This window comes from Mustelus asterias, chromosome 20, assembly GCF_964213995.1.
Source record: "Mustelus asterias chromosome 20, sMusAst1.hap1.1, whole genome shotgun sequence".
NCBI lineage: Eukaryota > Metazoa > Chordata > Chondrichthyes > Carcharhiniformes > Triakidae > Mustelus > Mustelus asterias.
The window spans coordinates 78,705,544-78,777,632 of record NC_135820.1 but is presented as its reverse complement, the minus strand read 5'-3'; the positions used below and the strand labels follow the sequence as shown (position 1 = coordinate 78,777,632).

Genomic DNA, 72,089 nt, shown 5'->3' with positions numbered 1-72,089 from the left:
AGCGAAAGTAACAGGGTAGTTGTTATGGGGGACTTTAACTTTACAAATATTGACTGGAAAAGCTATAGTTCGAGTACTTTAGAGGGGTCAATTTTTGTCCAATGTGTGCAGGAAGGCTTCCTGACACAGTATGTAGATAGACCAACAAGAGGCGAGGCCACATTGGATTTGGTACTGGGTAATGAACCATGCCAGGTGTTAGATTTGGAGGTAGGTGAGCACTTTGGTGACAGTGACCACAATTCGATTACGTTTACCTTAGCAATGGAAAGGGATAGGTATATACCGAAGGGCAAGAGTTATAGCTGGGGGAAAGGAAATTATGATGCGATTAGGCGAGATTTAGGTGGCATAGGTTGGGGAAGGAAACTGCAGGGAATGGGCACAATTGTAATGTGGAGCTTGTTCAAGGAACAACTACTACGCGTCCTCGATAAATATGTACCTGTCAGGCAGGGAGGAAGCAGTCGTGTGAGGGAACTGTGGTTTAGTAAAGAGGTTGAATCTCTTGTGAAGAGGAAAAAGTTAAGATGAGACATGAAGGCTCAGTTAGGACACTTGAGAGTTACAAGTTAGCCAGGAAGGATCTAAAGAAAGAGTTAAGAAGAGCCAGGAGGGGACATGTGAAGTCTTTGGCAGGTAGGATCAAGGAAAACCCTAAAGCTTTCTATAGGTATGTTAGGAGTAAAAGAATGACTAGGGTAAGATTAGGGCCAGTCAAGGACAGTAGTGGGAAGTTGTGTGTGGAGTCTGAAGAGATAGGAGAGGCACTAAATGAATATTTTTCATCGGTATTCACACAGCAGAGGGACAGTGTTGTCGAGGGGAGTACTGAGATGCAGGCTGTTGGTCTGGACAGGATTGAGGTTCATAAGGAGGAGGTGTTAGCAATTCTGGAAAGGGTAAAAATAGATAAGTCCCCTGGGCTGGATGGGATTTATCCCAGGATTCTCTGGGAGGCTGGAGAGGAGATTGCAGAGCCTTTGATCTTTATGTCGTCATTGTCTACAGGAACAGTGCCAGAAGACTGGAGGATAGCAAATGTTGTCCCCTTGTTCAAGAAGGGGAGTAGGGACAACCCTGGTAATTATAGACCGGTGAGCCTTACTTCTGTTGTGGGCAAAGTTTTGGAAAGGATTATAAGAGATAGGATTTATAATCATCTGGAAAGGAATAATTTGATTAGGAATAGTCAGCACGGTTTCGTGAAGGGTAGGTCGTGCCTCACAAACCTTATTGAGTTCTTTGAGAAAGTGACCAAAGAGGTGGATGAGGGTAAAGAGGTTGATGTGGTGTATATGGATTTCAGCAAAGCGTTTGATAAGGTTCCCCATGGTAAGCTATTGCAGAAAATACGGACACATGGGATTGAGGGAGATTTAGCGGTTTGGATCAGGAATTGGCTAGTTGTAAGAAAACAGAGGGTGGTGATTGATGGGAAATGTTCATCCTGGAGTTCAGTTACTAGTGGTGTACCGCAAGGGTCTGTTTTGGGGCCACTGCTGTTTGTCATTTTTATAAATGACCTGGATGAGGACGTAGAAGGATGGATTAGTAAATTTGCGGATGACACTAAAGTCGGTGGAGTTGTAGACAGTGCGGAGGGAAGTGGCAGGTTACAGAGGGACATAGATAAGCTGCAGAGCTGGGCTGAGAGGTGGCAAATCGAGTTTAATGCGGAAAAGTGTGAGGTTATTCACTTTGGAAGGAGTAACAGGAATACAGAGTACTGGGCTAATGGTAAGATACTGGGTAGTGTGGATGAACAGAGGGATCTGGGTGTCCATGTGCATAGATCCCTGAAAGTTGGCACCCAGGTTGACAGGGTTGTTAAGAAGGCATACGGTGTGTTAGTTTTTATTGGTAGAGGGATTGAGTTTCGGAGCCATGAGGTCATGCTGCAACTGTACATAACTCTGGTGCGGCCGCACTTGGTGTATTGCGTACAGTTCTGGTCACTTCATTATAGGAAAGATGTGGAAGCGTTGGAAAGGGTGCAGAGGAGATTTACCGGGATGTTGCCTGGTATGGTGGGAAGATCGTATGAGGAAAGGCTGAGGGACTTGAGGTTGTTTTCATTAGGTAACAGGCTACATTAGACATGGGATGGCACAGTGGTTAGCACTGCTGCCTCACAGTGCCAGGGACCCGGGTTTTATTCCAACCTTGGGTGATTGTCTGTGTGAAGTTTGCATATTCTCCCCGTAGGTTTCCTCCAGGTGCTCCAGTTTCCCCCCACAGTCTAAAGATGAGCAGGGTAGATGGATTGGCCATGGAAAATTTCCTTTTAGTGTCCAAAGATGTGTAGATTAGGTAGATTGGCCATGATCAATGCGCGGGATTATGGAGATAGCCTAGGGGAGTGGGCCTAGGTAGAATGCTCTTTCAGAGGGTCAGTGCAGACTCGATGGGCCAAATGACCTCCTTCTGCTCTGTGGAGGTTCTACGGAAGGAGACAGGATTATTTAATGACTTCATAGTAAAGGATCCTCTCGACAAGAATGATCATAACATGCAGGAATTCACATTCAGTTTGAGGGGGAGAAATATGGGTCCAAAACTAGTGTCTTAAACTGAAATTAAGACAATCACAAGGATGTGAAGGCAAAGTTGGCTAAAGTCAACTGGAAAAATAGATTTAAAGATACTAGCATAGAGAAGCAATGGCAGACATTTAAGGAAAAAATTCATAACTCTCAACAAAGATACAGTCCAGTGAGAAAGAAAGGCTCTGCCAGAATGATAAACCATCCGTGACTAACTAATGAAATTAAAGATGGTATCAAATTGAAGGAAAGGCTTACAAGGTTGCAGGATTTAGTAGTCGGCCAGAAGATTGGACAATTTGTTTAGAAACCAACAAAGAATTACTAAAAAGGGGGAAATTAGAACAAGGAGGGAAAAAAGGAGGAAAAAAACCTAGCAAAAAAGATAAAAACTAGACAGCAAAAGCCTCTTCACGTATATAAAAAGAAAAAGAGTAGCTAAAGCAGACATTGGTCCCCTAACAGGGTGAGACTAAGGGAATTAATCATGGGAAACAAGGAAATGACAGAGACTTTGAGCAAATATTTTGTATCTGTTTTCACTATTAAAGACACAAGAAGGATCCCAAGAATAATAGAAAATCAAGTGGCAAAATAGAGGGTAGAACTTAGAATAATTACTATTTTCACTCGAGAAAAAGTAACTAAAGCTGACGAGTCCCTGGGTCTGATAGCCTGACTCTTATGGCGGGATTTACAGTCTCGCTCAAACTGAAACCATAAAATGAGGTCAACGGATCTGTTCATGGTCCGCCCCTCACCCGCTCCAATTCCCGTGGCGGATGGGACGGTAAAACTTTGGCCTTATGGTCTTTAAAAAAAAGTGACTGCAGAGATAATGGATCTTCCAAAAATTCCCTTGCTCCCTTCATCCAAGTCATTAATATTGATTCCAAAATTTCCAAGATTCTGGAAGATCCCAGTGGATTGGAAAACTGCAAATGTAATGCCTCTATTCGAGAAAGGAAACAAGAAAGTATAGGCCAGTTCACCGAACATCTGTCATTGGGAAAACGCTCGATCATAAAATCAGGCAGAGTCAACTTGGTTTTGTGAAAGAGAAATAACGTTTGACAAATTTGCCAGAATCTTTTGAGTTTGTAACCAATAGGATGGTTAAAGGGGAACCAGTCGATGTAGTGTATTTGGATTTCCAGAAGACATTTGATCAGGTGCCATGTAAAAGGTTACTGCACAAAATAAAAACTCATTGTGTTGGGGGTGATATATTAAACATAGAAACTAGAAGCAGGAGTAGGCCATTCAGCCCTTTGAGCCTATTCTGCCATTCATTTGATCATGGCTGATCATCAAATTCAATATCCTGATCCCGCCTCCTCCCCCCAACCCCCCACTCTGTATTCCTTGATCCCTTTAGCCCCAAGAGCTTTATAAAAATAGATAGAGGATTAACAAATGGGAAATAGAATGTTGGGATAAATAGATCACTTTCAGGATGGTAAACTGTAACTAGTGGAATTCCGCAGGGATTATTGCTGGGACCTCAACTATTTTCAATCAACATTAATGACTTGGATGAAGGGACCAAGGAAAATAGGTAGGAAAGGAAGGTGTGAGGAGAATCCTGGCCAAACAGTCTGCAAAGAGATATGGATATATGAGTGTTATGAGTCTATGAGTGTTATGGTAAGGTTATATAAGGCATTGGTGAGGCCGAATTTGGAGTATTGTGTACAGTTTTGGTCACCTAGTTACAGGAAGGATGTAAATAAGGTTGAAAGAGTGCAGAGAAGGTTCACAAGGATGTTGCCGGGGCTTGAGAAGCTGAGTTGCAGAGATTGAATAGGTTGGGACTTTATTCCCTGGAGCGTAGAAGATTGAGGGGAGATTTGATAGAGGTGTATAAGATTTTGATGGGTATAGATAGAGTGAATGCAAGCAGGCTTTTTCCGCTGAGGCTAAGGGAGAAAAAAACCAGAGGGCATGGGTTAAGGGTGAAAGGAGAAAAGTTTAAAGGGAATATTAGGGGGGGCTTCTTCACGCAGAGAGTGGTGGGAGTGTGGAATGAGCTGCCGGATAAAGTGGTAAATGCGGGATCACTTTTAACATTTAAGAAAAACTTGGACGGGTTCATGGATGAGAGGGGTGTGGAGGGATATGGTCCAAGTGCAGGTCAGTGGGACTAGGCAAAAAATGGTTCGGCACAGACAAGAAGGGCCAAAAGGCCTGTTTCTGAGCTGTAATTTTCTATGGTTCTATGATATAGGTTAAGTGAGTGGATGGCACGTGCAGTGTAATATGAGAAAATGTGAGTCTGTCAGCTTTGACAAGAGGAATAGGACAGCACAATTTAATTTAAGTGAAGAGAGGCTGCAAAATTGTGCAGTGCAGAGGGATCTGGGTGTCCTTGTGCATGGATTACAAAAAGGTAGCATTGCAGGTACAGCAAGTAATCAGGAAGACAAATAGAATGTTAGCCTTTATTGCTAGTGGGATGGAGTATAAAAGTCAGGAAGTTTTGCCACAACTGTACAGGGTATTGGTGAGATCGCACCCATAGTATTTTGTGCAGATTTTTGGTTTCCTTAATTAAGGATATATTTGCACTAGAAGTGGTTCAGAAAAAGTTCACTAGGCTGATACCTGGGATGAAGGGGTTGTCTTGAGAGGAAATGTTGAGCAGGTTAGGCCCATATTCATTTGAGTTTAGAAGAATGAGAAGTGATCTTATCGAGGCATACAGGATTCTGGGGAAGTTAAATAGCATCGATGCTGAGAGGAGGTTTCCCCTCATGGGGATATCTAGAACTAGGGGGCACAGTTTAAAAATAAAAAAAAATCCTAGATTGCAAAGAGAAGGATTTTATTCTCTCCGAGGGTCATTAGTCTTTGGAATTCTCTTCCTCAGAGAGCAGGGAGACTGGGTAATTGGATATATTTGAGGCCGAGTTAGACAGAGTTTCAATCAACAAGGGAGCCACAGGTAATGGAGAACAGGCAGGAAAGTGGAGTTAAGGCCACATCTGGATCAGCCACAATCTTATTGAATAGTGGAATAAGCTCGAAGGGCTGAATGATATATTCCTGCTGTTAGGGACCAGATCAGAATCTCCAACGTACAGTATGAAGTTAACTTAGACCCCAACTATTTTTGATTTTGGCATTAGTGTGAGGGTAAGGTGTTTTACTCCAGATGTGATTCTATTGACAACTGGGAAGCTTTTATTAAAACAAACTTTATTTAACAACAGTTAAAATATAACAAAAAAATTAGCATACCTTTTACCAATAGAAATATTTAAACATGACAAAGTATAATTCTTAACTGCAAGCTATCGCTATTAGTTCCAATTTAAGCAATATCCACATAGACATAAATTCCCCTTCAGAATCAGCAAGACACACAGACTTACATGAATTCCCAGTCCTCCAACTTTTTAATCCCTCTGGACAGAGATACAGAGAGACACCCGTCTTCTGACTCTCAGACAGCAGCCTGTAGAGGAAAATGTGTCATCACACAGCAGAACTCCAGTGGGAGAGAGAGGGAGAGAACACCTCTTGCCTTTTGCGGACCTCTGGAGAAAAATATCTATTTTCTAGCACGTTCCAGACTTCAATTTCCAGAAAGAGAGAGAGAGGAAAAGAGCTATTGCTCTTTTCAAATTCAAACTTCAACTGCCTGCTTTTTTTCTCTCTCTGTAAGCCTAGCTCCACCCACTCATGATTTTCTTGTTGTCAATCAACCTAATCAAATCCTACTCTGAAAACTCCAGGGAACAACTCTTAGAATAACAATATTGCAATAGCACAGATTAAAACAAATCCTCCAATAATTGGGAGCAATTAACTTTCTGCAGGTGGGCTGCTGGTTGTAGATAATTGGCACTGTAATCAGGGTGAAGCATTAACACCACCTTGATCAGAAACATGATATAAAATACATTTCCTAAAGGCCCAGTGTCATCACACTGCCCCTATTTTTTATGATTTTATGTTGTTATATTCCGTCAGTTATTATAGAATCCCTACAGTGCAGAAGAAGGACATTCGGTCCATCAAGTCTGCACCGACCACAATCCCACCCAGGCCCTATCCCCATAACCCCATGTACTTACCCTAGCTAGTCCCGCTGACACTAAGGGTCAACTTAGCTTGGCCAATGCACCTAACCCGCACATCTTTAGAGTGTGGGAGGAAACCGGAGCACCCGGAGGAAACCCACGCAGACACGAGAAGAATGTGCAAACTCCACACAGACAGTGACCCAAACCAGGAATCGAACCCAGGTCCCTGGAGCTATGAAGCAGCAGTGCTAACCACCGTGCCACCCAGTAATGGCCACATTTCCAGTTTTTATTTTAGATTTAGAGCTGTTTTGTTCATTAATCTCTTTGTAAACCGGTGTTGATTTGCAATCTGAAAGGTGGATTAAATTTGGCCATATTTCTGAATGAGTAAACGATTTGAGAGACGATGGGTGCGGAGGATTGTTTAAAATGACCTGGTCTCTGATCTATCTGAATAACAACAAGCCTCAGCTCAGTAACTCACTGTGGTGCGGATGCTGGAAATCTGAAATAAAAGCCGCAAATGCCAAAAGTACTCAGCAGGTCAGGGAGAATGTGTGGAGGAAGAAGCAGAGTTAATGTAATTATCCCTTAACGTTTTGTCAGGACTGAGAAAGGATAGAAAAGTAATGGGTTTTGAGAAAGTGGAAAGGCAAAGGGATGGGGAAAGAGCAAAAGGGAAGCTCAGTGATAGTGACAAGGGCAGCAGAGGTTAAATGACAAAAGAGTAAAACCTTCTGAGTGACTTTCCTGGGTTCCTGAGAAGCCCCACGGGACCTGTGATCAGCTGCAGTGGGGATGTGAGTGAGTTGCTGGTAAATCTCCCAGTGACTCACGTGTTGGAGCAGCTTCTGTACATAGTGAACAATTCCCAGGGGCTCAGCGCCTATCTGATGCTTCATTGGCACAGACCTCGAAGACACAACCTGTGGAACTCCATCTCCTTGTCCAACATTCGCTGTAAAGAACATTCTCAGGCTGAGTGGTAAATAGGTTGATGATCGCACCTTGAGTACTTCACCTCCTGGAGCTATAAATTGCAGCCAGTATTCAATGAAATCCATTAATTCAAACTCTGAGAACAGAGTAACCTGTTTATCCTGTCTATTCAATCTGTTCCTTTTTATTTCCACCCTTTTATTTCCCAATATCACCTCGATACCTGCTGACCTTCTTGGTTTTCAGTTCTGATGGAAGGGATATTATAGAATCCCTACAGTGCAGAATGAGGCCATTCGGCCCATCAAGCCAGCACCAACTCTCCGACAGCAATCCCACCCAGGCCCTATCCCTGTAACCCCGCGTAGATATTCCACTAATCCCTCTAACCTACACATCTTAGGACACTGAGGGAGAATTTAGCATGGCCAATCAACCTAACCCACAATTCTTTGGACTGTGGGAGGAAACTGGAGCACCCGAAGAAAACCCACATCGACATGGGGAGAAAATGCAAACTCCACATAGACAGTGACCCAAGACGGAATTGAACCCGGGTCCCTGGCGTTGTGAGGCAGCAGTGCTAATCACTGTGCCACCATGCTGCCCGAGTCTCTTCAATACATTTCCAGTTTTTGTTTTGTTTTAGGTTTAGAGCTGCTTTATTCGTTAATCTCTTTAAAAACAGGACTTCGCACTCCTAACAAGTCTATCATGAATAGGTGTGCTTCACAATGCAGAAGGAGACCATTCGGCCCATCGGGTCTGCACTGACCACAATCCCACCCAGGCCCTATTCCCCATAACCCCACATATTTACTCTGCTAATCCCCCTAACACTTGGGTCAATTTAGCATGGCCAATCAGCCTAACCCGCACATCTTTTGGACTCAGACAGTGAACACTCCAGATCCATTATGTACCTCCATTAAATATCCTGAAACAAAGGGGGGCAATTTTAACCCAAAAATGGGTGAGCCGGGGCTTGTGATGGGTAAAAGTTTTAAAAACCGGAGCTTTCCGATTTCCCGTCTGAAACATTGCTGGGAAAAGCTGGCCTGTTCAGTATTGGTGACAGAATTAGTCAGAAATATTCACCGAGGAGACAGAGTTGAAAGCGTTACTTGTGGCAAATCAGTGTGCGATGGGGTGTGATATTCCAATCCTGGTCAAGTTGTTTTATTCTCCATTGTTTATTGAACTGTTTGGTTTGATTACAGGGGGATAAAGGTCCAAAAGGACACTTTGGATTCCAAGGAACAAAGGGAGACCCGGTAGGTGATGATCGGAGATTATTTCCACTTTTATATTGACATTGTTCTGCAATTCCTTGAACTCACATGTATTTGTTGTGTTTATTAGCAACGTACAAAGAAAATAAATAATATCAGTGATTGGTTCCTTTGTATAGACCTCAAAGCCTCAGAATTTCCCAAAGCTTGTTCATCAACAACAAGTTACATTTACATAGCATCTTTTAATGTAAGGAAATGTCCCAAAGTTCTTTACAGGAGCTCCAAGACCGGAAAATTCCGCCCGAGGTCAATGGACCTTTGAATGGTCCCCTACCCTCCTCCCTGCCGGCTACAGTTCCCGTGGCAGGCAGGATGGAAAAACTCCTCCCAAGTCTACAAAGGAGATATTAGGTCAAATTATCAAAAGGTCAGTCAAAGAGGTCAGTTTTAAGGAGTTTCTCGAAGAGGAAAGCAAGGTAGAGAGGTATAGGGAGGGAATTCCAGAACTTGGGACCAAGGTAACTGAAGGCATGACCGCCACTGTTTTTTTTATTCATTTGGGGATGTGGGCTAAGCCAGCATTTATTGTCCATCCCTAATTGCCCTTGAGAAGGTGGTGCTGAGCTGCCTTCTTGAACCACTGCAGTCCATATGGTGTAGGAACCCCCATAATGGGTTAGGGAGGGAGTTCCAGGATTTTGACCCAGTGACAGTGAAGGAACGGCGATATAGCTCCAAGTCAGGGTGAAGAGTGACTTGGAAGGAAACTTCCATGTGCTGATGCTCCCAGATATCTCCTGTCCTTCCAGATGGTAGTGGTCGCGGGTTTAGAAGGTGCTGCCTAAGGAACCTTAGTGAGTTCCTGCAGTGCATCTTGTATTTGGTACACACGGCTGCTACGATGCATCGGTGGTGGAGGGAGTGAATGTTTGTGGAAAGGGGTGCCAATCAAGCGGACTAATATACCCTGGATGGCGTTGAGCTTCTTGAGTGTTGTTGGAGCTGCACCCATCCAGGCAAGTGGAGAGTATTCCATCACACTCCTGACTTGTGCCTTGTAGACGATGGACAGGCTTTGGGGAGTCAGGAGGTGAGTTTCTCGCTGCAGGATTCCTAATTTCTGACTTGCTCTTGTAGCCACTGTGTTTATATGAATAGTCCATTTCAGTTTCTGGTTAATAGTAACACCAGAAAGTCGATAGTGGGGTGTTCAGTTAAGGTGATGCCATTGAATGTCAAGGGGAGATGGTTAAATTCTCTCTTGTTGGAGATGGTCGTTGCCTGGCACTTGTGGCATGAATGTTACTTTGCCACTTGTCAGCTCAAGCCCGGATAGTGTCCAGGTCTTGGTAATAGACTGCTTATTATGGAGGGATGCACAGAAGGCCAGGGCTAGAGAATATCTCAGAAAGGTGTCAGGCTGGAGGTGATTGCAAAGATATGGAGGGGCAAAGCTATGGAGGGATTTGAAAACAAGGCAACACTAGATTCATCAGAAACTCTATGTAAGAGTTCTTCACTAAGAAGCCTAGCTAGATATTTAGTTTAGTTGTAGACTAGAGGGTATTAACTAGTTAGTTAGTTAACCCTGGCTTCAAGGTATTAGAATATCCTCAGAATTCCGCAATGGTTCACTGAGCTCAGTTGAGTTTTCCGAGGGGCTGCGATCCTCTTCCTTCCCTCTTTCTCTTCTTAATTACTGCTAATTGTGATCCTGACCCAGTGCCGGGGTTTGATATCGACTCTGTCTTCTTTGTCCAGGGGAAGATTGGTCCCCGGGGGCTGCCTGGAGTTGGGGGACACAAGGGCGAGCTGGTAAGTGTCTCACTCCTGCACATTTGCTCAATGTTGCTCCCGGTTGAATTTGTTTCCCTTACGGAGTCGCTGGAGGTCGGGAACAGGTTAAAGGTTCCACATTCAAATGCCAACTGATTTTTTGTTCTGAACCCACAGGGGAGGAGTTAAACTCCAGGGGTAGGTGGCATTGAGTAAAGGCTGGTAGGGGGCACTTTGGGTGGGATTTGGAGCTAGAGGAGGGGCGAAGCAAGGTTAGGGGGAAGAGAACTTGCCATTGAGCCTCAGGCTTGATAGAATACCATAGGACTTCTTCTAACTTTTATTAAAAGTAAAACCTGTCTCTTTCTGAAGAACAAAGTGGGTTAAAGTCCTCTCCTCAGACCCTATTACTCTCCCGTTGGTTAGATGATGAATATCTTTTGAGTATCCTTACCAGCAGAAAATGTTGGAATACAAACACATCAATCAGCATCCACCCAGAGCAAAGACCTGGACTAAATATCCCTCAAAACATCAGTGAGGAAAGGTTTGCATGGACAATAGGGTGAGAGAGCAGCAGAATGGCACTGGGAGTCAATGTAGGTTAATAGGGGAATGGGGCTTGATATGGGATAGAATACAGCACCAGATATAACTAAGCATTTTATGACACCGGCACTTTGACCCAAAGGTTTATCTTCTATCCTCCCACCCCACCTTCACCTCACCTCCATTTCCCTCTTCTTCAATCAAGTGTTTATATATTCTCCTTAAATTTATTTAAAATGTCCACATCAACCACCGCCTCCCTGTGGGAGTGAGTTCCAGACTCACCATTCTCTGGGTGAAGAAGTGTCTCCTGAATTCCCTGACGGATTTATGAGTAAATTTGGCCCCTTGTTCCAGTCTCTCTCTCAAGTGGAAAAATGAAAATGTGAATGAACAGCGGCATGGTAGCACAGTGGTTAGCACTGCTGCTTCACAGCTCCAGGGACCTGGGTTCGATTCCCAGCTTGGGTCACTGTCTGTGTGACGTTTGCACATTCCCCTCGTGTCTGCGTGGGTTTCCTCCGGGTGCTCCGGTTTCCTCCCACAGTCCAAAGATGTGCGGGTTAGGTTGATTGGCCATGCTAAAAAATTGCCCTTCGTGTCCTGGGATGCGTAGGTTAGAGGGATTAGCGGGTAAATATCTAGGGATATGGGGGTAGGGCCTGGGTGGGATTGTGGTCGGTGCAGACTCGATGGGCCGAATGGCCTCTTTCTGTGCTGTAGGGTTTCTAAGATTCTATGAACTGATTCAAGGATTTAAACAGTGAAAACCTTTATTTCAGCCATTGGGCAGTATTACCGTTGAGGGAAAATATTTTTAATGCTTTTAATGCATTGAAAATGATGAAAGATGTTACAGTCGATGGAAAGAATGCATATTTGTTCAGTACAAGCTCCCAGTTGCGACAGAATCTCATTCCACTTGTTGCTGTAAGAAATCAAAAGAGACGTTTAGGCTGGAATCTTATCACAGTTCACGCCGGTGGGATTTTCCCATCTCGCTGCAGTGAATGGAGATTTGACTAGCCGCCAAATTCTCCGACCTCGCTGCAGCAGGAACGTGGTGTCAACGGCAGGAAAGATCACGCCTGCAGTCTCTACTAACTATTTTATTTTGCTTCCTAATATAATGTGGTCCCTGTTCTTAAATGACTAGACAGTCTTGTACCATCTGGTGCCCTTGCAATGCCCTAACAATAGGGCACATAGTGATAAACATTTCACAGTAACTTCATTGTAGTGTTAATGTAAGGCTTGTGACTAATAAATAAACGTTTAACTTTATAATATTAGCCCCCAGGCTAGTCAATCACTAACACCTTTCTCTGTGTTCATTGATTGAGAGACTTTAAGGTCTCACTTACTTAAAATCAGGTATAATCTTGAGTTGAGATGATTCTGGATTTTTAAAAAATGTGCTGAAATATTTCAGGGAATTCCAGGCCGGGATGGACGAGACGGAAATCCAGGAATCAACGGTGAAAAGGTGAATGGACACTTTTCAGTCTCAAAAATCAACGTCCTCATTGCTAAATTCACATTAGACACAAGAAAGTAATTTAAAATACAACAAGAAGCGATGGAGTTAGTTCACCAAGTTGTTTCTCTTGTATCACAGGGTGAGCCAGGACGACACGGAGTCCCTGGTGAGAAAGGTCCAGTTGGGCAGCCTGTAAGTATTCTACCCCCTGCACCTCCCCTTCCTCCCCTGCACCCCCCCCCCCCCCACCCCCGCCCCCCAACCCCCCACCCGCTACCCACTCTCTGATCAATGGTGGAATGCGCAGTTTTGTTTTATTCATTCATGAGATGTGGGAGAGAGGTTATGATGATGTGGGAGATGCCGGTGTTGGACTGGGGTAAGAACACTAGAGAGGTTGTGCACAGTGATAGCAGCTCCGGGTCTGAGTCCAATGCCTTGTTGGCTACTGAGGAAGTGTTTGTGACATGGTTCAATGGGCTGAGAAACAGCTCGGAAATCCTTCCCCTACTTCCCCCACTATTTCTCAAAGGTTAAAAATAGTGTTTTTATTTTTATTCATCTGTGGGACATGGGTGTCGCTGGCTGGCCAGCATTTATTGCCCATCCCTAGTTGCCCCTTGAGAAGGTGGTGGTGAGCTGCCTCCTTGAATCGCTGCAGTCCACGTGCTGTGGGTTGACTCACAATGCCGTTAAGGAGGGAATTCCAGGGTTTTGACCCCACGACTGCGAAGGAACGGCGATATATTTCCAAGTCAGGATGGTGAGTGGCTTGGAGGGAAACTTGCAGGTGGTGGTGTTCCCATGTACCTGCTGCCCTTGTCCTTCTAGATGGAAGTGGTCATGGGTTTGGAAGGTGCTGCCTAAGGATCTTTGGTGAATTGCTGCAGTGCATCTTGTAGATGGTACACACTGCTGCTGCTGAGCGTCGGTGGTGGAGGGAGTGATGTTTGTGGATGGGGTGCCAATCAAGCGGGGCTGCTTTGTCCTGGATGATGTCAAACTTCTTCAGTGTTGTTGGAGTTGCACCCATCCAGGCAAGTGGGGAGCATTCCATCACACTCCTGACTTAGAACATAGAACATTACAGCGCAGTACAGGCCCTTCGGCCCTCGATGTTGCGCCGATCAGTGGAACCTATCTAAAGCCCCTCTAATCTACACTATTCCAATATCATCCATATGTTTATCCAATGACCATTTAAATGCCCTTAACGTTGGCGAGTCCACTACTGCTGCAGGCAGGGCATTCCACGCCCTTACTACTCTCTGAGTAAGAACCTACCTCTAACAACTGTCCTATATCTCTCATCCCTCAATTTAAAGCTATGTCCCCTCGTGCTAGCCATCACCATCCAAGGAAAAAGGCTCTCACTATCCACCCTATCTAATCCTCTGATCATCTTGTATGCCTCTATTAAGTCACCTCTTAACCTTCTTCTCTCTAACGAAAACAACCTCAAGCCCCTCAGCCTTTCCTCATACAATTTTCCCACCATACCAGGCATCATCCCGGTAAATCTCCTCTGCACCCTTTCCAACACTTCCACATCTTTCCTATAATACGGTGACCAGAACTGTACGCAATACTCCAAGTGCGGCCGCACCAGAGTTTTGTACAGTTGCAGCATGACCTCCTGGCTCCGAAACTCAATCCCTCTACCAATAAAAGCTAACACACCGTACGCCTTCTTAACAACCCTATCAACCTGGGTGCCAACTTTCAGGGATCTATGCACATGGACACCCAGATCCCTCTGTTCATCCACACTACCAAGTATCTTACCATTAGCCCAGTACTCTGTATTCCTGTTACTCCTTCCAAAGTGAATCACCTCACACTTTTCCGCATTAAACTCCATTTGCCACCTCTCAGCCCAGCTCTGCAGCTTATCTATGTCCCTCTGTAACCTGCCACTTCCCTCCACACTGTCTACAACTCCACCGACTTTAGTGTCATCCGCACTTGTCCCTTGTAGATGGTGGACAGGCTTTGAGGAGTCAGGAGGTGAGTTACTCACCGCAGTATTCCTGGCCTCTGACCTGCTCTTGTAGCCACTGTGTTTATGTGGTGAGTCCAGTTGAGTTTCTGGTCAATGGTAACCCCAAGGATGTTGACAGTGGGGGATTCATTGAATGTCAAGGGGCGGTGGTTAAGTGTCTCTTATTGGTGATGGTCATTGCCTGGCATTTGTGTGGCGCAAATGTTACTTGCCACTTGTCAGCCCAAGCCTGGATATTGTCCAGATCTTGCTGCATTTGAACATGGACTGCTTCAGTATCTGAGCAGTTGCAAATGGTGCTGAACATTGTGCAATCATCGGCGAACATCCCCACTTCTGACCTTACGATGGAGGGAAGGTCATTGATGAAGCAGCTGAAGATGGTTGGGCCGAGGACACTCCCCTGAGGGAGTCCTGCAGAGATGTCCTGGAGCTGAGATGACTGACCCTCCACAACCACAACCATCTTCCTATGTACCAGGTATGACTCCAACCAGGGGAGAGTTTTCCCTCTGATACCCATTGATTCCAGTTTCGCTGGGGCTCCTTGATGCCGCACTTGGTCGAATGTGGCCTTGATGTTGAGGGCTGTCACTCTCACCTCACCTCTGGAATTCAGCTCTTTTGTCCATGTTTGAACCAAGGCTGTAATGAGGTCAGGAGCTGAGTGACCCTGGCGAAACCCAAACTGGGCGTCACTGAGCAGGTTATTGCTGAGCAGGTGCTGCTTGATAGCGCTGTCGATGACCCCTTCCATCACTTTACTGATGATCGAGAGTAGACTGATTGGGCGGTAATAGGTCAGGTTGGATTTGTCCTGCTTTTTGTGTGCAGGACATACCTGGGCAATTTTCCTCATTATTGGGTAGATGCCAGTGTTGTAACTGTACTGGAAGAGCTTGGCTAGGGGAGCGGCAAGTTCTGGAGCATAAGTCTTCAGTACTATTGCTGGAATGTTATCTGGGCCCATTGTCTTTGCAGTATCCAGTGCCTCCAACCGTTTCTTGATATCACGTGGAGTGAATTGAATTGACTGGAGACTGGCAGCTGAAATGCTGGGGACTACTGGAGGAGGCCGAGATGGATCATCCACGCGGCACTTCTGGCTGAAGATTGCTGTGAATACTTCAGCCTTATCTTTTGCACTGATGTGCTGGGCTCCTTCATCATTGAGGATGGGGATATTTGTAGAGCCTCCTCCTCCAGTGAGTTGTTTAATTGTCCACCACCATTCTTGACTGGTTGTGGAAGGACTGCAGAGCTTGGATCTGATCTGTTGGTTGTGGGATCGCTTAGCTCTGTCTATCACTTCCTGTTTATGCTGTTTGGTTTGCAAGTTGTCCTGTGTTGTAGCTTCACCAGGTTGACAGCTCATTTTTAAGTATGCCTGGTGCTGCTCCTGGCATGCCCTCCTGCACTCTCCATTGAACCAGGGTTGATCCCCTGGCTTGATGGTAATGGTTGAGTGGGGGATATGCCGGGCCATGAGGTTGCAGATTGTGCTGGAGTACAATTCCGCTGCTGTTGATGGCCCACAGAGCCTCATGGATGCCCATGAGTTGCTAGATCAGTTCGAAGTCTGTCCCATTTAGCTCAGTGATAGTGCCACACAACACTATGGAGGTTATTCTCAATGTGAAGGCGGGACTTCATCTCCATGAGGACTGTGCGGTGGTCATTCTTACTGATCCTATCATGGACAGATGCATCTGCAGCCGGCAGGTTGGTAAGGATGAGGTCAAGTATATTGTCTTGTTGGTTTCTCCACCACCTGCTGCAGACCCAATCTAGCAGGTTTAGGACCCGACCAGCTCAATCAGTAATGCTGCTGCTGAGCTACTCTTGGTGGTGGACATTGAAATCCCCCAACCAGAATACATTTTGCGCCCTTGCCATCCTCAGCGCTTCCTCCAAGTGTTGTTCAACATGGAGGAATCCTGATTCATCAGCCGAAGGAGGACGGTACGTGGTAACCAGTAAGAGGTTTCCTTGCCCATGTTTAACCTGAAGCCATGAGGCTTCATGGGGTCCGGAGTCAATGTTATGGACTCCCAGGGCAACTCCCTCCCACTGTGCCACCACCTCCACTGGGTCTGTCCTGCCGGTGGGACAGGACATATCCAGGGATGGTAATGGTGGTGTCTGAGGTGTTACCTGTAAGGTATGATTCCGTGAGAATGACTATATCAGGCTGTTGCTTGACTAGTCTGTGAGACAGCTCTTCCAATTTTGGCACTAGCCCCCAGATGTTAGTAAGGAGGACTTTACAGGGTCGACAGGGCTGTTTGTCTTTTCCGGTGCCTAGGTCGGTGCCAGGTGGTCCGTCCGGTTTCACTTCTTTGAAACTTTGAAAAAAAACGTGGGTGTGAAGATGGGTGTGACTGTCGATGCCGCATTTATTGCCTATCCCTAACTGCCCTTCAGAAGGTGGTAGTGAGCTGCTTTCTTGAACCTCTGCAGTCCCTGTGGTGTTGGTACACCCACAGCGCTGTTAGGGAGGGGGGTTCCTGGATTTTACTCCAGTAACTGTGAAGGAATGGTGATGTATTTCCAAGTCAGAATAGTGAGTGGAAATCAAACAAAACAGATTGGGTTGGTTCAAACTGACAGATGAAATATCCAACATCATTGAACCCAAGGTCAGGACTTGCATCCCTGCATTCTGTATTCACTGTGTTTATAAGTAGGCTGCCTCTGAATAGGTTCAACTTAATGAACTGTTTTCCTCTCCTGTTTTAGGGACTGCCTGGGAAGCCAGGACCAGAGGGAGCCAGTGGTCAACAGGTAAGCAGCCCCATCGAGCGCAGTCATTGGTTGGATACAGCACAGGCACCCATCCCATGTAATGTCGTCATCAAAGTACACACACAATGCGCCAGTCACCAAGCGATATACATAGCGTTAAATGCTGGGGTTAATCTTCAACTTGTCAGCTAGGAATTGAACTGGGTTGTGGGTTGGTTTGGTGACTTTCCTTTTCTCATTGTATTCTCGTCCTGTAGATATAAAGGGCAGAATCCCTTTCAGCTTTTTGATTATTTACTGCATCAGTTCATGACGTTCTAATGATCTACGTACCACTACCATCCTCACCCCTCACCCGCACCCCCCCCTCCCCCCGCCCCCCCCCGCAACAATCCCCCCCAACCCCCCCCCAAACCTCCTTGGACTTCTCCTGTTTTTAGCTTTTCATCATTCAGAGGCACAAGACCATAAGATGTGGGAGCAGCAGTGGGCCATTCGGCCCATTGAGTCTGCTCTGTCATTCAATGAGATCATGACAGATCTGATATTGAACCTCAACACTTACTGCTTTACCCCCATAACCCTGGATTCCCTTACTGATTACAAATCTATCCGTCTCAGCCTTGAGCATAACTAACAACTCAGTCTCTACAGCCCTCTGCAGTAAAGAGTTCCACAAATTCACTCCCCTCAGAGAGAGGAAATTCCTCCTCATCTGTCTTCAATGGGCAACCACTAACTCTGAGATTCTGCCCTCTGGTCCTAGACACTCCCACACAAGGAAACAACCTCTCAGCATCTACCCTGTCAAACCCCTGAGAATCCCATATGTCTCAATAAGGTCGCCTCCCTTTCTTCTAAACCCCAGTGAGTACAATTATCTCAGCAGGACGTTCATAATTTTTTGACAGGTAGAAGAATCAACCTACTCAACCTCTCCTCCTAAGAAACTCCCTCCATACCCGGGTTCAGCCTAGTGAACCTTTTCTGGACTGCCTCCAAGGCCAGTATATCTTTCTTTAGATAAAGTGACCAAAGTCATTGGTTGGATACAACAATGACATGGTCTAACTCGTGCCTTTTTATTGTTTTAGCAAGACTTCCCTATTTTTATCCTCCATTCCCCCTGAAATAAAGGCTAACATTTCATTTCCCTTCCCTATTACCTGCTGAATTTGCATGCTAGCCTTTTGTAATTTATGTACGAGGGCCCCAAATCCCTCTGAGCCGCAGCTTTCTGCAGTCTTTCGCCATTTAAATAATATTCAGCTCCTTTATTTTTCCCACCAAAGTTCAGAACTTCACATTTTCCTTCATTATATTCCAGAATTTTTGCCCATTCACCGAACCTGTCCAAATCCCTCTATAGACTCTTTGGCTGGAATTTTACCGGCCCACCCGCTACGGGAATCGGAGCAGGCGAGGGGCGGAGCATGGGAACGTCCGTTGAGCTCGGGTGGGATTTTATGGTTTTGTGATGAGCGAGGCCATAAAACCCCATCCTATGTGTCATCCTAATATGGTGGCACAGTGGTAACGTCACTGGATGAGTAATCCTGTGGCCTGGATTAATGCTCTGGGAACATGGATTCAAATCCCACCATGGCAGCTAGTGAAATTTAAATTCAATTAACCTGGAATTGGAAGCTAGTCTCCATTATAGTGACCATGAAACCATTATTGATTATTGTAAAAACCCATCTGGTTCACTGATGTCCTTTAGGGAAGGAAATCTGCTGTCCTTACCTGGTCTGACATACACGTGACTCCAGGTGCACAGCAATGACTCTTAACATGGTCTCTGAAGTGGCCTAGCAAGGCACTCAGTTCAGGGGCAATTAGAGATGGGCAATAAATGCTGACCTTACCAGCAATGCCCACATCCCCATGAAAGAATACATTTAAACAAGTGTTTAAAGGGGATATCATATTTGCCTACATTGACATCCATTTGTCACGGTTTTGTCCATTCAGTTCTATAATTTGACAGTTCCATCTATACTGCTCCCAATGCTGTCTATCTTTGCGTCATTGGCAAATTGAATAAGAGGCTTTCCATCCCATCAACAAAGTCATTAATAAATTGGTGAATATTTGAGCCCCGACACAGATCCCTGCAAGACACCACGATTCACATCCCACCAATTAGAGTACATTATCCCAACTCTGACTAAACAGCCAGAGTCAATTTCCTAACCAGCTCAATAATTTGTCTTAAATTCCATGGGCTTTACCTTTAGCTGAGCGTCTCTGAAAAAGGACTTTACCAAATGCCTTCTGCAAAACAATATAAATAATCTCCACAAGAATTCCCCTGTCTTCTACCTGTCAAAAAATTATGAACGTCCTGCTGAGATAATTGTAGCTTTTGAAACACTGCCAAACATTCATAATGACAACATAATAATCTGAGTGTTGCTGATAAAAGAGACTCTTTTGTCAAAGCTTTTCATCTTATACTCATCAGGACATTTTGCAACAATTTCCATCCAAGGGATACAATAAATTGAAACTGCAAGAGATAAGAGTGATGATTGGTTGGCCAGTTGACTCTGATTGGTAGGGGTGTTGCCGGGAGAATGCACCAGTTGATGGTGACTGACAGTTAACTGCCAAGCAAAACAGCTTGACTCTGATTGGTCAAGTTGTTGCCTTGAGGAATAAACCAGCAAATGGCTGTCGCTTAATTAGTTTAGCTAAAACAAAAATGTGCACATATTGAGCTTATTCCAGCTAAACAAAATAACCAGAGTCAAGTAAAAAAAGTTTCTTTTTTCAGCCCTTGAAAAATGTCAACAAAGAACTCTGCTGAAACTGCGTGACCAGATGCTACTGTTTTTTCCCTGAGCTGCAGCAGAAGGTCTGCCAATCAAAGCAATCCACAGAGGTTTTTCACCCTCAGTTACAGGACAGGACTTCTGCATCCACCTCCATTTTTAAAGGTTCACGGAACCTTCCAAACCCTGCGAAAATGCAGCCCAAAATCTGGTCACCTGAGACGACTTCTTCCAAGCTGTGCCCAACATACCTTCTAGTTCTATATTTCGCTCTCGTTCGATGCTTCTAAAACTTCATTCTAACTCTTCTAAACTCTCGAACAATGCTCCAGTTCAATCTCTTAACACCCTAGCTATGACTGTAACACTACATTCTACACTCTCTCCTTTCCTTCTCTATGAACAGTATGTTCTGTATAGCGTGCAAGAAACAATATTTTTCACTGCATACTAATACATGCGACCATAATCAAATCAAATCAAAATCAAATATATAGTGTCATAGAGGTTTACAGCATGGAAACTGACCCTTCGGCCCAACTTGTCCTTGCCGCCCCTTCAGATCCATGGCAACAACCTAATTAAAGTCACATAGTAATGGAAGGTCTACATGCTAGAGTGCCTTGGCATTTGATACTAACCTCTTCTAGCAAACTTGTATACTCTATCAACCATATCCACATGTCATCATAGAATCATAGAACGGTTACAGCACACAAAGAGGCCATTCAGTGCTTCTTGTCTGTGCCAGCTTTCTGCAAGTACAACTCCGCTACATTCATTTCCACACCTCTCCAATCTTTTTCTCTTCAGTTAACAATCCAATTCCCTTTAGAAAGTCACAATTCAATCTACATCCCCACACTTTCAGAGAGTACATTCCAGATCCTAACCACTCGCTGTGTGAATCAGTCTCCACCACACTCTCAGACAGTACATTCCAGATCCTAACCACTGACTGTGCGAATCTGTCTCCACCACACTCTCAGACAGTGTATTCCAGATCCTAACCACTCGCTGTGTGAATCTGTCTCCACCACACTCTCAGACAGTGCATTCCAGATCCTAACCACTGACTGTGTGAATCTGTCTCCACCACACTCTCAGACAGTGCATTCCAGATCCTAACCACTGACTGTGTGAATCAGTCTCCACCACACTCTCAGACAGTGCATTCCAGATCCTAACCACTGACTGTGTGAATCTGTCTCCACCACACTCTCAGACAGTGTATTCCAGATCCTAACCACTCGCTGTGTGAATCTGTCTCCACCACACTCTCAGACAGTGCATTCCAGATCCTAACCACTGACTGTGTGAATCTGTCTCCACCACACTCTCAGACAGTACATTCCAGATCCTAATCACCGACTGCTCAAAGACAATTTTTCTCATGTTGCCTTTGATCTTTTGCCAATTACTTTGAATCAGTGTTCTCTGGTTCTCAATCCTTCTGATGTGGAGATGCCGGTGTTGGATTGAGGTAAGCACAGTAAGAGGTGTTGTGAGACTTCTTACTGTGCTCAATCCTTCTGCCAAGACAATGATTTCTCTTTACCTGTTCTGCCCAGACACCACATGATTTTGAATATCTCTATCAAACCTCCTCTCAACCTACGCTTCCTTAAGGAGAACACCACAGCTTCTCCAATATATTGATGTACTGAAATTCCTCATCTCTGGAAACATCCTGATTCTTGTGGAGGCTGGGTTATAGAATCCCTGCGGTGTAGAAGAAGACCATTCGGCGCATCGAATCTGCACCGACTCTCTGAGCATCTTACCCAGGCTCACCCCCTGCCCTATTGCTGTAACCCCATACATTTATCCCGCTAATCCTGCTGTAATAGTCAGATCTGCTAAGGGTGCTTTCATCCTCACTCTGCCTGCCTCTAAACCCTCTGTTGCATTGATGCCTGTGTCCAGTACCCGGACTGTTTAGATATAGAAATCTGGCAATCATTGAGTTCTCCATTCTTTGTGTCACACCGGAGTGTCCCACCTGTTCAATGAAGAATGATTATTTCCCCAAAAGCTTTCTGAACAGAGGTGAACGTCCAATCGCACAGAGTTTCCTTCCCAAAGAACCAAATGCCAAAGTTAGAACCAGCAAGAAGTCTCACAACACCAGGTTAAAGTCCAACAGGTTTATTTGGAATCACGAGCTTTCGGAGCACTGCTCCTTCATCAGGTGAGTGAAGTAGTAGGTTTCCCAAACAGGGCATATATAGACATAGACTCAATTGCAAGATAATGGGTGGAATGCGAGACTTTTCAGTTAATCAAGTCTTCACAGGTCCTGAGAAGACGCGCATTCCAACCATTATCTTGCAATTGAGTCTATGTCTATATATGCTGTGTTTGTGAAACCCACCTCTCCACTCACCTGAGGAAGGTGCAGCGCTCCGAAAGCTCGTGATTCCAAATAAACCTGTTGGACTTTAACCTGGTGTTGTGAGACTTCTTACTGTGTCCACCCCAGTCCAACACCGGCATCTCCACCTCAAAGATAGAACCAAATATAACAACAGAAAATTCTGGAAATACTTAGCACTTCAGGGCATCAGATGTGGAGAAAGAGACAGAATTAATGCTTCAAGTCAATGACCTTTTATCAGAAATTTTCATTTGCTGTTCGGTCAGCTCTCTTTCTCTCTCCTCAGGTGCTGAGTATTTCCAGCACTTCTTGATTTTATTCCAAATTTAATTTTTTTTTGTGCCAGTTCGATCCAGTTGGCTGTCCATATGTGATACCCAACACAACCCAGCAATTGAAATCCCCAAACTGACCTTTTATACAACCTGTCAAAATCCATGATATGCTCTTCCATGGAATGACCATCTGTAATCGCTCAAATTCTCACCATGTTCCACAGACGTTTAAGGAATCATCTTTCTCATAAATTTCATCCAAGGAATCTAATTGGGTGACCAAATCTTCCAATCGGGTGGAAGGACATCCACTCCATCAAATATTTTCTTGGAGAAAGCCCAGGCTGTTCCCGCAGTGGAATTTTACACTTTCTTTTGCATTCTTAACTTGTACCTCCAAACAGCTCACCCACAACTTCTGTTGTTGACGAGGGCAAATAAATCCACAGTTAATGCCCACCAACAGCCCATAATTAAACACAATTAACATTGAATTCACATTTTATACTCGCCAAATAGAACCTCTTGTCCGCAGTGGTTAGCACTGCAGCCTCACAGCGCCAGGGTCCCAGGTTCAATTCCAGCCTTGGGTCACTGTCTGTGTAGAGTTTGCATATTCTCCCTGTGTCTGCATGGGTTTCCTCCGGGTGCTCCGGTTTCCCCCCACAGTCCAAAGACATGCAGCTTAGGAGTATTGGCCATGCTAAATTGCCCTTCAGTGCCCAAAAATGTGTGTACTGGGGGATTAGCGGGGTAAATACATGGGGTTACAGAGATGGGTTCTAACTAAGATGCTCTGTCAGAGTGTCAGTGCAGACTCGATGGGCCGAACGGTCTCCTTCTGCATTTTAGGGCTTCTATGATTCTCTACGTTGTTAGTTCCAACATGAACCACAGTAACTGGATCCTCCCCGTCCCTCTCAAAATATCCTTTCAAACCAGTTTAGGTCTACCTCACCTCAGCACCAGGCAGGCAATGCCGTGTGGGACTCTCAATTCTGCTCACAAATAGCAGATGGAGTTTAATCCGGACAAATGCGAGGTGATGCATTTTGGAGGATCAAATTTAGGTAAGAAATATACTGTAAATGGCAGAACCCTTAGGAACATTAACACACAGAGGGATCTGGGCGTGCAGGTCCACAGTTCCCTAAAAGTGGCAACACAGGTGGCCAAGGTGATTAAGAAGGCACATGGCATGCTTGCCTTCATCAGCCGGAGTACAAGAGTTGGAAAATCATGTTGCAGTAACCTTGGTTAGGCTGCATTTAGAATATTGCGACAGTTCTGGTCACCACTTTTTTGGTTTTGAGGTTTTGGAGAGAGTGCAAGGAAGGTTCACCAGGATGTTGCCTGGTCTCGAGGGTGTTCCTATGCTGTACTTTTCTTTGTTCTTTGTTCTTTCTTAAATCTGTAAATCTAATTATTCTATAACCTTTAACTGCTGACATTACAATCTCCTTCTTCCCTCTGAATAACTTCCTTCTCCAAGTTTCCATGGTCCACATTCTGGTTGTATTCATCCTTATTCTCACGGAGAGTCATTGCCTTAACAGCAAATACAGTTGAATAGGATCAATTTCTACAGATCCTCACTCTCCAAGGTTCCCCTTACGCTGCACACTATTGGTCACACCAGCCCCTTTCTGAGCCTGTACCTCTTTACGAGGTTGGCCAAATTTGACAGCAAAGTAATCCAGGACTGCCCCTGTTCTCTTATCTGTGAGACATTCTCCGATAAGCACTCCAGTTCAGTGACCGAGCGAGAGAGATTCGAGATGGAGATAACTCCTGTGGGTTGTTGAGGATAATCTCAAACTCCCACATCCTGCAGTCTTGATCCGGCCTGCTTTGCATATCTAGATTACTTTGTTCAGATTGTTGCAAACATTTTCTCATTCCCCACATTAACTTGTACCAAGCACTAAAAACGGGAAATAATTTTAAATACTTACGTGAACCACAACAAGTGGAGGCAAAAAAACAGCAACTCCTCTTCCCTCGGTACAGAATTCCCACTCTTGCCAAGTTCCTATCTGTTACACTCTGTGAACAATGCACGCTGTTCTGCAATCATTGAATCCCATTCATAACTTTAAAGATCTCTATCGGGTCACCCCTGGGCCCTGTCATTTCTAACGAACCAGTTGTAACCTGTTCAATCCTCTCCTGACGGCGAGATTGTTTGAGGAAATCATAAAGTGGTGGGTGCGCGGTACATCACCTGCTATCTGAAGGAGAAATTAGGCGGAAGGTTTTGGATGGGATCTTCTGTTTTCTCCGACTTTGCATTATGTGTTCAAGCTCTTTACTTTCCTTGCAGGGAGACCAAGGACCAATGGGAGGTCCAGGACCCCGAGGACCACCTGGGAGTGTGGTAAGTCCCTCGAGACTCTCGGTTCCCTTGTTAAAGTTTGGTCTCCAGTACTCTGAACTTTGCTAATGATCCCTCGCAAAACACAATATTCCACAACTGATTTGGATATCCTGGGTACACCTACACTGAGTCACTACCTGGTTACCTGAGCTATTCATTGACGGGAATACCTGTACTGATTTATTGCTCAATTTACCTGTACAGATTCACTGCTGGCAATTCACTGAGCTGTCAGGAGGATGCAGAGATGCTTCAGCATAATTTGGACAGGCTGAGTCAGTGGACATATGGATGGCAGATGCAGTATAATGTGGTTTAATGTGAGGTTATCCACTTTGGTAGCAAAAATAGGAAGGCAGATTATTACTTGAATGGGCGTATATTGAGAGAGTTGGATATTCAGCGAGACCTTGGTGTCCTCGTGCATCAGTCGCTGAAAGTAAGCGCGCAGGTACAGCAGGCAGTAAAGAAGGCAAATGGTGTGTTGGCCTTCATAGCGAGAGGATTTGAGTATAGGAATAGGGATCAAAAACAAAAGATGCTGGAAAATCTCAGCAGGTCTGACAGCATTTGTGGAGAGAGAATAGAGCCAACATTTCGAGTCTGGATGACCCTTCGTCAGAGCTGGAATAGGGATGTTTTACTGCAATAGTATAGGGCGGTTGGTGAGGCCACACCTGGAGTATTGTGTGCAGTTTTGGTGTCCTTATCTGAGGAAGGATGCCCTTGCTATAGAGGGAGCGCAGCGAAGGTTTATCAGCCTGATTCCTGGGATGGCAGGTCTGTCATGTGAGGAGAGACTAAGTCGGTTAGGATTATATTCACTGGCGTTTGGAAGAGTGAGAGGGGATCTCATAGAAACTTAAACAACTCTAACAGGATTAGAGAAGATAGATTCAGAAAGAATGTTCCCAATGATGGGGGAGTCTAGAACTAGGGATCATATTTTGAGGATAAGGGGTAAACCTTTTAGGACTGAGGTGAGGAGAAATTTCTTCACCCAGAGGGTGGTGAATGTGTGGAATTCACTCCCACAGAATGTAGTTGAGGCCAAAACGTTGTGTGATTTCAAAAAGAAATTAGATGTAGCTCTTGGGGCTAAAGGGATCAAGGGATATGGGGGGAAGGGGGATCAGGATATTGAATTTGATGATCCGCCGTGATCATAATGAATGGTGGAACAGGCTCGAAGGGCCGATTGGCCTCCTCCAGTTTCTAATTTCTATGTATATTTCGACTTGTGCAGATTCACAAATGGGTTTAACCTGTATTGATTCAATGCCTGTTCTTCCTGAACTGATTGTTTGCCTGTTTGGTCTAATTGTTTGATATTTATTTCACAGGGACCTCTGGGAGACTCTGGGATGATGGGAGAGCGTGGACCAAGAGGAGTTGATGTAAGTGAATGTTATAAATATTTAGTCCCAAGGCTACAAGAGACCCAGGGGTGAATTTTCCCGTCCCGCTCTCCACGGGAATTGTGGAGGGCGAGGGTCGGACCATGGAAAGATCTGTTGACCTCGGGCAGTTTCGGGGTGAGCGCGGCCAGAAAATCCCACGCCGTGTGTCGAACTCGCTGTTCGCTCTGTGAGCCTGCAATTACCAACAATGCTTTGTTTCTCACAGCTTAATTGACCAATTGATTTTGAGGATATTCAGAAGCTTTTCCTGACCTTTCCTGCTGGAGTTGGTGCAATAATCAGGCCAAAGATTTTGGAGTTGCTGTACATTTAATATCCGTCCCCTCCCCCAGGGTTTCAAAGGATTTGTCTGAGGAGTAGATTTGGACGTGTACCCACAGTGAAGATAAGCTCAATGTATCAGTGATAATAATTGACAAGGTGTTCTTAGCCTGCTACTGAATAATCTGCCATCGTACCTCTGGCGCTTCCCAATGTGCTGGAGATGGATGTGGTACTGAGCTCCCGCTGGACAGTTAGAGAGAGACTAAAGCAAAATATCAATATTCCTGGGAAAACATGAAAGAAAGTGCTGGAAATGCTCAGCAGGTCAGACAGCTTCAAGGAGGGAGAATCAGAGTGAACATTTCAGTTCAGTGGACCTTTCGTCAGAACTGGAAACAGTTAGAGATAGAAAATGTTTAAGCAATGACAGAGGCAGGGGAAGGAGCAGGGGGTGGAACAGGAGGGAAGGTTAAATGATGAAGGGGATTATGGGACAAAGCAAAAGGAGATGGTCATGGGACGAGTATAAAACCAAAGGGTTTAGAGGAGGTGTGAAGGGCAACAGCAGAATCCTGTAGTCAATGTAAATCAGTTTGCACATCAGTGCCTGTGTGATCATTAAGGTAGACAAGTCCCCAGGGCCGGATGGGATCTATCCCAGGTTCCTGCAGGAGGCAAGGGAAGAAATAGCCGGGGCCTTAACAGATATCTTCACGTCCTCTTTGACCACAGGAAAGGTTCCAGAGGACTGGAGAATAGCCAATGTTGTTCCCTTGTTTAAGAAAGCAAACAGGGATAATCCAGGGAATTATAGGCCGGTTAGCCTGATGTCAGTAGTGCGGAAGCTTTTGGAGAAGATACTGAGGGACAGGATATAAGCACATTTGGAGGAAAATGGACTAGTTAGTGACAGGCAGCATGGTTTTGTATGAGGAAGGTCGTGTCTCACCAACTTGATTGAGTTTGTTGAAGAGGTGACAAAAATAATTGATGAGGGAAGGGCTGTGGATGTAGTTTATATGGACTTTAGGAAGGCATTTGAGAAGGTCTCAGATGGTAGACTGGTACAGAAACTAAAATCACATGGGATTCGGGGTGGACTGGCTAGATGGATGCAGAACTGGCTTGGTTATAAGAGACAGAGAGTAGCAGTGGAAAGGTGTTTTTCAGAATGGAGATCTGTACTTAGTGGTGTTCCGCAGGGATCAGCGCTGGGACCTTTGCTGTTTGAAGTACATATAAATGATCTGGAGGAAAATGTAGGGGGTCTGATTAATAAGTTTATGGATAACGGGAAGATTGGTGGACTTGCTGACACTGCTAGGGATTGTTGGAGGATACAACAGGATATAGATAGATTGGGCACAGAAATGGCAGACGGAGTTTAATCCGGACAAATGAGAGGTGATGCATTTTGGAGGATGAAATTTAGGTGTGAATTATACTGTAAATGGCAGAACCCTTGGGAACATTAACATACAGAGGGATCTGGGCGTGCAGGTCCATAGTTCCCGAAAAGTGGCAACACAGGTGGCCAAGGTGATTAAGAAGGCATAGGGCACGCTTGCCTTCAACAAGAGTTGGGAAGTCATGCTGCAGCTATATAAAACCTTGGTTATGCCACATATGGAGTATTGTGAGCAGTTCTGGTCACCACACTATTGGAAGGATGTGGAAGCTTTGGAGAGAGTGCAAAGAAGGTTCACCAGGATGTTGCCTGGTCTCGAGGGTGTTGACTATGAGGAGAGGTTGAATAAACTAGGATTGTTTTCACTGGAAAGACAGAGGCAGTTGTCTACCTGGGAAAAAACCTCTGACTATCCACACTGTCTATGCCTCTCATAATTTTGTAGACCTGAGGGGAGATCTGATAAAGGTCTACAAAATTATGAGAGGCATAGACAGGGTGGATAGTCAGAGGCTTTTCCCCAGGGTGGAAGTGTCAATTACAAGGGGGCACAGGTTCAAGGTGAGAGAGGGAAAGTTTAAGGGAGGTGTGCGGGGGAAGTTTTTCATGCAGAGAGCGGTGGGTGCCTGGAACGCACTGCCAGAGGAGGTGGTGGAAGCAGACACATTAGCAACATTTAAGAGGCATCTGGATGGGTCCATGAATAGGGAGGGAATAGAGGGATACGGACTGAGTAAGGGCAGAAGATTTTTTTTAGTTTAATTAGGGCATCATAATCGGCACGGGCTTGGAGGACCGAAAGGACTGTTCCTGTGCTGTTCTGCTCTTTGTTCTTTGTTTGTATTATTGCATGTATGTGTATGGGTATGAGTGTAAGTGTGAGTGCTTGTGCTCTGCGTGTGTGTGTCTGTATATGTTTGTGTGTGTGTCAGTGTGTCTGTTTGTGTGTGCAGTGTATGTGTGTGTCTGTGTGTGCAGTGTGTGTTTGTGTGTGCAGTGTAGTGTGTGCAGTGTGTGTGTGTTTGTGTGTGCTGTGTGTGTGTGTGCAGTGTGAGTGTGTGTGTGTGCAATGTGTGTGTGTTTGTGTGTGCAGTGTGTGTGTGCAGTGTTTGTGTGTGCAGTGTGTGTGTGCAGTGTGTGTGTAGTGTGTGCAATGTGTAGTGTGTGTGCTGTGTAGTGTGTGCAGTGTGTGTGCAGTGTGTGTGTGTTGTGTGTGCAGTGTGTGTGTGCAGTGTGTGTGCTGTGTAGTGTGTGCAGTGCGTGTGCAGTGTGTGTGTGTGCGCGCAGTGTGTGTGTGTAGTGTGTGCAGTGTGTAGTTTGTGCAGTGTGTTTGTGTGTGCAGTGTGTGTGTGTAGTGTGTGCAGTGTGTAGTTTGTGCAGTGTGTGTGTGTGTGCTGTGTAGTGTGTGCAGTGTGTGTGCGCAGTGTGTTTGTGTGTTTGTGTGTAGTGTGTGCAGTGTGTGTGTGCAGTGTGTGTGTGCAGTGTGTGTGTGCAGTGTGTGTGCATCACTGGGCTGGGCCAGTGTTTGTTTGTGGAGATGCCGGCGTTGGACTATGTTTGTTGCCCATCCCTATTGTCCTTGAAGCGAGTGTCTCGCTTGGGCCATTTCAGAGGGCAGTTAAGAGTCAGCCACTTTGCTGTGGCTCTGGAGTCACATGTAGGCCAGACCGGGTAAGGACGGCAGATTTCCTAAAGGACATTAGTGATCAGATAGTTTCATTATTGATGATAGGTTTTTATTCCTGATTTATTTAATTGATTGAAGTTAAAATTCCCAGCTGCCATGTTGGGATTTGCCTTCAATTCTCTGAATTATTTGTCCACGCGTTACTAGTCTACGAATCTAATCGCTATGCGACCATATCCCTGAACTGTTTACTGTCAATTAAATACATTTCAAGTGTAGTCACTGTTGGAATTTAGAAAATGTAGCAGCCTGGTTAATATATCAGCCGAATGACAGCACCTCCAACAGTGCAGCACTCTCTCAGTAAGAGTGTTGGGAATGACCGCCTGGATTTTAAACTCTAGTCTTTGGAGCAGGTCTTGAACTCACGACCAGGGTGTTCTGTACTGAGCCGTGACTGACAGATGCTCATCACAGATGTTCCCAGGTTGGGACCATTTCACACAGCAGACATGAGGAATCGGCCTTGTCATGTTGTTAACCTGTCATTGCTGCCGGTTGTCCTGGTGACTCTGACTGGGATTGAAATATTTTTCTGTGGAATGCCTGTCTCTCTTCTCCTACTCCTTCCCTTTCTTTTCTGTCCCTGTCCTTTCCTCCTGTTTTACTCCCTCTCTCTCAATCGCTTCCCCTCCCATCATCAATCTTTTCCTCCTGCCCCCTCACTTTCTCTTTCCATCGCTGCGATCTCTCCTCCGTGAGGGTGGCAGAGAGGAGAATTCACTTCACACATCTCCTCATCCATGGCCTCTTCCTATTCCTCCCTCCTTTCCTTTCTCTTCTACCCTCTCTGTCACATCTTTCTCATGTTCTCCTCCCTCTCTCATTCCCTCTCTCACAATACACTCCCCTTCCTTCAAACCATCCTGTTCTCCTTTGTCCTTTCTCTTGTTCTGCCTTCTTCCTCACTTCTCTCCTGTTTCCTCTTATTTTCCCTCTCTCACTCTCTCTCAATCTCTCCCCACTCTCTATCCACTTTTCTCCCCCATTCTTCTCTCTTTGACTCTCATCCCAATCTCTTTCCCTCTTTCTCCCTTCCCTCCCTCCGTCCTTCACTCTGTCTTACTTGTTCTCCATCTCTTCCTTTCTCCCATTCCACCTTTTCTCATTCTCTTCCATTCCTTCTGGGTGGGGTGACACAGTGGGTTAGCTCTGCTGCCTCACAGCACCAGGGACCCGGGTTCAATTCTGGCCTCAGGTCACTGTCTATGCGGAGTCTGCACGTTCTCCCCGTGTCTGCGTGGGTTTCCACTGGGTGCTCCGGTTTCCTCCCACAGTCCAAAGACGTGTGGGTTAGGTTGATTGGCCATGCTAAATTGACCCTAGTGTCAGGAGGACTAGCAGGGTAAATACTTTGGGTTACAGGGATAAGGCCTGGGTGGGATTGCGGTCGGTGCAGACTCGATGGGCCGAATGGCCTCCTTCTGCACTGTAGGGCTTCTATGATTCTAACTCCCTCTCTCTTTGCTTTCTCTCTCTTCCTTCTCTCTTGTCCACATCTCTTTATCCCATTCCCCCTTTCTCATCCTCTCTCGCTGCCTCTTCCCCACTCACACAATCCATCTTTTCCTCTTCCCTTCTGCTCAGTTTATTCTCTCTTCCTCACCCATGTGCTATCCCACTCTCTACCTCTCCCATTCTCTTTTCTTCACTAATTCTCCTTTCTTTTTTCTCTCTTTTCCCTCTCTCTATTTCGGAATTCTTTCCCCATCCTTCATTTCTCCAATCTTTATCTACTCGCCGCTTCCTGTGCTCCCTCTCATCTGCTCCCATTAAATACTGCAGAAGGAGGCCATTCAACCCATCAGGCCTGTGTCTGCTCTTTAAAAGTGCTATCCAGTTAGTCTCATTCTCCCACTCATATCCCGTATCCCAGCAATTGTTTTCTGTTTCAAGTATTTATCTATTTCTCCTTTTAAAGGTTCCTATTTCAGGCTGTGCATTCTAGTTCATAACAGCTTTCCTTTCGATCTTTCCTTTAATCTCGTTTTCTCTCTCCACACTCTCTTTAGTGGGATTGAGCCAGGATTGCTGTCCCAGGTTAGGCTCTTATGCTCCACCCTTGGTGGTGAATTCGAGAACCAAGGGACGTAGATTCAAGATAAGTGGCAGTAGGTGTAGAGGGGACATGAGGAAAATATTTTTTTACTCAGGGTGGTGGGTGTCTGGAATTCCCTGCTTGAGTTGGTGGTGGAGACAGAGACCTTAAATTCTTGGTCTTGGAGGGAGTGCAGAGAAGGTTCACCAGGTTGATACCAGAGATGAGGGGTGTTGATTATGAGGAGAGACTGAGTAGATTGGGTTTGTACTCGTTGGAATTTAGAAGGCTGAGGGGGGGGGATCTTATAGAGACCTATAAGATAATGAAGGGGCTGGATAGGGTAGAGGTGGAGAGATTCTTTCCACTTAGAAAGGAAGCTAGAACTAGAGGGCACAGCCTCAAAATAAAGGGGGGGTCAGTTTAGGACAGAGTTGAGGAGGAACTTCTTCTCTCAGAGGGTGGTGAATCTCTGGAATTCTCTGCCCACTGAAGTGGTGGAGGCTACCTCGTTGAATATGTTTAAATCACGGATAGATGGATTCCTGATCGGTAAGGGAATTAGGGGTTATAGGGATCAGGCGGGTAAGTGGTACTGATCCACTTCAGATCAGCCATGATCTTATTGAATGGCGGGGCAGGCTCGAGGGGCTAGATGGCCCACTCCTGCTCCTATTTCTTATGTTCTTATGTTCTTTTAAGAAGTACCTGGATCTGCAGCTTAAGTGCTGTAAGCTACAGGGCTATGGGCCGGGTGCACGAAGGTGGGATTAGAAAGGGCAGCTGGGTGTCCTCGGGCTGGCATGGGCAAGATGGGCTGAATGGCCTCCTTCTGTGCTGCAACCTTTCTATGGTTGTGTGGTTTTGTGGTGAATAAGCTCCACGTAGATACTGGCACCCACGTCTAAAATAAATGTTGCTACATTTTGCAGGAAGTTAATCCAGGATATTAACCTTTCAGTCTGGTCTGCTCGAGTTCTCAAAGGCTCATTGTCTGCCTTGTGTACACAAGACTCAGTCGTTCCCTGGAAAATACTGGGGACTGATACTTGGACAGTTCTAGTGTGGGGGCCGGTTTCTTGCCAGAATACAAGGGTCGCAGTGAGCAGTGAAAGACAGACTCCACTCAGTGCCTGGGATCCTGCTGGATTCGACTGGGTAAACCAGCTCAGGAGGTGCAGCAGAGGAAAGTTCCTTGCAGAATCCACGGCTCTGGGACAAATCCCGGAAACCCGGTCACAATTTATGCAAACTAGTCTGCTGACCTTTATGACAGGCCCGTCCCGTAGAACAAAACCTGTTTGCATTTACGTAGCACCTTTAGTAGTATTCGATAGCAGTAAAACGCCTAAGAGGAAAGTTATCGAACAACATTTGACACCGAGACACATGAGAGATTTTGGAATAGGTGATCAGAAGTTTAGTCAAGGAGGGCAGCTCTAAAGAGGATGTTAAAAGAGGAAGCATGATGGAGAGGGTTAGGGAGCGAATCCCAGGCCTGGGGCCTCAGGCTGCTGAAGGCACGGCTGCCAATCAGGCAGCGATTCAAAAAGGGGTGCACGAGAGGTGGGAATTGATGGAAAACTGAGGTCTCAGAGGGTGATAACACTGGCCTTTCAGGCACTGTCCCTCAGTAACACCAGTGTGAACACAGCAGCAATGGCACAGGTCTAGTTACGCTGGGCACTCGCTGAATGGGAGGAAGTTTCCCAAATTAGGCCCAACCCCAAAAAAGCTTATTGGTGCAATGAAGCTGGAAACTCCCAATGATGAGTTCCTCCTCTCGCCTTCGCATTGGGTCCTCAGGCAGCTTCTCATTAACATGGTGTGATAAAAAATTCTACCCTATTCACACCTGGCCCCACAGTGACCCTGGTGAGAAGGTCGAAGGTTACCAAAGGGAGATGAAACTTTGGTATTTTCCAATCTGAATTATGACATTTTAATCGGCCACTCATGGAAAACAAGCCAGGGAGGAAAAGGTCCATTTCCCTCCAGGAATTCCCACCGTGAGTGATGGCAGACACTGAATATGATCACCCCAATATGAGTGGGTATATTCAAAGAAGCCAGTGTATTTGTTATATTACCTGGGTACATGAAAGCGAAAAGCCCTGCTATATTTGGAAATGATGGCCAGAATTCTCCGACCTTGCCCACAGCTGGGATTCTCCAGTCCCGCGGCTGGGATTCTCCAGTCCCGCGGCTGGGATTCTCCAGTCCCGCAGCTGGGATTCTCCAGTCCCGCGGCTGGGATTCTCCAGTCCCGCGGCTGGGATTCTCCAGTCCCGCGGCTGGGATTCTCCAGTCCCGCGGCTGGGATTCTCCAGTCCCGCGGCTGGGATTCTCCAGTCCCGCGGCTGGGATTCTCCAGTCCCGCGGCTGGGATTCTCCAGTCCCGCGGCTGGGATTCTCCAGTCCCGCGGCTGGGATTCTCCAGTCCCGCGGCTGGGATTCTCCAGTCCCGCGGCTGGGATTCTCCAGGCCCACGGCTGGGATTCTCCAGGCCCACGGCTGGGATTCTCCAGGCCCACGGCTGGGATTCTCCAGGCCCATGGCTGGGATTCTCCAGTCCCGCCGCAGTGAATGGCGATTTGGCTGAGTGCCAGATTCTCCGTTCTTGCTGACAGTGATAGCGTGGCGTGCGAGACTGGAGAATTCTGCCCCATATCTCCTCTCCCACAGGTTTATTATACAGCTGCGCGTGTGTGTAACTATGAGTTTAAATGAAAGTAAAACAACTTGCATAGTGTCTTTCACCATCACTAACCATCCGAAAGCACTTTAGAGCCAATGAAGTATTTCTGATACTGTCACTATTGTGATGTTGGAGACACAGCTGTCAATTTGTGCACAGCAAGCTCCTACTAGCAGCAATAGGATAATCACCTGTTTTTTGTGATGTTGATTGAGGGATGAATGTTGTGCAGGAGGTGCCGGAAAAATACCCGGCTCTTCAAAGCAGTGTCATGGGATCTCTTACATCCACCTGAGAGGTCAAACAGGGCTTCACTTTAATGTCTCCTCGAAAGACGTCACCTCTGACAGTGCGGCACTCCCTCAGTACTGACCCTCTGACAGTGCGGCACTCCCTCAGCACTGACCCTCTGACAGTGCGGCACTCCCTCAGTACTGACCCTCTGACAGTGCAGCACTCCCTCAGAACTGACCCTCTGACAGTGCGGCACTCCCTCAGTACTGACCCTCTGACAGTGTGGCACTCCCTCAGTACTGACCCTCTGACAGTGCGGCACTCCCTCAGCACTGACCCTCTGACAGTGCGGCACTCCCTCAGTACTGACCCTCTGACAGTGCGGCACTCCCTCAGTACTGACCCTCTGACAGTGCGGCACTCCCTCAGTACTGACCCTCTGACAGTGCGGCACTCCCTCAGTACTGACCCTCTGACAGTGCGGCACTCCCTCAGTACTGACCCTCTGACAGTGCGGCACTCCCTCAGTACTGACCCTCTGACAGTGTGGCACTCCCTCAGTACTGACCCTCTGACAGTGCGGCACTCCCTCAGTACTGACCCTCTTACAGTGCAGCACTCCCTCAGTACTGACCCTCTGACAGTGCGGCACTCCCTCAGTACTGACCCTCTGACAGTGCGGCACTCCCTCAGTACTGACCCTCTGACAGTGCGGCACTCCCTCAGTACTGACCCTCTGACAGTGCGGCACTCCCTCAGTACTGACCCTCTGACAGTGTGGCACTCCCTCAGTACTGACCCTCTGACAGTGCGGCACTCCCTCAGTACTGACCCTCTGACAGTGCGGCACTCCCTCAGCACTGACCCTCTGACAGTGCGGCACTCCCTCAGTACTGACCCTCTGACAGTGCGGCACTCCCTCAGTACTGACCCTCTGACAGTGCGGCACTCCCTCAGTACTGACCCTCTGACAGTGCGGCACTCCCTCAGTACTGACCCTCTGACAGTGTGGCACTCCCTCAGTACTGACCCTCTGACAGTGCGGCACTCCCTCAGTACTGACCCTCTGACAGTGCGGCACTCCCTCAGTACTGACCCTCTGACAGTGCGGCACTCCCTCAGTACCAGCACCGGGGTGTCAGCCTAGATTGTTGTGCCCATATCCTAGCATTGACTTGATGCTCCAACCCTGTGTTCTCAGGCGACAGTGTTACAAACTGACAGCTTTTCTGCAACGGAACTGAGTGTTCATGTGCATGTCCCTGTGTGTACCTGTGCTTCTACCTGTGTGTATCCCATGGGTGTAACTGTGTGTGTACCTGTGTGTGTTCCCGTGAGTATACCTGTGCATGTTCCTATGTGCTTACCCGTGTATACAGCTGCATCAGCTGCAGTCAGATTTATGCCTCCTTTTTCTGGATTTGTGCAGGGGGAAATGGGACCAGTCGGTGAACGTGGAATCCGGGGGCGTCGAGGCTTCCAGGTAAGGAGCAGTCTTCTTGCGTTTACATCCCAGACTAACCAATTCACTGCCCACCCAATGGATTATTTTTGAACTGTAGATAATTTTACAGAAGAACTGGATATCACACTGCCGGTCCAAATTGCAGAATGGGCAACACCCATTGTGCCTGTGGCAAAACCCGATAAAACAGTCCACGAGGCTATAAATTGACAGTAAACCAGGCAGCAAAGCTGGATAAATACCCAATCCCAAAGACCAAGGATTTATATGCAAGACTGGCTGGAGGACAATAATTAGATATGAGCCATACATATCAACAGTTGGAGTTGGCTGATGCTTCCAGAGGCTACGTGACTATTAACACCCATAAAGGATTATAGCAATAGACACGCTTACTTTTCGGCATCTCATCAGCTTGCTCCGTGTTTCAGAGAACCATGGAAAGTTTATTACACGGCTTGCCGCGTGTTGTTTTGTATTTGGATGATTTATCGATTTCTGATGCAACAGAAGAAGAACACTTGGCGAATCTAGAAGGTGTACTGAGGAGATTTCAGGAGGCAGGAGTGTACCTACAAAGGGGAAAATGCACTTTCCAGGCCAGTGAAATAGCTTACCTCGGCTCCCATGTGGATGCCCAGGGATTGCATCCTGTGGAGAACAAAGTACAGCCATAAAGGAGGCACCAGGCCCCTTGAAATGCCTTGGAGCTTCAATCCTTCCTGGTGATGGTTAATCATTACGGACATTTCCTTCCAAACCGATCAACATTATTGGCTCCTTTACTGGCGTTACTGAAAAAGCACCAGAGATGGTTCTGGAAGGCACCACAGAAAGAAGCAGTTAATAAGGTCAAGAAAATATTACATTCATCTTGCCTACTGATACATTTCCATCCCGGACGTTAGCGCTGACGTGTGACGCCTCCCCGTGTGGTGTTGGGGCAGTTTTGTCTCACAAGAGACAAAGAGTGTGAGAGGCCGATTGCACGTGTCGAGAACCCTTTCAGAAGCTGAGAGAAGGGTTGTCTATCATGTTGTCTATCATGTGCAAAGTGAGAAAATTCCCCCAGTGTATCTACGGAAGACAGTTTTCTGTTGTGACTGACCACAAAACACTGCTCGGTCTATTCAAAGAGGACAAAGCTATCCCGCCGACTGCATTGGCCAGGATTCAGCGCTGATCCTATTAACTACAAATATACACTTGAACATCGACCAGAGACACAAATATCCAACGCTTCTGCCCTTAGTCATCTTCTGGAGGGGACACCATCATACCCTCCACCCACCCTCCCCCCCCCCCACCTCCCTTGCCCCACCCTTACGGGTACTGCTAGAGATTGTGGTGGCAACAAATTTCCTCGACACTTTGCCAGCATCGGCACAACAAATAAAATTTTGGAGCATCAAAGACTCGCTATTGTCAAAAATAAGGCACAAAATATTGGCAGGTTGGCAAAATGAAATGATTTCCAAAGACAGGAAGTTCACCAAGCAGATGAAGCTCACCTTCTCCAGGGTTATTAGGGATGGGCAATAAATGTCGGTCTTTCCAGCAGAGCTCATGTCCTCTGAAAGAATCAATAAAAAAAGAAAGGGGGTGCCCTCCCCCTGAAGCTGCAAAGCCTAGGTACACAGACAGGGGGCGCCCTCCCCCTGAAGCTGCATGGCTGTGGTACACAGACAGGGGGCGCCCTCCCCCTGAAGCTGCATGGCTTTGGTACACAGACAGGGGGCGCCCTCCCCCTGAAGCTGCATGGCTGTGGTACACAGACAGGGGGCGCCCTCCCCGTGAAGCTGCATGGCTGTGATATACAGACAGGGGGCGCTCCTCTCCCTGAAGCTGCATGGCTGTGGTATACAGACAGGGGGCGCTCCTCTCCCTGAAGCTGCATGGCTGTGGTACACAGACAGGGGGCGCCCTCCCCCTGAAGCTGCATGGCTTTGGTACACAGACAGGGGGCGCCCTCCCCCTGAAGCTGCATGGCTTTGGTACACAGACAGGGGGCGCCCTCCCCCTGAAGCTGCATGGCTGTGGTACACAGACAGGGGGCGCTCCTCCCCCTGAAGCTGCATGGCTGTGGTACACAGACAGGGGGTGCCCTCCTCATGAAGCTGCATGGCTGTGGTATACAGACAGGGGGCGCTCCTCTCCCTGAAGCTGCATTACCATGTTGTACAGACAGGGGGCACTTCCCAGAAGGCCTGTTGCCGTGGTGATGGTTTCTTTCCCATGAATCCCTCTGACAAACCCTGCCAGCCCAGGGAGATCACTGTTTGACAAGTTGTATGAGTGCTAACAGTAATCACACAGCTGTTATTTAAATGTAATTATAACTATTTGTTGAGTTAAAGTAAATTCTTTTTTTCAAACCTTTTGGTGACCATCTTTCTCAGTGCTTTGAAATATTGTCTCACACTCAATCCTTGTTTTCCTGCCGTCTCTTCAGCTCCTCTTATTCGCCTGGAATCTTTTCCCCATCCTCATTTCCTCTCTCCTATCTTTCTCTCTTAATTCCAATTCTCCTCCCTCCATCCTCTTCACTTCCTCTCCCCTTCCCCACATCCGCTATCTATCAACTTCCTTTTACCTCATTTCCCTCCTTCCATCTCTATCTCTCTTTCTAATCATTTTCTTTCCCAACCTTTCTCTTGTTCCTTCCACTCTCCTCCTCTCACTATTCTACCTCTCACCTCACTTCTACCTTCCCTATCATTGGCTGTCTCCTCTGCATCTCCTCCTTCACCCCACTCACCTTCAAATGTTTCTCTCCTTCTCTTCTTTTCCCCATTCCCATCTTTCTCCCCCTTCAGGCTCTTCTTTCTACATCTGTTTCCTCCTCCTCTGTTCAGTTCTCCTCCTTTACTTTGGCCTTTTTTCCACCTTCATCCTTGTCTCCCATCTTCCTTCCTCATCTTTCCCTGTTACCCCTTCATGTTCCCATTACACTTCCCACTCTGTTCTCCATCTTACTTTACTTCTCCCTCCACCTTTCATCCTCTCCATTTCCTCCTTCTTCTTCCACCCTGTACTCTCCCACCTTCCTTCTTGCCTTCCCTTTCTCTCCCCCGCTTCCTCTTTCTTCCTCTCCTAAATATTCTTCCACTTCTCTCTTCCTTCAGCTCTTCTTGCTCTCCTCACCTGCTCTCTCTCTCCCCACCTTTCTCTCCTCCTTGTTTTCTCCCCCACCCCTCCTCCTCTTCGCTCCCTCCTGCCCTCCCATTTCCACATTAAGATAACTCCACTGTGTGTTTTTTCCTACAGGGTCGGAAAGGCGAGAGTGGTGAGCCAGGTGTCCCGGGACCTACAGGAATCCGTGGGGACTTTGGGGAAAGGGTGAGTGTTGTTGCATTGTTAGTGAAGAAATGAAGTTCGTTGTTAAGATGGCTGTTTATTACAGAACCATCCTGATAGCCATTGGCTCTATCAATGATTGGCTACATTAAGACTAGTAAGACTACGAGATTTTGTTCATCTTCTAATCAACTACATTTAAGTATCATAGACTCTTACAATGTAAAAGGAGGAATTCGGCCCATCATGTCTGTGCCAACTCTTTGAAACAGCAAATCCATTGGTCCCACTCTCTGGTTCCTTTCACAGAGCCCCGCAATATTTATCTTTCCAAATATTTATCCAATTCCCTTTTGATAGTTACTATTGATAGTAATTAGTTAGTAGTGATTAGCATTGCTGCCTCACAGCGCTAGGGACCCAGGTTCAATTCCAGCCTTGGGTCACTGTCTGCGTGGAGTCTGCACATTCTCCCCATGTCTGCATGGGTTTCCTTTGGGTGCTCTAGTTTCCTCCCACACTCCAAAGGTGTGCGGGTTAGGTGGATTGGCCATGCTAAATTGCCCTTTAGTGTCCAGAAATGTTTAGGTTAGAGGGATTAGTGGGGTAAATATGTGGGGTTACGGGAATAGGGCCTGGGTGGGATGCTGTGTCAGGGAGCCGGTGCAGTCTCGATGGGCCGAAAGGGCTCCTCCTGCATTGTAGGCATTCTATGATAAAAGGAGCGATCTAATAACTGCTAGCAATAGGGCGGAGCTTTCTTTTCAAACAGAAAAACAGCATGAACTATTTATTCGCAGGAATAAATGATTGCGATACAGGGACAGAGAAGTTTCAAAATAAATGAAGAACGTAATTATGTTCATTCTTGGAATGTGACACCATTGACAAGATTGCTATTAATTGCACATCCTCTGCTATCCTGAGGAAGTGATGGTGAGACATCATAGAGTCTTAGCAACTTAGCAACCACATTGTTAATAATAGGCCTGTGCTGGTCTCTGCTGCGGTGAAACTCAACAGCAGCAACTGTAAATCCCACCATCATTTTAATCCGTTATGTTCAATTTAACACAGTACCTCAATGAGGCCAGAGATTAAAATAAGAACATAAAAACTAGAAGCAGGAATGTGCCATCTGGCCCCTCGAGCCTGCTCCGCCATTCAATAAGATCATGGCTGATCTTTTCGTGGACTCAGCTCCACTTACCCGCCCGCTCACCATAACCCTTAATTCCTTTACTGTTCAAAAATCTATCTATCCTTGCCTTAAAAACATCCAACGAGGTAGCCTCAACTGCTTCACTGGGCAGGGAATTCCACAGATTCACAAACCTTTGGGTGAAGAAGTTCCTCCTCAACTCAGTCCAAAGTCTACTCCCCTTATTTTGAGGCCATGCCCCGTAATTCTAGTTTCACCTGCCAGTGAATTCAACTTCCCTATTTCTATCTTATCTATTCCCTTCATAATTTCTATAAGATCCCCCCATTCTTCTAAATTCCAATGAGTATAGTCCCAGTTTACTCAGTCTCTCCTCATAAGCCAACCCTCTCAACTCCAGAATCAACCTCGTGAATCTCCTCTGCACCCCCTCCAATGCCAGTATATCCTTTCTCAAGTAAGGAGACCAAAACTGTTCACAGTACTCCAGGTGTGGCCTCGCCAGCACCTTATACAGCTGCAACATAACCTCCCTGTTTTAAAACTCCATCCCTCTAGCAATGAAGGACAAAATTCCATTTGCCTACTTAATTACCTGCTGCATCTGCAAACCAACTTTTTATTATTCATGCACAAGGACACCCAGGTCCCTCTGCACAGCAGCATGCTGCAATTTTTTACCATTTCAATAATAGCCCATTTTGCTGTTATTCCTACCAAAATGGATGACCGCAATTTACCAACATTGTACTCCATCTGCCAGACCCTCGCCCACTCACTTAGACTATCTATATTCCTTTGCAGACTTTCAGTGTCCTCTGCACACTTTGTTCTACCACTCATCCTGGTGTCATCTGTGAACTTTGACGCACTATGCACCTGACCCATTGAAGAGAATGATATTTTCAGTTGTACTTGCTAAGCCAACACTGAACTGGCTGTAGTATTTTCCTTTCTTGTAAGTTGAGTTAAACATTTAATTTTCACCCCCAACTCTCTTCACTAACTCTGGTTAAAGAAATAATTTGTTTTCACTGCTTCAAATTTCTGTGCATCTTTATCGGAAGAGGATTGGATCCAGAATACTCACACGCCTCACAAAAAATTTTTCCCAAATGGTTTCTGTGAGGATGTGCTGTGTTGGTTATTGGGAGTCTGATGTCTGAGCTAAGGTAGAGGGTTACTGATGTCTGAGCTAAGGTAGAGGGTTACTGATGTCAGTGAGGGAAGATTGTCCAACTTAGCAGCTGCTCATACCTTGCTGGCTTCTCCTAATGGGGACCGGATGGTCCCATTGGCCATTTGATGCAGCAGACTGAGGTAGGTTTCTTAGGCATTTTGTAGTTGCTTCAGTCGTGATTTGCTGTTATTTCATTGACATGATTTTTTGATCTCATGAAGTCTGATGCACTCTTTGTACGTGAGAGATGCCTTGAGGTGTGTCTCCAAGATTGTTTGGGTGGACAGAGATACTTTAAAGTAAAGTTTATTAGTCACAAGTAGGCTTACATTGACACTGCAATGAAGTTACTGTGAAAATCCCCTAGTCGCCACGCTCCGGCAAATGTGAGATCAAGATGTCAATGCCCTGGGGAGGGTGCAGACAAGATTTACTGGAAAATAGAGGGACTTCATATAGAGAGAACACAGAAACTGGGATAGTTCTCCTCCAAGCAGAGAAGGTTAAGAGAAGATTTAATCGAGGTGTTCAGAATTCTAAAGGGTTTTAAATAACGAGGAACTGGTTTCACTGGTAGGGGGGTCAGGTTGAAGGGAACTGGCAAAAGAATCAATGGGAAGATGAGGAGAGTTTCTGTTACAGCGAGTGGGATTAATTGGATAGCTCTTTCAAAGACCCAACACAGACATGATGGGCTGAATAACCTATTTCTGTGCTATAAGATTCTCTAAACAGAGGCTATTGGGCTTGAAGATAGAGGCTTAGGTGAGAATTTGGTCACTAACTATCACAAGCACACGGTCAGATTTCTCACGCTCAGTGGTCACTGTAAGATTGGAGAATGCTTTCTCCGTTTTTCTTCACTGTTGAAAAGTTTATTCTTCATAGACACCTAATTATTTCTTTTCTTCCTTCCTCAGGGTCCTGTTGGAGCTTCTGGTCCCAAAGGGAATCCGGTAAGAAAATTACTGCATCCACTCTTTTCAGTTGTTGAACCCCTGGGTGCAAGCACTGTTGCCAACTCTGAGTGGGCGGAGTCCTGGAGGATTTCCGACCACCCCATCCCCATACTCACACCATTGGTCCCCCAACATGTCCATCCTACTGGCGTCCCGCATACCAAGGACATTTCCGTCAAACTCCAACTTGTAGCTAAGAAGCTAAAGTGTTGAAAGAAGTATTTGTTTTGCATGCGATTATTCTGCTGGGTCGTTCTCAACAGTATCCGCCGTTCCTGGAAACTCCAGGACAATCCTGGAGGATTGACAACCTCAAAGTTTTTATTTATTTATTAGTCACAAGTAAGGCTTACATTAACACTGCAATGAAGTTATTGTGAAATTCCTCTAGTCGCCACATTCTGGCAACTGTTTGGGTCAATGCACCTAACCAGCACGTCTTTCAGACTGTGGGAGGAAACTGGAGCATCCAGAGGAAACCCACGCAGACACGGGTAGAATGTGCAAACTCCACACAGACAGTGACCCAAGCGGGGAATTGAACCCGGGCCCCTGCCGCTGTTGGGCAGCAGTGCCAACCACTGTGCTACCGTGCCACTCGCTGCCACCGTAGGGTTTCAGTCTCAGAATGTTCTCAGTGATATTTGGGGTCGTTGTGGAAACACATTCCCTCTGCTTGAGACAAAACATGCAAACCTTCTCAGAGAGAGGCTCGGTGAAATGTATTCATGTTTCTGGAGGTTAAGGTTTTTGTTCACTGTTCTGAGTTCTGTGCTTTAATTTATTGATACAATTCTAGTAGATTTACCAGAATGGCACCAAGATTAAAATGTGATGAAGAGATTTCACAAAAGTTGTATTTTGTGGAACTTCAAAGATGAACGGGTGATTTGATTGAAGTTTTCAGGATACTAAGGGGAACTGATAGGCTAGATAGAGAGAAACTATTTCTGCTGGCTGGGGGTCCATATCTCTGGAGCATTTGAAACAAACATTTCAGGTAACTATCAGCCAGTTAGCTCAACATCTGTCATTAGGAAAATGTTAGAGTTCGTGAAAAAGGATGTAATAGCAAAGCATTTAGAAATAGGTAATATAATTAACCAGAGTCAGCACAGCTTCATGACAAATTTATTAGAGTTCTTTGAGATGGTAACGAGCAGGATAGATAAAGGCGAACCAGTAGCTGTAATATACTTGGATTTCCAAAAGGAGTTACCGTTCAAAAGGCTACTTAATAAGATAAGAGCCCATGGTGTTGGGGTAATATATTGGCATGGATAGAGGGTTGGCTAACGGATAGAAGACAGAGATTTGGGATAAAGGGGCATTTTCAGGATGGCAACCTGTAACCAGTGGAGTGCCACACTGCTGGGGCCACAATTATTTACAACATATATCAATGATTTGGACGAGGGAAGTGAATGTACTATTGTCAAGTGGGCGGCTGACACAAAAATAGGTGGGAAAGCAAGTGGTGAGGAAGGCAGAGTCTACAGCGGGACATAGACAGGTTAAGTGAGTGGGCAAAAACTTGGCAGATGGAATATAATGTAGAAAAACGTGAAGTTATGCATTTTGGTAGAAAGAATAAAGGAGTTGAATATAATTTACATGGAGAAAGAGTGCAGAAAGCTGCAGGGAGTCCTCGTGCATAAATCACAAAAAGCAAGTTCAGGTGATACAGAAACCAAATAGAATGTTGGACTTCATTTCAAAGGGAATAGAGTATAAAAATAGGGAAGTCTTGCTAAAACTATTGCAGCCACTAGTTAGACCATGTGTGGAATACTGTGAACGGTGTTGGTCCCCTTGTCTAAGGAAAGATATCCTGGCATTGGAGCCCGTCCAGAAAAGGTTCACTAGGCTGATCCTGGGTGTGGAGGGATTTTCTTATGAGGAGAGATTGAGTAGGTTGGGCCCGTACTCATTGGAGTTTATAAGAAAGGGCGGCGATCCTTGTCAATCTGTTTAATGACCAGTAGGGATCCTGTGACCTCCTCTGCTCTAATGTCCTAACTATGTTAGAAGTTGTCATTTCTAAACAAACAGAAAAAGAGTTTGCACACGTAGATTCAAAGTAACACACAGCCGATTTATTGAAAGAGATGTTCTCTGCATAGAACAGGAACTGAAGCAAAGACAGGAGCCTGTGAAACACCCCAATGATCAAGTCCTGTGACCTGCTCTTAATGCAATCATGCAACCACTTAAATATATAACATTTGTAAGTGGGGCTGGTTTCCACCACAGCTTTGGCAGTGTCATACTTTATAAACAAGGCAGGAATTGGAAAGAGAAGGAATCTGCTCCTTCAGTTCACTGCTCAAGTGTGGTAAAGATCGACAATATCCAGAGCAAAGCAGCTGGTTTGATTGGCACCCCATCCATCACTTTAAACATTCACTCCCTCCACCATCAACATACAGTGGCAGCCGTATGTTCCATCTACAAGATGCACTGCAGGAACTCACCAAGGTTGCTTCGACCACACCTTCCAAAATTTCTGACTTCTAACCACTGAGAAGGGCAGCAGATACCTGGGAACACCACCACCTGGAAGTTCCCCTCCAAGTCACCCACCATCCTGACTTGGGAATATATTGCTGTTCCTTCACTGTCACTGGGTCAAAATCTTGGAACTCCCTCCCTAACCACTCTGCACCTACAATACACAAATGCAGGGGTTTAAGAAGGCAGCTCACCACCACCTTGTCAAAAGCAATTAGGGGTGGACAATAAAAGCAGACCCAGCCAGCGCTGCCCAGATCATGTGAATGAATAAATAAGAAAGAAACTGTCTCTTATTGCACTTTATGAATGAAACACACTTTCTATTGTTTGAGTATAAGCTAACTCCTATTGTATTTACTGCTTTATAGGGACTCGCAGGGTCTGATGGGCTGCCAGGAGATAAAGGAGATATGGTGAGTTATACAACCACTGATGTAGCAATCACTATTACTCATAACTATTGATCATAACTAACTATACAGGACACTCAGCAATAAAGCAGCAAATAACTATAATCTGTCGTATCAATCACATAGAAATCTTGTAGATTCACCTGCCTGTCCAGTCTTAATGAGAGACTGATTATTATATAAACTGTTAGTTGTAATATGATGTAATGCTGCTTTCAGTGTAATAATGAGATGTTGATTGCAATATAATGATAAGCAATGTGTTGATTCTAATATGATTGTGATATGCTGGTTGTTTTATGACAATATGCTAATTGTGATATGGTAACGAGCTGCTGTTTGTAATAATAAAAGTCAATTCAGGGGGCAGTTGAGAGTCAACCACATTGCTGTGGCTCTGGAGTCACATGTAGGCCAGACTGGGTAAGGACGGCAGATTTCCTTCCCTAAAGGACATTAGTGAACCAGATGGGTTTTTATGACAATCCATGGTAATTTCACAATCACCATTACTAAGCCCAACTTTATTGATGGTGTTTAAATTCCACCAGCGGCCATGGCTGGGTTTGAGCCCATGTCCTCAGAGCATTAGCCTCTGGATTACTAATCCAGTGACATGACCACTCTCCCACCATCTTCCCGAATAGGTATGGGTTGCAATATGATAATGAACTGCTGTTGTAATATGATAATGAGTTATTGTTGTAATATGATAATGAGCTGTTGTAATATGATAACGAGTTGCTGTTGTAATATGATAATGAGCAGATGTAATATGATGTGTTGCTGTTGTAATATGATGAGTTGTTGTTGTAATATGATCAGCTGCTGTTGTAATATGATGATGAGATGCTGTTGTAATTTGATGAGATGCTGTTGTAATATAACAAGTTGCAGTTGTAATATGGTAATGACCAGCTGTTGTAATATGGTAATGAGTTGTTGTTGTACTTTGATAATGAGTTGTGTTCTAATATGATGAGTTTTGTTGCAATATGATAATAAGCTGTTATAAATAATGCGGGTTGGTTAGAATATGATGATGAGCTATTACTATAAAAATATAATGAACTGCTGTTGTAACGTGATAATGAACTGCTGTTGTAATATGATAAGTTACAGTAGTAATATGGTCATGCATTGTTGTTGTAATATGGTAATGATTTGTTGTTGTAATATGATAATGAGCAGCTGTTGTAATATGGTAATGAGTTGCTGTTGTAATATGATAATAAGCAGCTGTTGTAATATGGTTATGAGTTGTTGTTATAATATGATAATGAACAGTTGTTGTAATATGGTGATGAGTTGTTGCTGTAATATGATACTGAGCAGTTGTTGTAATATGGTGATGAGTTGTTGTTGTAACATGATAATGAACAGTTGTTGTAACATGGTGATGAGTTGTTGCTGTAATATGATAGAGCAGTTGTAATATGATAATGAGTTGTGATGTAATATGTTAATGAGTTGTGATGTAATATGATAAGTAACTGTTGAGGGCAGTATCCTGGACATTGGTGCAAACAACACCAAATAGATCCTGCCCAAAATGGAGACTAGGAGCAGGAATTCCCAGTGCTGGTTTTCGTCATTAGATTTCCAGCATTGGAAATCCCACGTTCCCTGGAGGATGGGAGGTCAGGTTGCGCTGCTGGCTCCTTTACCATGGCCTCCTCCCACCCCCAGGTCAATGGGCCAATGTTTTGAGAGGCTGTGTTTGAGGAGAAGGGGAGTGGCAGTGTTGTGTTGAATACAAACATCCAATGCAGCAGAGATAAACATTCAGACGGTCCAGCTACAGACTCCACCACATTGGCACACAACTGGGATGCCTGGCACAATCTGTAGAGAATATTGAGAGAGCCAGCACGCTCATCTGCATGGCTAGCAATGACTGGTATAACCTCTGGGCATCTCCTGTGCATGTAGTTCATTAATACGTGGACATAATTATCAGGCTCATATACAGACTTCCATCATCCTCACCCACTGAAAGAACAGAAGAATTCGCAGCTGGAGTAGAATAGTTTATTATAGAATCTCTACAGTGCAGAAGAAGGCTATTTGACCCATCGAGTCTACACTGACACTCTGACAGAGTCTCTTACCCAGGCCCACGCCCTCTGCCCTATCCCCGTAACCCCATGCATTTACCCCGCTAATCCCCCTAACCTACACATTTTTGGACATCAAGGGGAAATTTAGCATGGCCAATTCACCTAATCTGCACATCTTTGAACCATGGGAGGAAACCGGAGCACCCGGAGGAAACCCACGCAGACATGGGGAGAACGTGCAGACTCCGCACAGTCACGCAAGGCCGGAATCGAGCCCAGGCTCCTGGCGCTGCGAGGCAGCAGTGCTAACCACTGTGCCACTCCTAAATTCTGGCCCTTCAAGCCAGCTCTGCCAATGATGGAGTATCCTCTGGGATTGAGAATTCCAAAGATTCATAACCCTCTGAATGAAAGAATTTCTCCACAACCCCAATCCTAAGTGGACAACACTTAGTTTGAGATTCGTGTCCCAGTGTTCTCTAGCCGGGAAAACATTTTTTCAGCATTTACCCTGTCATGTGTCTGAAGAATTTTATATGTTTCAGTGAGATTGTTTCTCAGTCTTCTGATTTCCAGGAATATAGATCGAGTTAGCTCAATGTTTCCTCACAGGACAATCCCTCATCCTAAGAACGTGTCCAGTGAACCTTCTTTACAATGCAAGTCAGCATTTGGCAGGAGCAAGAACATTGAAAACATGGTGAGATTCTCTGGCTCATGGATGGAACTTGAGAGGTTGTTTTTTGGTACCTTCTCATGCCTACGTGAAGATTTAGAGATTTGGTTGTCTCAACATTTGGTTGGTATTGAATTGTTGGACCTGTTACCCTTTCAGCCGGGGCAGTCAACGTGATCTGTGTTACTGAACTCACAGTAATGTAAGACCTGCCCTGAATAAATCTCTAATCACCTTTGTCTTGTCTCCCTTAGGGTCAGCCAGGACCACAGGGGCAGAAGGGAGAGGTAAGTGTCATCAGAGAAATACCACTGATTGAGGGCTTTGGGAAGCATCGGTCTGTACGCACCTTTCTCCTGCACTAACCACATTTGTCTCAACTGACTCGGATACTGTATCCCAATTGTTCTGGAATGAAGTATTAGGTGACCAAGCACTTTGCTCATCAAAGCCCACCCGACAGTTGCATTGAGGTGGTCTTGAGTGACGACATAAGGCCAAGTTGCTTCTGTTCTCCCCAAACCCATTGTCGTTGACATTTTTCTTGGCTAGTGGCCTTGTACAAGGGCCTGTGAGAAGGCAGTATTCTGAGAAGGGGAAGGGAGAGACACAGGAGCAGAAATGAATAAATCCATTATCTTTGCATTATTGAAGTCTTTATTATTGTATCTCCTGTAAAATAATTCCGCTGGCAGCTGCGGGTTATTTCACACGACCTCAGTTTCAGAATTAACACGATGTTGCGGAACTCTAGCCCATCTTCAATGAATTCCCTTTTACCTTTCTGATGTTTTCAGGCAGGAGTTCGCGGTGAGGTGGGACCCAAAGGTAACCCTGGTCCAGCTGGCGTTCCCGGAACAGATGGAGTTCCTGGTCCTCCCGGGCCGATGGGTGTGGCTGGGGAGCGTGGCGTCCCCGGGGTTACTGGGAAAACAGGTCCTCCTGTGAGTAACTTGTTCAAATATCCTGTGGATTACGGCGGAGACTGCTTTACTTGAACTTTCTGTTTTGGTCTTTACATAATGGGTAATAAACCTGAGCCACTTGATACAATAACTCTCAGCACCACACCTTGCCTGGCATGAGACAGATTCAGGATCCCTTAGGCATGGAGGCTGTAATCCCATAAAATCGTCCAACGCCAAAGGAGGCCATTCGGCCCATCATCACATTGTGACTGGTTCTCTGGGAAGAGCTATTCAGTTAGTCCAATTCTCCCTTATCTCTTCCTGTCACCGTGAAAATTTATCCTTTTCACTTTTATTGTAAACTTCATTGTTTCCAAATTCTCCTCTTGAGTTCCAATGCTGTGAAATCTCCTGTGCTCCTCCAATTCCGGCCTCTTGTGCATCTCTGATTTTAACCACTCTGCCACTGGCAGCCAGTTGCTGAGACCCTGAGTCCCTCCACCTCTCTGACTCTGACTGCTCCCAGTCACTTATTAAATGCCTGCCTCGTTCCACCGTTCCTACTATCTCCACATGTGGGTTCGGTGCCCAATTTCTCTTTCGATAGTGCTCCAAGTATTTATCCAATTCCTTTTTAAAGTTGGTATTGAAAGCACCCCCGGACTATTTCAACTGGTGAATCCTAGATCACAACTCCCCATGTAAAAAAAATCCCCCTCTGATTTGTTTGCTGACTATCTTGGAGGGCCACCTGAAGGAACAGTCTGTAAGCAATACTGGCGACCTGCTCTAAACCCATCAATTCCGAGATTATTGTCTCATGTCAGATGCTTCTACCCCAGGAGATGCCAATGGGGAACCACAGACTCTGCATCCCAGCTGAATTTTTGATTTAAATTTGATTTGATTTATTATTGTCACATGTATTAACATACAGTGAAAAGTATTGTTTCTTGCGCGCTGTACAGACAAAGCATACCATTCATAGCGAAGGAAACGAGAGAGTGCGGAATGTAGTGTTACAGTTATAGCTGGGGTGCAGAGAAAGATCAATTTAATATGAATATAAGAGATTGAATTAAAGCATTGTTACAGAGTTTATAAGAGTTAGAATAGAGTTTCAAAAGCATAGAACGAGAGTAAAAGATAGAATTAGAGGGTATGCCGGGCACAGCTTGCAAGAAGTCACCCCGCTCTGACACCATCTTGTCAATGAACTTAGATGGTCTTGTGAAATTGAGATGATTTTGCGTGGTTATAAATCATCATAGAAATCATAGAAACCCTACAGTGCAGAAGGAGGCCATTCGGCCCATCGAGTCTGCACCGACCACAATCCCACCCAGGCCCTACCCCCCACATATTTACCCGCTAATCCCTCTAACCTACGCATCTCAGGGGCAATTTTAACCTGGCCAATCAACCTAACCCGCACATCTTTGGACTGTGGGAGGAAACCGGAGCACCCGGAGGAAACCCACGCAAACACGAGGAGAATGTGCAAACTCCACACAGACAGCGACCCGAGCCGGGAATGGAACCCGGGACCCTGGAGCTGTGAAGCAGCAGCCAGGTTAATAGCCAGCTGATGCTGACATGCTCTCTTGAAACGAGACCATGATCTATACACACAGACCCTTTGATGCTTCTTAAATTGTATTAACCCGTCAACATATTCTGCATGTTTAGCTTCACAACAGAACCCTAATGGTGTGATCTAAAGCTGTGTAATACTCAGATTATTTTTTTCATTCATTAATGCTGGATAAACCAGCATTCACTGTCCATCCATAATTGCCAATCATAAGGGCAGCACGGTGGCAGTGGTTGGCGCAGCGCCAGGGACCCGGATTCAATTCCGACCTTGAGTGACTGTCTATGTGGAGTTTGCATGTTCTCCCCGTGTCTGCGTGGTTTTCCTCCGGGTGCTCTGGTTTCCTCCAACACTCCAAAGATGTGCAGGATAGGTGGATTGGCCATGCCAGGTTACACCTTAGTCAGGGGGATATGTAGGGTTAGAGGGATGGGGCCTGGGTGGGATTGTTGTCGGTGCAGACTCGATGGGCCAAATAGCCTCCTTCTGTACTGTGGGGATTCTATTCTGTAATATAGTAAGAAGTCACACAACTCCGGGTTAAAGTCCAACAGGTTTATTTGGAATCACCAGCTTTCAGAGCACTGCTCCTTCATCAGGTGAGTCTTGAGACTCATGGTGGCACAGTGGTTAGCACTGCTGCCTCACAGCAACAGAGACCCGAGTTCGAATCCTGGGTTGGGTCACTGTCTATGTGGAGTTTGCACATTCTCCCCGTGTCTGCGTGGGTTTCCTCCGGGTGCTCTGGTTTTCTTCCACAGTCCAAAGATGTGTGGGTTAGGTTGATTGGCCATGCTAAATTGCCCCTTAGTGTCAGGGAGACTCTCTCGGGTAAATGCATGGGGTTATGGGGATAGGGCCTGGCTGGGATTGTGGTCGGTGCAGACTCGATGGGCCAGATGGCCTCCTTCTGCCCTGTAGATTCCATGAAACCTGTCGGACTTTAACCTGGTGTTGTGAGACTTCTTACTGTGCTTACTCCAGTCCAACGCCGGCATCTCCACATCATTCTGTAATATGGAAGGATATTAATATAGATGTCTGTATTGTCGAGTTACGTATTCATCATTTCTTCCCAGATGTTAATATCGCATCAAGCCCACGCGATATTGCTTGTTTATCCGGTTCCTGTGTTCTGTGTTCTGTCTGCTCCACACACATATTATTGATATCCGCTGGTTAAATTATGCACCTTTTTCATACTCACCCACAGGGAAAACTGGCAAGTGAGCAGCAAATCCGGGAACTCTGTCACGGTCTGATCAATGGTGAGTTTAACCTTTTGGCATTTGCTACCAAATAAACCTGTTGGACTTTAACCTGGTGTTGTTAAAACTCTTACTGTGTTTACCCCGGTCCAACGCCGGCATCTCCACATCACGAGTTTAACCTTGTACAGCGAGCATTCGCCATTCTTTATTCAGTCCCAAGACATTCATTAATGTTTCACCAAAAGCTGCATCAACTCAAGACTGCCCAAAGGCTATGAATAAAAACAGAGTGGGGTAACCCATTACCAGAGGTGGGAGAGGAACCTCTTCACCCAGAGAGTGGTTCAAATGTGGAACTCCCCATCACGTGGAGTGGTTGAAGTAAATGAGCAAGGTGAACACTAGAGGGAGAAAGGAATACTAGTTTTGCTGATCGGGTGAGATAGAGTAATCTGGGAGGAAGTTTGAATGGGGAACAAATGCCACCACAGAAAAGGTGAAAGGGCTGTTTCTGCCCTGTAAATTCAACCTCATATCTAACAGATAAAGGAGTTATTCTCTTCAGCTGTTTATTAATCATCTTATCCTTAGCTGGATAATTACATAGGAACACTTACTAGAATAAATGTGGGGTGGTAGGTGGGGGGGCGTGGGAGAGGAGGTGGGGGGGCGGGGTAGTGAAATTGATCTCCACCAGTTGCCTGGAAATCAATTTCACTCCCAAATTGGGTGGAATTCCCTGTTTCTGAGAATGTGCAGTGGCGGGAGGCACTGGCGGTGCCTATTCCGCTGGCCAGAATGGCAGGATCCTACGCCAGACTTTGATTTGATTTGATTTGATTTATTATTGTCACATGTATTAGTATACAGTGAAAAGTATTGTTTCTTGTGCGCTATACAGACAAAGCATACCGTTCATAGAGAAAGAAAGGAGAGGTGCAGAAGGTAGTGTTACAGTCATAGCTAGGGTGCGGAGAAAGATCAACTGAATAGATCCATTCAAAAGACTGAGCGCATGAGGGAAAAAGCTGTTCTTGAGTCAGGTGGTACATGACCTCAAACTTTTGTATGTTTTTCCCGACAGAAGAAGGTGGAAGAGAGAATGTCCGGGGTGCATGATTATGCTGCTTACTTTTCCAAAGCAGCAGGAGGTGTAGACAGTGCCAATGGATGGGAGACTGGTTTGCGTGATGGACTGGGCTTCATTCACGACCCTTTGTAGCTTCTTGCAGTCTTGGGCAGAGCATGAGCCATACTAAACTGTGGTACAACCGGAAAGAATGCTTTCTATGATGCATCGGTAAAAGTTGGTGAGAGCCGTAGCTGACACACCAAATTTCCTTAGCCTCCAGAGAAAGTAGAGGCATTGGCGGGCTTTCTTAACTATAGCATTGGCATAGAGGGACCAGGACAGGTTGTTGGTGATCTGAACACCTGGAAACTTGAAGCTCTGAATCATTTCTACTTCATCCCCGTTGAGGTAGACAGGAGAATGTCTTCCACTACGCTTCCTGAAGTCAATGACTGGCTCCTTCGTTTTGTTGACATTGAGGGAGAGATTATTGTCATTGGACCAGTTCACCAGATTCTCTATCTCTTTCCTGTACTCTGTCTCATCATTGTTTGAGATCTGACCCACAACGGTGGTGCCCTGAACTTTGAATCTCATTAATTATGCATAGGCAAGTTCCCCTCTAAGTCACCTGGCAGACCGAAGACTGTTTCATCACAGACCCAACCTGCCCGACCTTCCCTCATAATGCAACCCCTTCATCCCAGGAATCAGCGGAGTGAACCTTCACTGCACCGAGTTAAGGTTCCGAGTCTGTACAACTCTTCCACAGAGCCACACTCGAAATGTTAACTTTTTAAAAAAGTTTTTTTATTAATCACAAGTAAGGCTTACATTAACACTGCAATGAAGTTACTGTAAAATTCCCCTAGTCGCCACACACCAGCACCTGTTCGGGTCAATGCACCTAACCAGCACACCTTTCAGAATGTGGGAGGAAACCGGAGCACCCGGAGGAAACCCCACACAGACATGGGGCGAATGTGCAAATTCCACACAGACAGTGACCCAAGCCGGGAAGCGAACCCGGGTCCCTGGCGCTGTGAGGCAGTAGTGCTAACCACTGTGCCACCGTGCTGTCCATTCTGTTTCTGTTTCCACGGATGCCGCCAGATCTGCTGAGTTTTTCCAGTTTTTTCTGTTTTTGTTTCAGAAATGATCTTATGATTTGATTTGATTTATTATTGTCATACAGTAAAAAGTATTGTTTCTTGCTCGCTATACAGACAAAACATACCATTCATTGAGAAGGAAATGAGAGTGTGCAGAATGTAGTGTTACAGTCATAGCTAGGGTGTAGAGAAAGATCAACTTAATGCAAGGTAAGTCCATTCAAAAGTCTGACAGCAGCAGGGAAGAAGCTGTTCTTGAGTCGCTTGGTATGCGACCTCAGACTTTTGTGTCCTTTTCCTGAAGGAAGAAGGTGGAAGAGAGAATGTCCGGGGTGAGTGGGGTCCTTAATTATGCTGGCTGCTTTGCCGAGGCAGTGGGAAGTGTAGACAGAGTCAATGGATGGGAGGCTGGATTATGAAATAGCAAGAGCGAGTTTTTCCATCTTGTTTTGTAACAGAGGTGAAGATTCCAAATACTAAAAGATCCTGTCATGTACCAATGCCTGAAATCACACAGTAAGAGGAATTTGACTTAAATCTCCAACAAGAATAAAAATCTAAAAGCCCAGTTGAATTTTCCTGTTTTTTTGATTTCCTCCTCTAGATCAAATCGCATTATTAGCAAATAACCTGAGGCGGCCGATGGCTCCTGGAATGATTGGACGGCGAGGCCCCCAAGGGCCTCCAGGCCCATCAGGGTCAAAGGGTGGAGTTGGTCACCCAGGCAGACGAGGCTCACCAGGATTGACTGGACCATCGGGAGATCTTGGCGACACAGGCCCGCGAGGTAGGAGCGAGTTGAAGAGTTTGAATGTGATGTAGGATTTAACCTCATGAACTAATATTTAATCCCCTGAGAGTACTCGGAACTTTTGTGTGTTTTCTTCTTAAACTTGAGGTGGCTATTGTGCTGTGGGTGCAATCTTCGATGAATTTGTCTTTGGGATGTGAGGGTCGTTGGCAAGGTCGATGTTTATTACCCAGCCCTCGTGGTCTTCAGAAGGTTGTGCTGAGCCTTCTTCTTAAACCATTGCAGTGACAATGTCCCCAGAATAGAGTTGGGCAATGAATTCTGGGGTATGAATTTGCAGAATTTCAGGGAACAATGTTTTCTGTCCTGTTCAGGGTGGTCTGTGACTGAGGTGACATTGCTGCTCTTGTAAGACCGTAAGAACACAAGAGCGGAACAGTGGCACAGTGGTTAGCACTGCTGCCTCACAGCGCCAGGGACCTGGGTTCGATTCCCGGCCTCGGATCACTGTCTGTGTGGAGTTTGCACATTCTCTCCGTGTCTGCGTGGGTTTCCTCCGGGTGCTCTGGTTTCCTTCCCACAGTCTAAAGATGTGCAAGTTAGGTGGATTGGCCATGCTAAATTGCCACTTAGTGTCATGGGGACTAGCTAGGGTAAATGAATGGGGTTACAGGGAAAAGGCCTGGGTGGGATTGTGGTTGGTGCAAACTCGATGGGCCGAATGGCCTCCTTCTGCACAGTAGGTTTCTATGAAATAGACACAGGAGTAGATCACACACCCATCAAGCTTCTCCATCATTCAATACAATCATGGTCGATCTTCAGAACCTACTTCCCTTTATTCCCTCACAGACCAAAATCTGTCATTCCCAGCCTTAAATATATTGAATGACAGAGAATCCACAGTCCTCTGGAGTAAATAATTCCAAAGACTCACAACCCAGTGAGTGAAGCATTCTCTCCTCATCTCAAACCTACATGATCGTCCCTTTATCCTGAGACCGTTCCTCTGAGTTCCAGATTCCCCTGTCACAACCTTTTAGAATCCTGTAGGTTTTTTGGTGATAAACATTGTAGGGCATGGAGGTAATGTGGAGGAAGTTCAATCAAATCAACTGCTTCCCACCATCCAGAGACTCAGAGTTTAAATTCCTCTTCAGCGAAGAATTGAGATCCAGTGTCCTGTCCAGTGGTAGAGAAGCACCCAAGTACCATGTGACTGGTTATGTTGATGGCCAGTTGGAGGAGAGATAATATAATGGTCTTTAGTAGGGTTTAATGTGCACACTTCAGGCCAGCAAGCTGGTCAGGAGAAGTCAGAGGAATCAGGAAAGGTTTGGCCACATTGAATATCATTGAAGAATCTTGATGAATCCAACTTTAGACATCGATGAAGCCTACCTCCAAGTTTGGTTGTTTGAGCTGAAGGTTTTTATATACCGTACAAAAGGATGGCCATTTGATCCAACATTCCTGGGCCAGCGTTTCGTTGGAGCTGTTAATTAATCCTTCTCCTCTGCCAATTTCCCACAGACTTATTTTCTTTTCCCTTCAGAATTTATCCAATTTGCTTTTGAAGATTGCTAATGAAACTGTTTCAACTGCCTTTCTGATCATAACAACAGCCTTGTTTTGATGTTGTCTCCCTTTGCGAGAGCCATGTTTCCTGCTCAGAGTGATGGTGGTCACAGCTTTCACTCTATTCTATGGAGTTTATAAACAGAAGCAAAAGAAATCTCTTTCTGAGAGAATGACAAGAGCAATGGTTTACACATTACAAAGTGATCTAGAGCTAGCTGAGAAATTCTCCAGTGACAGCTCTACCAGGTTCCAGCAATGAGCCAGCTTGGCTAGTTGATCATCGACAGAGTCCTATTACACTGCCTCAGGTATTAGCTACATAGAATACCAGAGAGAGTTCATTTAGTTCCACACATTTCTTCATCAGGCATCTCACCTTGAAACCTCCTTAAGCCCAAAGAGGCTCTGTATACAACTTATACAGATAATTGTGGATTCGGCTCTGATCTGTGCTGATCTTAGAGTCATAGTCATAGAGGTTTACAGCACGGAAACAGGCCCTTCGGCCCAGCTTGTCCATGCCACCCAGTTTTTACCACTAAGCTGGTCCCAATTGCCCGCATTTGGCCCATATCCCTCTACACCCATCTACCCACGTAACTGTCTAAATGCTTTTTAAAAGACTATATTGTACCCGCCTCTACTACTGCCTCTGGCAGCTTGTTCCAGACACTCATCACCCTCTGTGTGAACAAATTGCCCCTCTGGACCCTTCTGTATCTCTCCCCTCTCACCTTAAACCTATGCCCTGTAGTTTTAGACTCCCCTACCTTTGGGAAAAGATATCGACTATCTAGCTGATCTATGCCCCTCATTATTTTATAGACTTCTATAAGATCACCCCTCAGTCTTCTACGCTCCAGAGAAAAAAGTCCCAGTCTATCCAGCCTCTTCTTATAACTCAAACCAGCAAGTCTCAGTAGCATCCGAGTAAATCTTTCCTGCACTCTTTGTAGTTTAATAATATTATTTCTATAATAGGGTGACCAGAACTGTACACAATATTCCAAGTGTGGCTTTACCACAACTTCAACAAGACGTCCCAACTCCTGTATTCAATATTCTGACCAATGAAATCAAGCATGCCGAATGCCTTCTTCACCACCCTGTCTATCTGTAACTTCACTTTTAAGGAGCTATGAACCTGTACCCCTAGATCTCTTTGTTTTATAACTCTCCCCAACACCATACCATTAACTAAGTCCTGCCCTTGTTCGATCTACCAAAATGCATCACCTCGCATTTATCTAAATTAAACTCCATCTGCCATTCGTCAGCCCTCTGGCCCAGTTGATCAAGATCCCGTTGCAATCCTAGATAACTTTCTTCACTGTCCACTATGCCACCAATCTTGGCGTCATCTGCAAACTTACTAACCATGCCTCCTAAATTCTCATCCAAATCATTAATATAAATTACAAATAACAGTGGACCCAGCATCGATCCCTGAGGCACACCACAGGTCACAGGCCTCCAGTTTGAAAAACAACCCTCTACAACCACCTTCTGTCATCTGCCAATTTTGTATCCAATTGGCTACCTCACCCTGGGTCCCATGAGATTTAATCTTATGCAACAACCTACCATGCGGTACCTTGTCAAAAGCTTTGCTAAAGTCCATGTGGACAACACTGACTGCACTGCCCTCATCTACCTTCTTGGTTACCCCTTCAAAAACCTCAATCAAATTTGTGAGACATGATTTTCCACTCACAAAGCCATGCTGACTGTCCCTAATCAGTTCCCTAATTGCCTCTCTAAATGCCTGTAGATCCTGTCTCTCAGAATACCTTCTAACAACTTACCCATTACAGACGTTAGGTTCACCGGCCTGTAGTTCTCAGGCTTTCCCCTGCAGCCCTTCTTAAACAAAGGCACAACATTTGCCACTCTCCAATCTTCAGGCACCTCATCTGTGACTATCAATGATTCAAATATCTCTGCTAGGGAAGACCTGCAATTTCCTCCCTAGCCTCCCACAATGTCCTGGGATGCACTTCATCAGGTCCCGGGGATTTATCTACTTTGATGTGCTTTAAGACTTCCAGCACCTCCTTCTCTGTAATATGTACACTCCTCAAGACATCATTATTTATTTCCCCAAGTTCCCTAACATCCATCATAACGCTCTCAACCCCCACTTCATTGTACCTGATCATCAGATCCTTCTAGAACATAGAACAGTACAGCACAGAACAGGCCCTTCGGCCCACGATGTTGTGCCGAGCTTTATCTGAAACCAAGATCAAGCTATCCCACTCCCTATCATCCTCGTGTGCTCCATGTGCCTATCCAATAACCGCTTAAATGTTCCTAAAGTGTCTGACTCCACTATCACTGCAGGCAGTCCATTCCACACCCCAACCACTCTCTGCGTAAAGAACCTACCTCTGATATCCTTCCTATATCTCCCACCATGAACCCTATAGTTATGCCCCCTTGTGATAGTTCCATCCACCCGAGGAAATAGTCTTTGAATGTTCACTCTATCTATCCCCTTCATCATTTTATAAACCTCTATTAAGTCTCCCCTCAGCCTCCTCCGCTCCAGAGAGAACAGCCCTAGCTCCCTCAACCTTTCCTCGTAAGACCTACCCTCCAAACCAGGCAGCATCCTGGTAAATCTCCTCTGCACTCTTTCCAGCGCTTCCATATCTATTTCTTTCTCCCTCATGTACTTTCTAATTTCCCCTTAAGTACACATGTTATTCGCTTCAACTACTCTTATGTGGTAGCATGGTGTGGCATTTTCTTCCAAATTCTTTATTGGATTTATTAATAACTGTCTTGTATCTTTGACCTCTAGTTTTGGTCTCCCCCAGGATTGGAAACAACTCCATGTTTACCTCATGAAACCCCTTCTTAATTTTAAAGACCTCTATCAGATCACCCCCTCAACCATCTCATTTCAAGAGGCAAGAGCCCCAGGCTGCTCTATCTAGCAGAAAACATGTCTAGGTTGGAATATTCTGCTAGAATTGTACCTTCTGGTTGTTAACTTCACATGAGTTTTGAGAGCAGAAAGAGAACTGCAGAACATCAGCCACTGTAGTTGGGGGATCAGTTTAGCTCAGTTGATTGGGTAGCTGGTTCGTGAAGCAGAGCGACGCCAGCAGCGTGAGTTCGACTCCCGTACCAGCTGAGGTTATTCATGAAGGCCCCGCCTTCTCAACCTTGCCCTTTGCCTGAGGCGTGGCGATTCTCAGGTTAAATCACCACCAGCCAGCTCTCTCCCTCAAAGCCGATGGTCGTCTGGGTCTACGGTAACTTTGCAGTGGGGAATGAGCAAAATATAATTATTTCAAAATCAGGTAGGTATAAAACAGATTTATAGCAAATTGGTGAAAAATCTGGGGCTGAAAATCATTATTCAGTTCCGATTATTTGCATTGTATGTTGAAGAGAAAGTTGGCAAAGAATGAGTAAACCTAAATCACTGAAGACTAATTGGTTGAAGGTTGTGTGGATTAGTATGAAAATAAAGAACATATTACTGAAAGCTGCTGTCATTGTCCTCAGCATTCTGCTGAGTAATGCTGTGCTCATTCTGAAACTGTTCCCTTTGTTCGACTCAAGGTGACTCTGGTGTAAAGGGAGACAAAGGCGTTCTCGGCAAAGCAGTCGATGGTTTAGTCGGACCTCAAGGGCCTCCAGGTATGCTAATTGTACAAACTTGTAAATCCGCCAAGGCTCTTTCCCCTCCCCAACACAGGTTTGGAGTTTTACATCTGGAGCCTCTGTGATTCTTTTTCATTGACTCTTGCATGAAAAAATGTTATACATTAAATCATTCTGCTCCAGGGTCGTTTTAAAAATGTGAAATATGCAATTTATTATGTTTTAAGTTTAGATAAAGGTTACTGCCCATTTCTGTGATGTCCTCCAGTCCTCAAGTATCTCTGTGGTCCTCCAAAACTGGCCTCTTGTACGTACATCCCCAAGTTTCTCCTCTACACACATGGCAGCTTGTACCTTCAGCTGCCTGGGTCCTAAGCTCTTACCTGTAATAATGATCCTTTTAACGTTTGCCAAACATTAATGTCTCGCTGTCAAAAAATAATTAATCAGCTTCTTGAAAAGCTCTTGGAAAGGAAATCAGATTAAATCATTTCTCCTGAAGCAATATCAAAGACTCCAAACTGCTACATTATTGAAGAGTGCGGACAGAGAAACACAGAAGATATTTACTAATCTTAAAACTGATATTGAGCTTCTTTGAGAGATGGAACCGTTTGACCAATGAAGCCATTTGGAAGTTACATCGAACACTTTGTGTTGGAATACCTCATTCACTCTATGAACACTGTCTCTTTAAGTACCCAGGTGTAAGGTGATAAAGCAATGCAGTCAAATGAATGGGTCTGTGGAGCTTAGTGAGAATATATGATAGATCTTTAAGATATCTAATTTAAAACAGAATAGCTATTGGTGTACAAAATAAAGAGATTTTGGGTCAGATATATCTACTCTGGAATTCTCCAATATCATATGACCTGCTGCCAGGGAGAATGGAGAATTTGGCGCTCAGCCAAAACTCCATTCACTGCAGCGGGACTGGAGAATCCCAGCCAGGGGCGAGCGAGGTCAGGCAACTCATGAACACAACAGGAGGATAACGATGGTGTAAAATGGCCTTAGATACTAAGTCAGGCACCTGGTGCTAGCTGCTGTCTCAAATTTCACAAAAATACAAATGGAAACAAACTTTGATTTGTGGTGTGGCAAATTCACCAGTTGCACACTGCGCACTCAACTGGCTTCACCTGGAGAAAAGGATTGACAATCCCAATCTATACCAGACAGTCCATTTAACAAGCTCCTTAATGAGTTTAAAGAGCCGTGAATGGGAGCGTGTGGGTTTCCAGTTCCTTCCCTCCATCTGCCCTTTGAAAATTGCAAACTATCTCAGAAATAGCGGGATCCAGTGTCACCATCCAGGAACGGAATTTCCAACGGAATTTTCAAACTGCGCAGCACCCTTCCCACCCCCACTGGCAACTGAAAATCCAGCCCCAAAATCCAACAGCTTGTGCCGTGAATCTCCTCAATGATTACACACTGAGCTGCCGTCCCAGGCACGGCATCGCAGTGCCTCTTCCGGCTACTGCAAGCGCTCTGACTGGATGGGCTGGATAGCTGTCGGCCAATCTGAATAATGGAAATTCCTTCTAAATGTGGTCGGAGATCCCACATGCTTCCAATCAATGCTCATTTGAGTGTGAAATTTGTGTACTGGGTTACCCAGATCCCAACATTCCCCAGTCAATCACCCAATTAAAAAATGCTGTTTTCTCATTTTCTGTCCAGTGGATATATAACTTTGCATTTATCCACATTATATTCCTACTCTCTTTTCTGTCTATTAACCGATCTTCAATCCATTCCTAACACATTACTGTCAATTCCATGAGCCCTAATGTTGTGGAATAACCTCTTGTGTGACGCTTCCTCAAATCCTCTTTTGAAAGGATTCTGTGTACAAGCAGAAATAGCTCAGTTGGGAGAGTGTTAGACTGGAGATTTAAAGGTCCTGTTCAATCCTGGGTGTTGGCATGAGCCCACCTGCTGGCTTTCTTGGGGCGGCACTGTGGCATAGTGGTTAGTACTACTGCCTCACAGCGCCAGGGACCCGGGTTCGATTCCTGGTTTCGGTCACTGTCTGTGTGGAATTTGCATGTTCTCCCTGTGTCTGCGTGGGTTTCCTCCGGGTGCTCCGGTTTCCTCCCACAGTCCAAAGATATGAGGATTAGGTGGATTGGCCATGCTAAATTGTCCCTTAGCGTCAGGGAGATTAGCTAAGGTAAATGCATGGGGTTGTGGGGGTGGGGCCTGGATGGGGTTGTGGGGGTGGGGCCTGGGTGGGGTTGTGGTCGGTGCAGACTCGATAGGCCGAATGGCCTCCTTCTGCACTGTAGGATTCTATGAAACCTTCTCATCTACTCTGGTGAAAATAAACTCCTAAATCAGATATAGTTCTCCTGAAAAAGATGCAATTACTTCACTTGGTGTCATTTTCATAAGTCCATGTGGCACATTTTATTATTCCATTCTGAATATTTCCTATAATCTGGTTCCAAAAACTACTCCAGCTGCAGTCTAAGGTACAAGGTGATCATCATTTCTTGCTTTCCTATTCTACAGCCCAGTTTACAAAACCACAAACTTTGCTTGCTTTTCTTCATCGTTTTACAGAATGTCATCAGACTATCTGACCAGCGTCCACTCTCGAATATAAGCTGCAATTTCCTTCAGCTAACTGTTGGAAAGACTCAAAAGAATGGGTTAAATTTTCTGGGGGCATGGATTACCTGCATCCCACCCCCCCCCCCCCCGCAGGCCAAAAAGTCCCATCGGCACCTCGCCAAACAACAGGCTGGCTGTCTCTGGGGGCAGCTTTAATTACTTGATAGTGGGCACAGTAAGAAGCTTCACACCAGGTTAAAGTCCAACAGGTTTATTTGGTAGCACGAGCTTTTGGAGCACTGCTCCCTCATCAGGTGAGTGGGCAGCTCACCTGATGAAGGGGCAGCCCTCCGAAAGCTCATGCTATCAAATAAACCTGTTGGTCTTTAACCTGGTCTTGTGAGACTTCTTACTGTGCCTACCCCAGTCCAACGCCGGTATCTCCACATCATTGATAGTGAGCCTTCTGCTCCTCAGGGACGGGAAGCAGGAGTGCGAGTGGCCAATCTGATTAGCTAGAGCTCTGTAGTCACAGCAGTGCCAGAACACCCTGGTGGCCACTGCTGATCAGTTGATCACTTCCCCAGCTCAACATAATAGAGTAGCAGAGACAGATTGAGGCCCTTAAGTGTTTGTTAAATGATCACTTAGGGCCTCAATAAGACTAACCAGCGGCAGGCTGCCTGATGTCTTATCTAAGGGATGGCACGGTGGCACAGTGGTTAGCACTGCTGTCTCACAGCGCCAGGGACTTGGGTTTGATTCCTGGCTTGGGTCACTGTCTGTGTGGAGTCTGCATGTTCTCCCTGTGTCTGCATGGGTTTCCTCCGGGTGCTCCGGTTTCCTCCCACAGTCCGAAAGACGTGCTGGTTCGGTGAATTGGCCATGCTAAATTCTCCCTCAGTGTACCCAAACAGGCGCTGGAGAGTGGCGAAGTGCCGATTTTCACAGTAACTTCATTACCGTGTTAATGTAAGCCTACTTTGACACGAATAAATAAACTTTAAAAGATTGTCCTCGTCCATCAAGCCTTTGGTCACCTGTTCTAAAATGCCCTTTGTCTCGGGTGTGGATTTGTGGTTGATTTTTGTCTGTGTGAAGTGCCTTGGGGTGTTTCCCTATTTGAAGGGATGGTGTACGGTGTTGATATTACCTATTTGCATCTTGACTTGTAAATCTGTACACAAAGGTCCCTCTATTCTATTGTCTTGGGGCGGCACGGTGGCACAGTGGTTAGCACTGCTGCCTCACAGCGCCAAGGACCCGGGTTCGATTCCCCGCTTGGGTCACTGTCTGTGCGAAGTTTGCACGTTCTCCCCCGTGTCTGCGTGGGTTTCCTCCGGGTGCTCCGGTTTCCTCCCACAGTCTGTAAAATGTGCAGGTTAGATGCATTGACTTGAACAGGCGCCGGAGTGTGGAATTTCACAGTAACTTCATTACAGTATTAATGTAAGCCTTACTTGTGACTAATAAATAAACTTTTTTTACTTTACTGCATAAGGTTTTAATTGCCATTGTCCCTTTCTCTCACACTTTCTGTATGTTTCCTGTCTGTAGGGCCCCCAGGAGCCATGGGAATTAGTAAGAATGGACGAGACGGGGCACAAGGAGACCCAGGCCCTCCAGGAGGGCCTGGGCGAGCTGGGAGAAATGGCGCTATGGGCACACCAGGAATCTGTGACACCTCTGCTTGCCAGGGGGCTATTTCAGCAGTAAAATCAGGAACTCCCAAAAAGTCATGAAGGCTGAGAGCACAGAAGGAAGTAAGAAGATAACTTGAAGTAAAGCCCAGTTCCTCCTGAGATTGAGTGAATAGAAAGAGACAACAAAAACAAGGACAACTGATCGATGTTTCGGCTCCTGGTACCAAAGTGTCTTATAGATATGTTCAAGAGAAGGTGCGAAAAACAGACATGTTGCTTTTAATCATGTGTTCCCTCATCATTTTTCAATTCTGTTTGAGATCTGTAAAGATTATCACACTCAGTCTTCTCTGGTTAGAATGTTCCATTTTTTAAACACATTTCTTTAGTTTTTCTACTCCACTCTGTCTCATTGCCTCTTAATACTATCAATTATTAATGCTTACCTCAATAAGAAGCACCACCTTGTAATTATTGATTTTACAGTATCTGAACTGTGTGGGGTTACACTGTACATATGATATAAATTTAACGGTCATAATGTTTTGTATAGTACCCTAAATTCAGAAACATTAACAACTCCCAAATTCAGACCCTTTACATAACCGATGGTTACAAGCAAAGGAGATTTACACCATTTGTGTGTGTGTTTTTTCCCCCCTGAATGTGCGCTTCTCCTAGTCTAACATGTTTTGTGTGGAAACTGCAAACGTTTGTGAATTCTAAGTAACAATTTGTGGCTTGTTGTTACTATATTCCATCCCATTTTGTAACATTTTCCATAAATTAATAAATCCCTGTCAAAATCCTGCATCCACTACAAACTGTAACCAGTCAGTATCCTTGACTTAAAATAGTATTTATTATTTGTGGGTGCCTGTTGTCTGTAAAATAAAGCTGTTGCCACCATCTGTTGTAAGATAATGAATAAAGCCACTTTTCAGAAAAAAGGAACACTTAACTCAGTCCCAGCAATTGCCAATCTGAACTGAAGTTCCAGCTGAGACAAGAAAGCAGTGCTGTGTAATGATAAGCATCAGCTTGTGTCTGATGTAAAGGGCATGATGAGATTTTTATTTTAAATGTAGCGAGTTATGATCTGTAATCTGTAGTACTGTGGGGGAAAAGGCAGGGGAGTGGGATTAATTGGATAACTTTTATAAAGAGCCAGCACAGGCAGTGGGCCAAATGGCCTCCTTCTGCGCTGTGATTTTAAAACTGGATAAAGCCATATAAACATTTTCCACTTCTGCGAAGGGATATTAGCACAACACATAGTTGACAGCCTGAGACTGTGTGCTGGATAAAAAAAAAGCAGTGACGTCAAGTATTGTGTCATACAGCTAGTGTATGTGTTATTGTTAGCTGCTGCATACACTTTCAGGAAGGTGATGATTTTGTATATGTCCATAGGACTGATTTTTGACAGCAAGGTGGCACGCAGTGGAGGAACCTGTCTACCAAAAAAAAGGCTGAAGTCGCATGTGGGATGGGGTTTTGTGTTCTCGCTCGTCCAGAAACCATAAAATCTCACCCGAGGTCAATGGACCTTTTCATTTTCCGCCCCTCACCTGCTCCGATTCCCGTGGCGAGTGGGGCGGTAACATTCAGGCAGTGAAGTCTAAACCAGGCTTGAGATGTCAAGGCACTCTCTGTGGGTACCATCAAACACATTACTTGGCTTAGCTAAGTTGGTACAACACACTTACTGAATAAGAGGGTTGTACCTTCATTTTCGGCCCTGCTCTGGGCAGCAAGGTGAGTTGGAAGCTAATACAAAAGCAAAATGCTGGAAACATGAAAGCCGAAGATGCGAGGAATACACAACGGGTCTGGTAGCAACGATAGAGTTAACGTTTTAGGTCTTCCATTGGAAACTAACCAACTGCTGCAGAAATCAAGTCCGGGCTATTTTAATTCTCAGGCCTCAATAACAGACCACTGGCTGCCCAAAATGAGGGGGTGAGTGGGAAAGATGGGAATTCCAGGACAGAAGAGGTCTAAATCCTCTTTGTGGGAATCAGAGAAGCCATCCTGCCCCAATTGAAAAAGATGGAAACTTGGTTTTCAGGGTCACTTCACATGCGAATCTGGATCTGATTTTACCTATTTGAAAAGTTGCAGTGACTTTCCCACTCAGACCAGTTATAATTGCAATCAGGACCTGATCTCATGAGCAGATGAAAAACCATCGCCAGAGCTTAAGGACTGTGCTGGCTTAGCTGTCCATTCAAAAGCCTAACTAAAAACTATGCTCAGAGATCCAAGTAGCTTGAATGCAAGTCATGTGGGTGATTTTTAACTGCCCACTCAGCTTACTTGCTGCCAGGTAGGTATAGTTAAATTCACCCCCATAACATTTCAATGCCAGCTTGCCACAAGTTAGACAACTGAGGCAAAAATGTCATTGGAGATGTTAGGGTAGCGGTTATAAAATTGGTAATAAAATTAGCACTCTGTTCACCGCCTATTCCCCTCACCGACACACAGTGGCAGCAGTGTGTACGATATACAAGATGCACTGCAGGAACTCACCAAGGCTCCTTCAAACAGCACCTTCCATACTTGTGACCTCCACCACCTAGGACAAGGGCAGCGGATGCATGGGAACACCACTACCTACATGTTCCGCTCTAAATCACACACCATCCTGACTTGGAATTGAATCCCAGAATTTCCTTCCTAAAAACACTATGTGTGTACCCACACGCAGCGGTTCAAGGCAGCTCACCACCACCTTCTCAAGGTCAACTGAGGTGGACAATGCTGGTCTAGCCAGCAATGCTAGATAAAATATATGTAATTGAGAGGATGCGTGGGCGGCACGGTAGCACAGTGGTTAGCACTGCTGCCTCACAGCTCCAGGGACCTGGGTTCGATTCCCGGCTTGAGTCACTGTCTGTGTGGAGTTTGCACATTCTCCTCGTGTCAGCGTGGGTTTCCTCCGGGTGCTCCGGTTTCCTCCCACAGTCCAAAGATGTGCGGGTTAGGTTGGCCATGCTAAAATTGCCCCTTAGTGTACTGAGATGCGTAGGTTAGAGGGATTAGTGGGTGAAATATGTAGGGATATGGGGGTAGGACCTGGGTGGGATTGTGGTCGGTGCAGACTCGATGGGCCGAATAGCCTCTTTCTGTACTGTAAGGTTTCTATGATTCTATGATTCTAATTTCAAAACACATCAAGGCTGTTTGAGTATTTGAATTAATTTAAGAGATCTGGTAACAGTAAACATGACCTTGAAGCTGTCAGATTATTATAGGACCCAAGTAAGGAAGGAAACCTGCTGGCTTGACTAGGTCTGGGCCTATGTATGTGGCCTCTGTTTCACATCAACATGAATGACTTTTAACTATCCTCCGAAGTGGACTAACAAGCCACTCAGTTGTATCAGCACCTTCTCAGGCAACCAGGGGTGGGCAATAAATGCCTGCCTAAACAGGGTCCACATTCCAAGAATGAATTACAAGAATGGTGGCGCATACAAATCAGATTACAATAGTACAATAGATACAAACCAGATTAGAATATGGATAATGCTACATATATGAGCAGACTGCAGGGAGGTACGTTGGAGACTGGAATAGCATTCATACAAATACAGCCTACTTACATATCAAAGTTGTTTTTTTCTTTAAAAAAACAAATGATCTAATAGTTTGATTGTGGCGAAAATAATGCAAGAAACAAATAATTTTTTTAAAATCTATTATTTCGATGAAACAACTTTAAATTAGTAGACTACACCAACCAAGCTATAACTATAGTAGATGACAAAATTACGTTTATTCTAGGAGGCAATATTTTTCTGTCATGTACACAAATTAACACAGCTCTGCTTTGTACTACAGCTGACTGAAAATACTGTGTAAAAGTAGTTACTACTGCATTACGCCCAGGGGAAACTGGTTAGACTGATTTGAGTACATTTTACTCTCCCCTTCACATTGAATTTTTGCCTAATTGAGTCACATGTCATGGTGCAATTCCTTTCCAGGTGGGCAGCATGGTCTTGGCTATTCACATCAGTATGTTGTCTGGAGTAGATCATGGTCAAGGCTCGGAATGGTCAACTGCGCGGTCAATTAATTTTTATCCCTAAATTGGAATGCCTCACCTCTGTACATGATCACGTTCGATGGTTGTCTGAGGATTTACTGCCTTCAATTTTGGAAATAGAGAATGCAGAAATAATCTGCCTATTTATCTGTTGGCTAATTGCTTTCAGAATTATCATAGAACATTGAAGATGGCCACTTGGTTCACCAGGCCGCCTCTTGCTCTTTGAAAGGCCTATTAAATTTGACCAATCCCCTTCTCTTTCCCACAGTGCTGCACCATCACCTTCAAGTATTTATCCAATTCTATTTTGAAATTACTGTCAGTTTTCTCTTTATCACAAAAATGAGGTTGGTTTTCCCTTTATGGTGTGTGTGTGTGTGTGGAAACCAATCATTATGCTTAGGTTGCCGAACCAAGCTAAGAAACAATGAATGCAGGTGGTCTTGTGTGACGTGGAGCACATTATACTTAAATAGAGTATTGGTACCAGTTGTTAAGAGCTGAGGTTTAAGGCTTACAGAGTTGCGTAAGGGTGCTGCTGGAATTTAACCAGTTTAAATCGTTTACCTTGCCAGCACAAATTGGTGATATACTTCTCACTGATTCTTTGGTCAAGGACACTGGCATGGAGGATTATTAGGAGATGCCTGGGAAGAATCCCAATCCTTTGTGATCAGTTAATCCCTCTCATTCCCACTAATGAGTGAGGCTACCTGGTCAACCATCAATAGTGCCTGATAGTATGATGGATCTTCCTGGCTTGGGTCATTGTTAAGACGTCTTTAATATCCCACCATAACTGATGTCGTTGGTCAATGGGCCTGTCAAAGGCTGCAGAGCGGTCAAGAAAAGATAGTGCACATTGACCACAGTTCCAAAAGTATATAATTTGTTACTGGGTGCAGTTTAGTGTTGTGGCAGAACTGGAAATATTACTGAAGGAATCTGAAGAGCTGTGGAGAAAAATGGGAGTCATGATGTGGAGATGCCGGCGTTGGACTGGGGTAAACACAGTAAGAAGTTTAACAACACCAGGTTAAAGTCCAACAGGTTTATTTGGTAGCAAAAGCCACACAAGCTTTCGAGGCTCTGAGCCCCTTCTTCAGGTGAGGGGACAGATATGGGAGGCAATAGATCCATAATATGCTGAGCAAGTAATTGGCTGTTCTGGAAACCTTGTTAAATCAAACGTTAGCAACAGGGTAGTCCCCACAATTCCTTGATTGCTGCTCTGTCCAGGACAGGATTAGTTATCAAAGTTGATCTACGGTTAGAGCTAAATAGTCCTGGATACCAAAGAAATAAAGTAGGATTCTGCATTTTAGGTCAGGTCAGATGCAGGTTCCAATGCCACGTCGTTGGTAACAGTCACTCGACAGTGATTTTGGCCATCAACCCATACCCAGAGGCCATGTTTGCTGTCCAATGGAGGATGGCGGGCAAGCTATTGAAGTGGGATAGCCAATAGAAGCTACAGCCTGCTGTCTCAGGTAAGGAAGAGAGAAAGTGTCTCCATCTTGAGGTGCCCTCTCAACAACCTGGGCAATAGGGTGCCTCAAAGGCTGCCAGGACTGCTGGAGGCCACCTTCAGGCAACTCCAACTTCCAACCCCAGGGCGGAAAGGAGGGAGCTGTCTGTGGGTCAACTGGAAAATTTCAGTCAGCTGCTATAATTGGCTTAGCATAATTCGATACTCATTCTTGTGGGCAGCTAGTCATTCTGCCCCAATCCGGTCTCCCAGACAATGGCTTGGGGTTGGCTGGATGCCAGCAAGACTGAACTAAACTGTTTGCAATTTGGCGTTCTTTTTGACCCAAACTGAGTTCCCAATGCTATATCGCCTATTTCTATCTGTTAACATTATCTGCCTCGGACTCTCCATCCACTGTCTAAACACTCATTCATTCCAGGCTCAACTATTCCAATGATCTCCTGACTGGCATTCCATTTGCTGCCCTCCATAAACTTCAGCTCACTCAGATTTCTGCTGTGTGTACCGTCTCCAGCACCAGGTCTCATGTGCCCATCACACCTGTACTCACTAATCTACATTGGTTCCCAGGTGTCCCAAATGTGTCAGCATTTTTGTTTCCCTTTCTCTCCTGTCACTCGCTAGCCTTTCCAGGCCACAAATGCTGTGACTGTGCTGATTTAAATGGTGACTACACTTTGATTTTCTACGGTTCAGTCAATAACTTATGTTTTATATTTTTTCTGGCTGATTTTGCTTTCATGGAATTCCTTCCTAACTTACTGGTACAATCTATGGGTGGCATAGATTTCTTTTCATTTATTCACTGGATGTGGGCATTCTTGCCTATCCCTAATTGCCTCTGAGAAGGTGGGTCTCCTTCTTGTAGTTCATTAGCAATTTCTGATCCTACCAAGTGACTTATTTGGCCATTTCAGAGGGCAATTAAGAATCAACCACATTGCCGTTGACCCTGTAACCACGGAGGCCAGACTGAGGAAGATTTTCTTTCAGGTTGCTGAGAGGGCACCTCAAGATGGAGACACCATCTCTCTTCCTCACCTGATGTTCTTTCCTAAAGGATAATAGTTACATTTTTATGACAATCCGGTAGTTTTAGGTCATCATTACTGATACTAGCATTTTACTCCAGATTTAATTAAATGAATATAAATTTCCCAAATGCTGTGATGGGATTTGAACTCACGTCTGTTGGATTGTTAGTCGAAGTCCCTAGATTGCTAATCCACAAACACGATGCTACCGGACTTGGCATTGTTACTGACCAGGTTTCCTTTCTTTCATGTGGATTGAATGGTGTACATTCTCAGCTGAAGTTTGGCTTAAACATAATCAAATTTAGCACAATGTATAAAACACATCTTTCTGATCTATTTTTCTGGACTTCTCCACCCAGTAAAATCTGTATTTGTGAAAGCTGGTCTCGAAGAGAGGTCAACAGCCTTATTATCTGCTCATTAAGTTGCTAACTGGGGGCCTGCTGTGATTTGCTCAAAATAAATCTGTTATAGCTGAGGATGAGTAAGCAACACAGAAATAAAGTTGCATTTTACACAAATACCTTGGTTAAAGATTGTATAGATTGTGGGATAGCATCATTTTATATAATTACTGCATAGAAAATGTCTGAAATAGTCTGGGGTCACACCAGGGTGTGACAACATACATTTCTCTTCAGGGAAAAAGTAAATACAACACATTTATTGCAGCTTTTAATAAGTTACATCCTTTCTATGAAGATTAAAACAATAACAATTGATATTTTTACACCCAGCTGATAATTATAGTGTCTAAAATTTACTTCAATAATGCAATAATTAGAATAATTTCTTTTTTGATGCCAGTAAAATTGCTCACGTGTGAAATCTTCAAAGGTTTGTTTCACATTTGCCTATATTAC

At 45.3% G+C, this 72,089-nt stretch overlaps 1 protein-coding gene across 1 annotated transcript; it reads left to right on the top strand.

The window, feature by feature from the left end:
- Positions 1-36,294: 36,294 nt before the first annotated feature.
- On the top strand, positions 36,295-64,736 carry LOC144508270 (uncharacterized). The gene is made up of 11 exons (XM_078236088.1): positions 36,295-36,342; positions 36,756-36,989; positions 39,592-39,663; positions 42,884-42,919; positions 45,805-45,849; positions 48,837-48,869; positions 49,380-49,526; positions 52,298-52,352; positions 55,084-55,266; positions 60,388-60,465; positions 64,552-64,736. The coding sequence occupies exons 1-11, from the start codon at positions 36,295-36,297 to the stop codon at positions 64,734-64,736; spliced, it is 1,116 nt and encodes a 371-aa protein (XP_078092214.1).
- Positions 64,737-72,089: the final 7,353 nt, after the last annotated feature.

What these genes read in the sequence shown, in the direction of transcription:
- LOC144508270 (XM_078236088.1), top strand. Translation starts at nt 36,295, where the DNA reads ATGGGACCAGTCGGTGAACGTGGAATCCGGGGGCGTCGAGGCTTCCAG. An exon ending in TGCATCCTGTGGAGAACAAA is followed by an intron (nt 36,990 to 39,591) that starts GTACAGCCATAA and finishes TTTTTCCTACAG; the next exon opens with GGTCGGAAAGGCGAGAGTGG. An exon ending in CTGGTCCCAAAGGGAATCCG is followed by an intron (nt 42,920 to 45,804) that starts GTAAGAAAATTA and finishes ACTGCTTTATAG; the next exon opens with GGACTCGCAGGGTCTGATGG.